Source organism: Salmo salar, chromosome ssa02 (genome assembly GCF_905237065.1).
Source record: "Salmo salar chromosome ssa02, Ssal_v3.1, whole genome shotgun sequence".
NCBI classification, from domain to species: Eukaryota; Metazoa; Chordata; class Actinopteri; order Salmoniformes; family Salmonidae; genus Salmo; species Salmo salar.
In genome coordinates, this window is record NC_059443.1 from 72,637,066 (window position 1) to 72,709,154 (window position 72,089).

A 72,089-nucleotide genomic window follows, 5' to 3' on the forward strand; every position below is an offset into this window, starting at 1 on the left:
TATGATGAATCTCTCATCTCAGACATTACAACTAATATGTTGTGATATGATGAATCTCTCATCTCAGACATTACAACTAATATTTTGTGATATGATGAATCTCTCATCTCAGACATTACTACTAATATGTTGTGATATGATGAATCTCTCATCTCAGACATTACAACTAATATGTTGTGATATGATGAATCTCATCTCAGACATTACAACTAATATGTTGTGATATGATGAATCTCTCATCTCAGACATTACTACTAATATGTTGTGATATGATGAATCTCTCATCTCAGACATTACTACTAATATGTTGTGATATGATGAATCTCTCATCTCAGACATTACTACTAATATGTTGTGATATGATGAATCTCTCATCTCAGACATTACTACTAATATGTTGTGATATGATGAATCTCTCATCTCAGACATTACTACTAATATGTTGTGATATGATAAATCTCTCATCTCAGACATTACTACTAATATGTTGTGATATGATGAATCTCTCATCTCAGACATTACTACTAATATGTTGTGATATGATGAATCTCTCATCTCAGACATTACTACTAATATGTTGTGATATGATGAATCTCTCATCTCAGACATTACTACTAATATGTTGTGATATGATGAATCTCTCATCTCAGACATTACTACTAATATGTTGTGATATGATGAATCTCTCATCTCAGACATTACTACTAATATGTTGTGATATGATGAATCTCTCATCTCAGACATTACTACTAATATGTTGTGATATGATGAATCTCTCATCTCAGACATTACTACTAATATGTTGTGATATGATGAATCTCTCATCTCAGACATTACTACTAATATGTTGTGATATGATGAATCTCTCATCTCAGACATTACAACTAATATGTTGTGATATGATGAATCTCTCATCTCAGACATTACAACTAATATGTTGTGATATGATGAATCTCTCATCTCAGACATTACTATTAATATGTTGTGATATGATGAATCTCTCATCTCAGACATTACTATTAATATGTTGTGATATGATGAATCTCTCATCTCAGACATTACAACTAATATGTTGTGATATGATGAATCTCTCATCTCAGACATTACAACTAATATGTTGTGATATGATGAATCTCTCATCTCAGACATTACTACTAATATGTTGTGATATGATGAATCTCTCATCTCAGACATTACAGCTAATATGTTGTGATATGATGAATCTCTCATCTCAGACATTACTGCTAATATGTTGTGATATGATGAATCTCTCATCTCAGACATTACTACTAATATGTTGTGATATGATGAATCTCTCATCTCAGACATTACTACTAATATGTTGTGATATGATGAATCTCTCATCTCAGACATTACAACTAATATGTTGTGATATGATGAATCTCATCTCAGACATTACAACTAATATGTTGTGATATGATGAATCTCTCATCTCAGACATTACTACTAATATGTTGTGATATGATGAATCTCTCATCTCAGACATTACTATTAATATGTTGTGATATGATGAATCTCTCATCTCAGACATTACTACTAATATGTTGTGATATGATGAATCTCTCATCTCAGACATTACTACTAATATGTTGTTATATGATGAATCTCTCATCTCAGACATTACTACTAATATGTTGTGATATGATGAATCTCTCATCTCAGACATTACTACTAATATGTTGTGATATGATGAATCTCTCATCTCAGACATTACTATTAATATGTTGTGATATGATGAATCTCTCATCTCAGACATTACTACTAATATGTTGTGATATGATGAATCTCTCATCTCAGACATTACAACTAATATGTTGTGATATGATGAATCTCTCATCTCAGACATTACAACTAATATGTTGTGATATGATGAATCTCTCATCTCAGACATTACAACTAATATGTTGTGATATGATGAATCTCTCATCTCAGACATTACTACTAATATGTTGTGATATGATGAATCTCTCATCTCAGACATTACTACTAATATGTTGTGATATGATGAATCTCTCATCTCAGACATTACAACTAATATGTTGTGATATGATGAATCTCTCATCTCAGACATTACAACTAATATGTTGTGATATGATGAATCTCTCATCTCAGACATTACTACTAACATGTTGTGATATGATGCATCTCTCATCTTAGACATTACTACTAATATGTTGTGATATGATGAATCTCTCATCTCAGACATTACTACTAATATGTTGTGATATGATGAATCTCTCATCTCAGACATTACTACTAATATGTTGTGATATGATGAATCTCTCATCTCAGACTTTACTACTAATATGTTGTGAAATGAAATGCTATAATGCTGGATGAAAAACAATTGTACATGTTCAAGCATTGGACAAATGTCACCACTTCTCTCTCTCTCTCTCTCAATCTCTCTCTTTTTCCACTCAATCTCTCTCTATCTCTCTGATACCCCCCCTCTCTCTGTCTGTCTGTTTCTCTGTTTCTCGCTCTCTTTTTTCACTCTCTCTCTCTCTAGATTCTCTCTCTCTAGATTCTCTAGGAATACTCTCTTGCAGGACAGAGTGCTGTTAAGTTGTATGTATACTGATTTCAGTGGTGCCTAAAATATAATGGTGCTCTGTCATGTGAAAGTGATGCAACACTTGAGGTTTTGTGGTGCTGCTGACACCATGGCCTCTGTTGCTATGGTTACTCTGATCACTATCTTACTCAGTCTTGCTTTATATTTGTCATCCCATAGCTAGCAAGATAGTTAAGTCTCTTCCTTTATCACACCTTTTTTATCACTCTGTCTGTCTCTGTCTGTCTGTCTGTCTGTCTGTCTGTCTGTCTGTCTGTCTGTCTGTCTGTCTGTCTGTCTGTCTGTCTGTCTGTCTGTCTGTCTGTCTGTCTGTCTGTCTGTCTGTCTGTCTGTCTGTCTGTCTGTCTGTCTGTCTGTCTGTCTGTCTGTCTGTCTGTCTGTCTGTCTGTCTGTCTGTAGGACCATACAAAAGACTACCATCCAACCTACCTTATCTAATTGACTGATCTATCCACCAGTCTATCCAACAAACCGACCAAATGACAGTTGCAGCTATCATCTTTGATATTTATACTCTGGAAAGCATAGGGTTTGCAAAAATCTGTTAATTTCTGAAAAACCTGGGAATTTTAGCAAACTGACCAGCTTTGTTCAACCCTCATAAAGTCTCTCCTCCTGTCTGTGGTCAGGTCTGATGGTATCTATGATATATACAGTACTCTGTAAAGTCTCTCCTCCTGTCTGTGGTCAGGTCTGATGGTGTGGACCAGTGCTGGTCTGGTAGTCATGGTGACAGTGTTAGGACTGGTCCTGCTCCTGTTCTACAGACAGAGGAGAGGAACCAGGAGAACACCACCACCACCAGTCTCCTCCAACACACAACCTGACCCTACTGGAGAGGTGAGAGATACCAGGGTGTGTGTGTGTGTGTGTGTGTATCCATAATAACTTGTAGTGTAGAGGTGATAGACAGGGAGGTGGTAAACTAAACATCTAAGAGTTGAGTGTGTGAGTCTACAGAGTCCTCTAGTGGGTTTCTATTGTAGTCTGTTCATTCCTCAATCTGTCTACAGGAAGAACGTCCTACAAACACTTGTTCATTAGACAGCTCAGTATCAACAGATAATGGATTCTCAGACTCATAGGCTGCGTTAACACAGGCAGTCCAATTCTTATCTTAATGATTGGTCTTTTGACCAATCAGATTAGATATTTAGCCAATAATTGGGCTGCCTGTGTAAATGCAGCCATATTAACAATGTAGTTCTTTATGACAGTTTTTAGTTTGAACCTTGACTCACATTGGCTGTGGGCCTCCACTCTTTTCCATATTGACCATGTATGTAGTAATTGTCATTGGTTCTTTATGCAGGTTGTCTGTGTGTATGAGGAGATCAGAGAGACAGACAGACAGACAGACACACTCCCTGTGGTCATCTCTTCAGTCTACTCTACTGTCTCTACTAGCTCTACTAGCTCTGCCACAGGTATTCCACAGATTCATGTGTAACTGCATACGTGGAGTGTGTTTGAAAGTGGGCATTGACAAATAAGTGGGAGGAGCAACATAAGTGGGCAGTTCGGTTCTACTCCAGATCGATTTGCGTTGGCTACTTGCTGCTTCCTTGTAGCATTTTAGCTAACCCTTTTCTTAACCTCATTCTCCTAACCCACTAGGTTAGTTCTCTTAACCAACAAAGTTAATTCTCCTAACCTGCTATTTTATATCTAGTACCCTGCCACGTTAGTTATCCTAACCATAAACTTTAATTCTCCTAACCTGCCACGTTAATATCCTAACCTGCCACGTTAATTCTCCTAACCTGCCACGTTAATTCTCCTAACCTGCCACTGTAATTATCCTAACCTGCCACTGTAATTATCCTAACCTGCCACTGTAATTATCCTAACCTGCCTAACCGGCTCAGACACACTCCACGAATGCAGTTACCCATACTTGATTCCACACTGTGACATCTATGCTAACGCCAGCTTCCTCAAATATGAAATAAATTCAAGCTATTTTACTGCAGATCACCCAGCTTCTCTCATCTTCTCCAATGTGCATCTACTCAAAGATTCGAGAGTCCCTTCAAGTCCTCCAACAGCCAGTGGAACCCAGGATGATTCCATCTATTATACAGCCCAGCTACGTAAAGATACTGTAGAATCTACAAGAGACCCTGCTGTACACCTCTTTAAAGACAGCCCAGAAGATGCCCTCTACTCTACAGCCCAGCTACCCAAAATAATGTAGTACTATATAATCTATACAAGGGATGCATCCCAAATGACACCCTATTATCTATCCCCCATATGGACCCTTGTCAAAGGCAGTGCTCTACAGGGAACAAGGTGCCATCTGGGATGAAGGGAAGCTCCCTGTAGAGAGATGAAGGGTTGTCACCACAGAGCCGCCATCTTGAAAGGACTTGAAAAAAACAATCCCTTTCATGTTTCAAATCCTCCTTGACATATTGTATGTAAAATATGAACATCTGGGTTTAAAATCACTTATCTCCAGATTTTGTGAAAGTCAACCAACACTATTGTAAATATTTCTGTTTTGTCACATCATCTTGGCTTCATTTTGTCTGTTATAATAATGAAGACAGTAATACCATAATAGTCAGTTGTATCTTTGAAATGTACATATCTATTGTATATGTAAATAAACTGTGTTTTAAAGCATTTCATTAAAACTCATCAAAATGTTTAAAACATTGTTAATGTGTAGTGTGTTTATGTCAGTGTGTTTGTAGTGAAGGTACTATAACAGGAGTACTTTAGGGTGTAAGAGAAGTCTAGGATATTGTTGAGCCTGTTTTTAATCCTAACCCTGTCTATTAGAGGTCTAGGATATTGTTGACCCTGTGTTTTAATCCTAACCCTGTCTATTAGAGGTCTAGGATATTGTTGACCCTGTGTTTTAATCCTAACCCTGTCTAATAGAGGTCTAGGATATTGTTCAGCCTGTGTGAGTCTGTTTATGAAACAGGTGAGCGATTTTTCTCGTGCTGGTTTTTCTTCTCAGATCTGTTTCTCACCTACTGGGAAACTGTTTGTGTTTAAAGAGCAGTAATTCACCTTTCACTGTTTCCCTTCAGTTACAGTCTTTACAGACCTGGAGAACCCTCCCCCCAACAGGACAAACAACCATACTCAACACTGAGTTATATACACGTGTGTGTGTGTGTGTGTGTGTGTGTGTGTGTGTGTGTGTGTACTTATACACCAGGTGGACACCAGTTTCTCTTCTCTCTCTCTTCACCGTCTCGACTGACTCTCCTGGTTCTAACCACGGTGGCGTGTATCTCATTACTGCTGTTCGTGTGTCTTTTCTCTCTCTCTGCTGCTGGTTGTCCAGCACCAGAAAACCCTCAGTTCTGACTATGTGTAACGCAGGTCGTATAAAGGGGACCAAGGCGCAGCGTGTAGAGTGCTCATCTACTTTTATTGAAGTAACGTAAACACTTAAACAAAAATAACAAAACGACGAAACAGTTCCGTAAGGCAACACAGGCTATACAGGAAACAACCACCCACAAAACACAAGTGAAAGCATCATCAACTAAATATGGCCTCCAATTAAACACAACGACAACCAGCTGCCTCTAATTGGAGGTCATGCCAAAAAACCAACATAGAAATAGAAAAACTAGATTTAACCATAGATCTAGAAAACATAGAACAAAAATCAAAAACACCAAAACACACAAAACAAACACCCCCTGCCACGCCCTGACCATACTATAATGACAAATAACCCCTTTTACTGGTCAGGACGTGACACTATGAGACCATGAACCCTGTCACAAAACAAGCACTGGAATAACCCCCAACATAGATACTGACAGCATAGACACTGCTGTAATGTTTGGTCTCTACGCCCACATACTGTAGATCCACAGCACATAAAAGCTGCAGTCAGCAGCCGAGTTAGCTTGACAATAGATGAGAACTTTGATATGAATATCACTGGCTAAGCCCTCCACTATCACAGTCTGAACCTGGGACAGCTTCTAGAAGACAACATCTACCAGAGCCTGACCCTGGAACAGCTTCTAGAAGACAACATCTACCACAGTCTGACCCTGGGACAGCTTCTAGAAGACAACATCTACAACAGCCTGACCCTGGGACAGCTTCTAGAAGACAACATCTACCAGAGCCTGACCCTTGAACAGCTTCTACAAGACAACATCTACCAGAGCCTGACCCTGGAATAGCTTCTAGAAGACAACATCTACCAAAGTCTGACCCTGGGACAGCTTCTAGAAGACAACATCTACCAGAGCCTGACCCTGGACAGCTTCTAGAAGACAACATCTACCAGAGCCTGACCCTGGAACAGCTTCTAGAAGACATCTACCAGAGCCTGACCCTGGAACAGCTTCTAGAAGACATCTACCAGAGCCTGACCCTGGAACAGCTTCTAGAAGACATCTACCAGAGCCTGACCCTGGAACAGCTTCTAGAAGACAACATCTACCAGAGCCTGACCCTGGAACAGCTTCTACAAGACAACATCTACCAGAGCCTGATCCTGGGACAGCTTCTAGAAGACAACATCTACCAGAGCCTGACCCTGGGACAGCTTCTACAAGACAACATCTACCAGAGCCTGATCCTGGGACAGCTTCTAGAAGACAACATCGTGCAGAGCCTGGGACCAACCACCAATCAGATCACTGTTTATAGCAGAGTCAAAAGTTGTCCACAAATTACACCACTGTTCATAGCAAAGCCTGGGACCAATCACCAATTTAATCATTGTACTGTATATAGCAGAGTCAACCAATCAAATGTTTCATCAAAGTTAAACTCATATCAACCAAACTATCATTGAAATCTACTGTCTACTATTATATTGTATTATTAATCTATCATCTGTCTGTAATGCAGTAACTTAAATGGGCCGATGGGGAGCGGTGTTACTGTGTTGGAGTGATGAAGAGATATGAGGTAGAGAGGGGCAATGAGAGAGATACAGAGAATGAGTGAGAGAGAGCGAGAGAGAGAGAGAGCGAGAGAGGCAGAGAGAGAGACAGAGAATGAGAGGGGGGAGAGAAAGTGTCAGAAAGATAGATAGAGAGTTGGGGTAAATAGTATCATGGAGAAAGTCTTCATCACCACGGTTACCCCTCTTTTAGGTGAATTGACTCAGTTGTATTACACAATGTTAGTGTGTGTACAGTTAGAAAGATGATGTGTTTTGGTGACAGTTTCTAATATGAAGACTCTTTCTCATGTTTTCACGTGACAGCTGGGTCCAGCTGACTCAGAGGGTTTCTCATGTTTTCACGTGACAGCTCTGTGTCCAGCTGACTCAGAGGGTTTCTCATGTTTTCATGTGACAGCTCTGGGTCCAGCTGACTCAGAGGGTTTCTCATGTTTTCATGTGACAGATCTGGGTCCAGCTGACTCAGAGGGTTTCTCATGTTTTCATGTGACAGCTCTGGGTCCAGCTGACTCAGAGGGTTTCTCATGTTTTCATGTGGCAGCTCTGGGTCCAGCTGACTCAGAGGGTTTGGCTGTGACTGGACTTGGAAGGATGGGTGGAAATCAAATGATCACACAGATTCACACAGAGCAACATCAAATACTTCTGCAAGGACACCTGCACTTGTACTGCTCAAAAAAATAAAGGGAACACTTGAACAACACAATGTAACTCCAAGTCAATCACACTTCTGTGAAATCAAACTGTCCACTTAGGAAGCAACACTGATTGACAATAAATTTCACATGCTGTTGTGCAAATGGAATAGACAACAGGTGGAAATTATAGGCAATAAGCAAGACACCCCCAATAAAGGAGTGGTTGTGCAGGTGGAGACCACAGACCAGTTCTCAGTTCCTATACTTCCTGGCTGATGTTTTGGTCACTTTTGAATGCTGGCGGTGCTTTCACTCTAGTGGCAGCATGAGACGGAGTCTACAACCCACACAAGTGGCTCAGGTAGTGCAGCTCATCCAGGATGGCACATCAATGCGAGCTGTGGCAAGAAGGTTTGCTGTGTCTGTCAGTGTAGTGTCCAGAGCATGGAGGCGCTACCAGGAGACAGGCCAGTACATCAGGAGACGTGGAGGAGGCCGTAGGAGGGCAACAACCCAGCAGCAGGACCGCTACCTCCGCCTTTGTGCAAGGAGGAGCAGGAGGAGCACTGCCAGAGCCCTGCAAAATGACCTCCAGCAGGCCACAAATGTGCATGTGTCTGCTCAAACGGTCAGAAACAGACTCCATGAGGGTGGTATGAGGGCCCGACGTCCACAGGTGGGGGTTGTGCTTACAGCCCAACACCGTGCAGGCTGTTTGGCATTTGCCAGAGAACACCAAGATTGGCAAATTTGCCACTGGCGCCCTGTGCTCTTCACAGATGAAAGCAGGTTCACACTGAGCATGTGACAGACGTGACAGAGTCTGGAGACGCCGTGGAGAATGTTCTGCTGCCTGCAACATCCTCCAGCATGACCGGTTTGGCGGTGGGTCAGTCATGGTGTGGGGTGGCATTTCTTTGGGGGGCCGCACAGCCCTCCATGTGCTCGCCAGAGGTAGCCTGACTGCCATTTGGTACCAAGATGAGATCCTCAGACCCCTTGTGAGACCATATGCTGGTGCGGTTGGCCCTGGGTTCCTCCTAATGCAAGACAATGCTAGACCTCATGTGCCTGGAGTGTGTCAGCAGTTCCTGCAAGAGGAAGGCATTGATGCTATGGACTGGCCCGCCCATTCCCCAGACCTGAATCCAATTGAGCACATCTGGGACATCATGTCTCGCTCCATCCACCAACGCCACGTTGCACCACAGACTGTCCAGGAGTTGGCGGATGCTTTAGTCCAGGTCTGGAAGGAGATCCCTCAGGAGACCATCCGCCACCTCATGAGCATGCCCAGGCGTTGTAGGGAGGTCATACAGGCACATGGAGGCCACACACACTACTGAGCCTCATTTTGACTTGTTTTAAGGACATTACATCGAAGTTGGATCAGCCTGTAGTGTGGTTTTCCACTTTAATTTTGAGTGTGACTCCAAATCCAGACCTCCATGGGTTGATAAATTGGATTTCCATTGATTATTTTTGTGTGATTTTGTTGTCAGCACATTCAACTATGTAAAGAAAAAAGTATTTATTAAGATTATTTCTTTAATTCAGATCTAGGATGTGTTGTTTAAGTGTTAAGTGTTGCCTTAATTTTTTTGAGCAGTGTATATTAAGACAGGGAGATACAGTATAGATGACAGAGGAGATGGAGACTTAACTGTTACCATCAACAACTTGAAGACTCTGGGGCCTACTGGTGTGGAGTGGACCGATTCTTCAGAGACATGTCCCAGGAAGTGCTTCTCACAGTTCTGGACGGTACAGTGCCTTGCGAAAGTATTCGGCCCCCTTGAACTTTTCGACCTTTTGCCACATTTCAGGCTTCAAACATAAAGATATAAAACTGTAATTTTTCGTGAAGAATCAACAACAAGTGGGACACAATTATGAAGTGGAACGAAATTTATTGGATATTTCAAACTTTTTTAACAAATAAAAAACAGAAAAATTGGCCGTGCAAAATTATTCAGCCCCTTTACTCTCAGTGCAGCAAACTCTCTCCAGAAGTTCAGTGAGGATCTCTGAATGATCCAATGTTGACCTAAATGACTAATGATGATAAATAGAATCAACCTGTGTGTAAACAAGTCTCCGTATAAATGCACCTGCTCTGTGATAGTCTCAGAGGTCCGTTTAAAGCGCAGAGAGAATCGTGAAGAACAAGGAACACACCAGGCAGGTCCGAGATACTGTTGTGGAGAAGTTTAAAGCCGGATTTGGATACAAAAAGATTTCCCAAGCATTAAACATCCCAAGGAGCACTGTGCAAGCGATAATATTGAAATGGAAGGAGTCTCAGACCACTGCAAATCTACGAAGACCCGGCTGTCCCTCTAAACTTTCAGCTCATACAAGGAGAAGACTGATCAGAGATGCAGCCAAGAAGCCCATGATCACTCTGGATGAACTGCAGAGATCTACAGCTGAGGTGGGAGACTCTGTCCATAGGACAACAAATCTGGCCTTTATGGAAGAGTGGCAAGAAGAAAGCCATTTCTTAAAGATATCCATAAAAAGTGTCGTTTAAAGTTTGCCACTAGCCACCTGGGAGACACACCAAACATGTGGAAGAAGGTGCTCTGGTCAGATGAAACCAAAATCGAACTTTTTGGCAACAATGCAAAACGTTATGTTTGGCGTAAAAGCAACACAGCTCATCACCCTGAACACACCATCCCCACTGTCAAACATGGTGGTGGCAGCATCATGGTTTGGGCCTGCTTTTCTTCAGCAGGGAAGATGGATGGAGCCAAATACAGGACCATTCTGGAAGAAAACCTGATGGAGTCTGCAAAAGACCTGAGACTGGGACGGAGATTTGTCTTCCAACAAGACAATGATCCAAAACATAAAGCAAAATCTACAATGGAATGGTTCACAAATAAACATATCCAGGTGTTAGAATGGCCAAGTCAAAGTCCAGACCCGAATCCAATCGAGAATCTGTGGAAAGAACTGAAAACTGCTGTTCACAAACGCTCTCCATCCAACCTCACTGAGCTCTGTACTGTAACACAAGCATCATTGTGAAACATGGACTACAACTACCAAGCGCCATACTGTAACATGGACTACAATTACCAAGCATCCGACCCTTATAAACCAAAACTTTGAATGTAAAGATACACCACCTTGTGGTGGAAACTAGTCAGTACATCTTCCACCTCTAGACAGTAAATAAGATTAAACCACAACAAAAACACACTGACTTTGCCTGATGCTGGTATTAGATAGAATAATCTGACTGTGACTATTGATACCTCATCATTAACATTTCATCTTTATTTCTGCTCTCCTCAACACCCACCTGTTTCTCTGTCTAATGTTGTCTTCCCTCCTCCCTCCCTCTGAAATGGTAGAAACACAGAAGTACAGTACAGTAGAGACTAGCTAAATGTAGCATCACTGTAACATTATGCCTGTGTTCTGACTCTGGGTGTTCTAGGTGATGTGATGTTCTCTGGTGTTGGTCTTGGTTTTGTAGGTGATGTGATGTTCTCTGGTGTTGTTCTGGGTGTTCTAGGTGATGTGATGTTCTCTGGTGTTGGTCTGGGTGTTCTATGTGATGTGATGTTCTCTGGTGTTGGTCTGGGTGTTCTAGGTGATGTGATGTTCTCTGGTGTTGGTCTGGGTGTTCTAGGTGATGTGATGTTCTCTGGTGTTGTTCTGGGTGTTCTATGTGATGTTATCTGGTGTTGTTCTGGGTGTTCTAGGTGATGTGATGTTCTCTGGTGTTGTTCTGGGTGTTCTAGGTGATGTGATGTTCTCTGGTGTTGTTCTGGGTGTTCTAGGGGATCTGATGTTCTCTTGTGTTCTAGGTGTTCTAGGTGATGTGATGTTCTCTGGTGTTGTTCTGGGTGTTCTAGGTGATGTGATGTTCTCTGGTGTTGGTCTGGGTGTTCTAGGTGATGTGATGTTCTCTGGTGTTGGTCTGGGTGTTCTAGGTGATGTGATGTTCTCTGGTGTTGGTCTGGGTGTTCTAGGTGATGTGATGTTCTCTGGTGTTGTTCTAGGTGTTCTAGGTGATGTGATGTTCTCTGGTGTTGTTCTGGGTGTTCTAGGTAATGTGATGTTCTCTGGTGTTGTTCTGGGTGTTCTATGTGATGTGATGTTCTCTGGTGTTGTTCTGGGTGTTCTAGGTGATGTGATGTTCTCTGGTGTTGTTCTAGGTGTTCTAGGTGATGTGATGTTCTGGGTGTTCTAGGTGAGGTGATGTTCTCTGGTGTTGTTCTAGGTGTTCTAGGTGATGTGATGTTCTCTGGTGTTGTTCTGGGTGTTGTTCTACTACTGCTGGGTCTGCTGCTGTTCATGTTCTTTAGACAGAGGAGAGACAGAGACAGGAGACCAGCAGGTACACCAGTGATCACACACAATCATTCTTTAAAAAAATATCTCAACAATAATTATAGATTTTGTAATTAAATGTTTTTATTTAAAATTAATTCATAGGAAATATATAAAAAATAAATGTATAATCTTTGTTTGTTTTTCTCTTCAGAAGCCCAACACTCTACTAGACCTTTGGTGCTTAACTTGATGACAACCAACCAGGATCCAGACACCAGAACCACCACTAACCCCATCTATGCCACAGCAACCAATCAGAATCCAGATACAGCCTGTGACATCACAACCATTTATGCCACGGCAACCAATGCTTGTCCAGATGACCTCTACTCCAACGTTGGTCCGACAGTGTGAGCTATACTACTATCAACTTCACCAGAGATCCAGCCTGTCTCCACCATGATACTGTCAACTTCCCCAGAGATCCAGCCTGTATCCACTATGCTACTGTCAACTTCCATAGAGATCCAGCCTGTCTCCGCTATGCTACTGTCAACTTCCCCAGAGATCCAGCCTGTCTCCGCCATGCTACTATCAACTTCCCCAGAGATCCAGACTGTCTCCACTATGATACTGTCAACTTCCCCAGAGATCCAGCCTGTCTCCACTATGTTACTGTTTCCTTCAGTAAAGACTCTGATGCTAGTAACCACCCAGACACTGACCCAACAGCTGTAGACACTTCATAATGTACTGCACCATTAATCACTCTGCTACATAGTCTACTACTGTAGACACCTCATAATGTACTGCACCATTAAACACTCTGCTACATAGTATACTACTGTCACTGATCTGTATGGCACAGAATTAATTCATGTTTTAATTTCATCATTCATTTGTGTTTTTAGTTAATTCATTTATTTGATCATTCATTTGTTAATTAGTTAATATTTTCATTTAATAATTTATTAATTTGTTCGTTCGTTCATTCCTTCATTCATATTTCTATTCAACATTTTAATTTGACATTTTTTCATATATTTATTTATTTGTTTGTTCGTTCATTCATCAGTTTGTAGTTTTTAGAAACCTTTGATTATTCATTGTATTTTACTCCACTTGATGGGAAATGAGACTATATGTATTTATCAATAAAGCAGCAATATATTTCTATGTGTTTGATACGTTCCATTCTAGACATTACTATAAGTAGTCCTCCCCTCACCAGCCTCCACTGGTGCTGTCGGTAAACTCAGTACCTGTCTCATCAATATGTACCACTGTCATAAGACTCACAGAGCTGAGATGGAGGGATAGATGGAGGGATAGATGGAAGTAGAGAGAGATGGAGGGAGAGAGAGATGGAGGGAGAGAGATGGAGGTAGAGAGATGGTAGGATAGATGGAGGGAGGTCGCCCTCTATTGACAGAATAACTCTGTTTCTCTCCTCTGTAGACAGCCTCCAGTGGCAGAATAACTCTGTTTCTCTCCTCTGTAGAGAGCCTCCAGTGACAGAATAACTCTGTTTCTCTCCTCTGTAGACAGCCTCCAGTGGCAGAATAACTCTGTTTCTCTCCTCTGTAGACTACCTCCAGTGACAGAATAACTCTGTTTCTCTCCTCTGTAGACAGCCTCCAGTGGTAGAATAACTCTGTTTCTCTCCTCTGTAGACAGCCTCCAGTGACAGAATAACTCTGTTTCTCTCCTATGTAGACAGCCTCCAGTGGTAGAATAACTCTGTTTCTCTCCTCTGTAGACAGCCTCCAGTGGCAGAATAACTGTTTCTCTCCCCTGTTGACAGCCTCCACTCTGCATGAGAGTTTATGAATGTGTTTCTCTGCTATGATCCATAGAGCTCTCTCTCTCTCTCTCTCTGTCATAAATAACATGTGGTAGAAGGGTTTGAACTCGTAGAGAGAGAGAGAGAAATGCAGAAATAGGGAAGTACAAAGAGTGAGTGAGAGAGAGAGAGAGAGAGAGAGAGAGAGAGGGGCAGAGAGAGAGGGAGGGGCAGAGAGAGAGATTACATAAAGTACCTTAAGTTTGTTGTTAAGTTCCTATAAGTAGAGAGAGAACAGAGAGAGTTTTAGACTTGGACACACAGCATTATATCAGGACCTATAGACACCTGGACCAACCTGGAGAGAACACAGCATTATATCAGGACCTATAGACACCTGGACCAACCTGGAGAGAACACAGTATTAAATCAGGACCTATAGACACCTGGACCAACCTGGAGAGAACACAACATTATATCAGGACCTACAGACACCTGGACCAACCTGGAGAGAACACAGCATTATATCAGGACCTATAGACACCTGTACCAACCTGGAGAGAACACAGCATTATATCAGGACCTATAGACACCTGGACCAACCTGGAGAGAACACAGCATTATATCAGGACCTATAGACACCTGGACCAACCTGGAGAGAACACAGCATTATATCAGGACCTATAGACACCTGGACCAACCTGGAGAGAACACAGCATTATATCAGGACCTATAGACACCTGGACCAACCTGGAGAGAACACAGCATTATATCAGGACCTATAGACACCTGGACCAACCTGGAGAGAACACAACATTATATCAGGACCTATAGACACCTGGACCAACCTGGAGAGAACACAGCATTATATCAGGACCTATAGACACCTGGACCAACCTGGAGAGAACACAACATTATATCAGGACCTATAGACACCTGGACCAACCTGGAGAGAACACAGTATTATATCAGGACCTATAGACACCTGGACCAACCTGGAGAGAACACAGTATTATATCAGGACCTATAGACACCTGGACCAACCTGGAGAGAACACAACATTATATCAGGACCTATAGACACCTGGACCAACCTGGAGAGAACACAACATTATATCAGGACCTATAGACACCTGGACCAACCTGGAGAGAACACAGCATTATATCAGGACCTATAGACACCTGGACCAACCTGGAGAGAACACAACATTATATCAGGACCTACAGACACCTGGACCAACCTGGAGAGAACACAGCATTATATCAGGACCTATAGACACCTGGACCAACCTGGAGAGAACACAGCATTATATCAGGACCTATAGACACCTGGACCAACCTGGAGAGAACACAGCATTATATCAGGACCTATAGACACCTGAACCAACCTGGAGAGAACACAGCATTATATCAGGACCTATAGACACCTGGACCAACCTGGAGAGGACACAGCATTATATCAGGACCTATAGACACCTGGACCAACCTGGAGAGAACACAGCATTATATCAGGACCTATAGACACCTGGACCAACCTGGAGAGAACATAACATTATATCAGGACCTATAGTCACCTGGACCAACCTGGAGAGAACACAGCATTATATCAGGACCTATAGACACCTGGACCAACCTGGAGAGAACACAACATTATATCAGGACCTATAGACACCTGGACCAACCTGGAGAGAACACAGCATTATATCAGGACCTATAGACACCTGTACCAACCTGGAGAGAACACAGCATTATATCAGGACCTATAGACACCTGGACCAACCTGGAGAGAACACAACATTATATCAGGACCTATAGACACCTGGACCAACCTGGAGAGAACACAACAAGTTGAGGATCCTGCTGATAGTCATCCTCCTCTCCTTCATGACAGGTAATAAGCTTGTTATAACTCTCTATAACAATGTAATAACATCCAGTTAGTTTTCATATAAATGCTGCTACTACAGTTAAGGAAACATAACTGTGTGTGTGTGTGTGTGTGTGTGTGTGTGTGTGTGTGTGTGTGTGTGTGTGTGTGTGTGTGTGTGTGTGTGTGTGTGTGTGTGTGTGTGTACTGTGTGTATAACGTGAGGATGCCAATGGTGTAGGAGTCCTAACCATAATTACATTAGTATTACAAAACACTAAACCTAGAGGTATTTTCTCTTGTCTGATTGACAGGTTGTTTGAGCTCCTTCAAAGTGACAGGATACTCTGGAGGAACTGTCATCATCTACTGTCATTATTACACAGAAGAAAGAAGTCATGAGAAATATTTCTGCGTGGGACAGTATAGCTGGAGATGTAAGGATATAATCAGAACTGGATTGAAGAACACCTGGGTACACAGAGGTAGATTCTCTCTGTATGACAACACTGGAGGAAACTACTTCAAGGTGATCATCAGACAACTGACCAGACAAGATGAAGGGACCTACTGGTGTGGAGTGGACAAACCTACTATACCTGACAGTTATACCAAGGTAGAGCTGGATGTGAAGAAGGGTGAGAGACTTTTACTTTAACTTTATGAAATGAATTTAGCTACATATGTTATTACATGATCAGTACCACTAGTCAATGGAGTCAGTCTATAGTATTAGACTAAGGTTGTGATGTGTGTTTCTATTGACAGATGACTGATGTGAGAAGTCAGTCTATATTATTAGATTAAGGTTGTGATGTGTGTTTCTATTGACAGATGATTTATGTGAGAAGTCAGTCTACAGTATTAGACTAAAGTTGTGATGTGTGTTCCTATTGACAGATGACTGATGAGAGAAGTCAGTCTATAGTATTAGCCTAAGGTTGGGATGTGTGTTCCTATTGACAGATGACTGCTGTGTCACGTCCTGACCAGCAGAGGGAGTAGTTGTTTAGTATTTTGGGCAGGACGTGGCAGAGGGATGTTTGTTTTGTAAGGTGGGGGTTTTGTGTGTGTTAGAGGGGTGTTTGATTTATGCGTTCCTGGGTTTTGGGTGTATGTTCTAGGTTAGTTGTTCTAGGTTGTATTTCTGCATGTTGTCTAGTTTAGGTTTTCTATGTTTAGGTTTGGGTGCTGGACTCTCAATTGGAGGCAGGTGTTTCTCGTTGCCTCTGATTGACAGTCCTATATATGGGTAATTGTTTGGTTTAGTGTTTGTGGGAGATTGTTTCTTGTTTTGCCTGTGTGAGCATTACAAGACTGTTTTGTTGTTTGTTATTTTGGTGTTCACTTTGATTTCAAATAAATATCAAGATGAGCATCCACATTCCTGCTGCGTTTTGGTCCTCCATTCAAGACGACAACCGTGACAGAATCTCCCAACACAAATGGACCAAGCAGCAGAGTATGGAGCAAGGGGATTTCGAGATGGACTGGTGGAAGAAATGGACCTGGGAGGAAGTTCTCGACGGGGCTGGACCTTGGCACCAGGCTGGGGAATACCGTCGCCCACGGGAGGAAATCGAGGCAGCCAAGGCGGAGAGGCGGAGGGACGAGGCCTTGTATGCGCCGATAAAGCACGAGAGGCATCCCCAATAATGTTTTTTGGGGGGGGCACACGGGTAGTTTGGCTGGGCCAAGGGTGAGCCCTAAGCCAGCTACCCATGCTTATAGGAAGGGTCGTATGGAGTGGAGAGCGCCGTGTTTTGCTGAAGTGCGCACAATCTCGCCCATACGCATGCACAGTCCAGTGCGAGTTATTCCAGCCCCTCGCAGAGCCGTGCTAGAGTGGGCATCCAGCCTGGTAGGGGGATGCCTGCGCAGCGCGTCTGGATGCCGGTACGCCTCCTAGGACCAGGCTACCCTACTCCCGCTCTACGCACGGCAACCATCAGGCCCCTGCACAGCCCAGTTCGCCCTGTACTAGCACCCCGCTCGTACAGGGCTGCTAGTTCCATCCAGCCAGGACGGGTTGTGCAGGAGGTGCGTTCAAGACCTCCTGTGCGCCTTCATGGCCCAGTTTTTCCAGTTCCTGCCTCTCGTGCTGACCCAGAAGTTCGAACCCCTAGTCTGGCATGTCCAGTACCAGCACCACGCATCAAGCTTCCAGTGAGTCAACCCAGTCCGACTCGGCCTGTTCCCGCTCCCCGCACTAGCCCTGAGGTGCGTGTCCCCAGTCTGGCACGTCCAGTACCAGTACCACGCACCAGGCTTCCAGTGCGTCAACCCAGTCCGACTCGGCCTGTTCCCGCTCCCCGCACTAGCCCTGAGGTGCGTGTCCCCAGACTGGCGCATCCAGTACCAGTACCACGCATCAGGCTTCCAGTGCGTCAGCCCAGCCTCGAGAGTTCGGCAATAGTGTGCAGTCCAGAGTATCCGGCACCAGTATGCGGTCCAGAGTATCCGGCACCAGTGTGCGGTCCAGAGTATCCGGCACCAGTGTCTCATCTGGAACCGAGGGAGTCTGCCTGCGACCCGGAACCGAGGGAGTCTGCCTGCGACCCGGAACCGAGGGAGTCTATCGACGATCCAGAACTAAATATAAGTAACTGTGTTTAAAATGAGTCTGCCTACAGTATGGAACGGAAGAGGTCTGCCTACGATCCGGAACGAGGGGAGTCTGCCTACGGCCCGAAACTGATCAAGTCTGTCTGCATTCTGGAGGACAGTAGGCCAGAGCCTGAACCACCACCTGTATAGGTGGGTTGGGGAGGGGGGGTGTAGCACAAGTGCCGTTGGTGACGGCAGCCTCCCTCCCGTCCCTCCCTTTAGTTTAGGGGGATTTTTTTTGTTGTTTTGGGTTTTTTGTTTAGTTATGAGGTGCATCCGGGGTCTGCACCTTTGGGGGGGGGGTACTGTCACGTCCTGACCAGCAGAGGGAGTAGTTGTTTAGTATTTTGGTCAGGACGTGGCAGAGGGATGTTTGTTTTGTATGGTGGGGGTTTTGTGTGTGTGTTAGAGGGGTGTTTGATTTATGTGTTCCTGGGTTTTGGGTGTATGTTCTAGGTTAGTTGTTCTAGGTTGTATTTCTACATGTTGTTTACGTTTTTTATGATTAGGTTTGGGTGCTGGACTCTCAATTGGAGGCAGGTGTTTCTCGTTGCCTCTGATTGAGAGTCCTATATATGGGTAATTGTTTGGTTTAGTGTTTGTGGGAGATTGTTTCTTGTTTTGCCTGTGTGAGCCTTACAAGACTGTTTTGTTATTTTGGTGTTCACTTTGATTTCAAATAAATATCAAGATGAGCATCCACATTCCTGCTGCGTTTTGGTCCTCCATTCCAGACGACAACCGTGACATGCTGTGAGAAGTCAGTCTATAGTATTAGACTAAGGTTGTGTTGTGTGTTCCTATTGACAGATGACTGATGTGAGAAGTCAGTCTATAGTATTAGACTAAGGTTGTGATGTGTTCCTATTGACAGATGACTGCTGTGAGAAGTCAGTCACAGAGACGGCCTATCTGGGAGGAGAAGCTACCATCAGATGTAACTTTCCAGAGGACCATGAGGACAGAACCAAGTATTTCTGCAAGGAAGACGGTGAATCTGACTGTGAATACCAGATATCAGGGACATATTACTCAAAACTGGGACGATACTCGATTTCTAAGAGAAGAAGAGAGATTCTCCACAGTGACCATCCGTGACCTGACTGAAGATGATACTGGGACCTACTGGTGTGGAGTAGAAACCAGCAGGACAGAACAACATTACATTACACTGATCACACAGGTGAAACTGCGTCTTGTAAGTGAGTATAAACCTCTTCTTTCTCTTTAGCATGTGAACATAAACACACAAGTTACAGTTATCCTTTTGATAAAAGTAGTTGTTACGTGAATTAAGTTATCAATGTTCTTAAACCGAACTTCAATTTAACTACTCAGTTTGTATACCAGAAGGTGTAAGGTTCCGGCTGAAAGAAACAGACTGAGACCCAGCTAACAATGGTCAGAACGTTTATTTACGAGAGCTCTAAAATCCGTACAATGCACAAAGCCTTTTATATTAACACACACACACTCAAATGAACTTACATCAGTAGAGAACTCCACCCGCTTTAGGCGGCTGTATTTTTCCACAGTACACATACATTCATTATCAAACCTTGCAACCTGTCTTCTAATCTCCTGCCAGCTAAGCCGTTCTCAGGCCGTTGTTTCTCTCCCTAACTTAGGGAGGCCTCTTCTCCTGTTCCTTTCCCAAGGTCGTCTTCTCAACTCTGCCCTGCTCATTTTGAAGGAGTAACAGTGTCCTAGTCTTAAAAATCTACTCACACACAGCATTAGATTATAGTCTTTAACACCTTATTATAGCCTTAGAATTTCTAATACATTTCAACAGGTTATATGGTTTCTGAGTGAAATCATTTAGTCAAACCTTTAATCATATAATTTCCATTACAATCCACCCTATTCGCTAAATATTTCACATTCACTATAACACATTTGTATTGGATTCAGACATTTCACACAAAATCAAACTAATTCAGGACATCAAAGAAAGCAAATGCATATACTGTCAACCCCTACTTATCGATGACTGTTCTAAGCCTATCTCCAATCATAACACTTCGGATCAGGATTTTTGTTATGACCTTCATTTAAAGAAACAGTCTTCCTAAACACTAAAGATGGTCTCATCTAACATGGGCTCCCTATAATTAAATGAATCCTCCACCAGGCTCGGCGGTAGGTATTTGTCGTCCCACTGGTCTGAACTTGGAATGTGTCCGTATCTCACCATCTTCTCCGTTATCGATCTCTCCAGAGCCCTGGAAATGAGACCTCTCGCACAAGGTACCAAACAACCACACAATACTAACACAGTCATACAGGTGAAAGCAGCCCACAACACTGTGATTACAACACTGATCCGTCTGGAGCTGTGTTTATTAAAAAAATAACCGTACAGCAATGAACCCCACTCATTCTACATACCCCGCCCTTTTCTGCCAATAACATATCGAGAGTCAGTCTATTTTACCAGGTCGTGAGGGAGGTGGCGGATAATTGGTCAGAGAACCCCTTTACTGCATCCCGGATCCACTCATGAATCTCTGTTGATTATAGTAGATGTCATTAATCCAATCCACATTTTTATTTATTGTCAACTACCAAAAGAATGTAGTGGTATAGTCTTCACCCATTTGATTCATAGCTTTGTATTCATCTGGAACTTCCCTGAGGATGACAATAGTATCCATCTAGACAAAGCTACTCCCATCCTGGTCAAAACTCCTCCTGTGCCTACTTTAGCATCCTATAACTGGCCTCTGATGACTAATTCGAACGGGTTGGACCAATAACCCCAGGGCGCAAGTTCCTAACCACCCTTTTTGGTCATTTTTGTCGTATGCGTCCTTTACTGGTACTAGCCCACCCTACCTCAGTTATAGGTGCTGTGAAGTTTAGAATTTTCTCCTGTACTTCTAAACCTAAGTCAGCCACATTAACGATTGCATACCAGCCATTAAAATCATCTAAGTTCTCGGTGCCATTCTTGTATCTATAACACTGGTACTCATCAGGAGTTAACTTGTTATGGATAGGGGGCAGTATTTTCACGGCCGGATAAAAAACGTATCCGATTTAATCTGGTTATTACTCCTGCCCAGAAACTAGAATATGCATATAATTAGTAGCTTTGGATAGAAAACCCTCAAGTTTCTAAAACTGTTTGAATGGTGTCTGTGAGTATAACAGAACTCAAATGGCAGGCCAAAACCTGAAAATATTCTGTACATGAAGTACCCTGTCTGACCATTTCTTGGCCTTCTTTGTCATCTCTATCCAAAACAGATGATCTCTGCTGTAACGTGACACTTTCTAACCTGTTGGGGCTCGGGGGCAGTACTGAGAAATTTTGAAAAAAATATGTGCCCATTTTTAACTGCCTCCTACACCAACTCAGAAGCTAGGATATGCATATTATTAACACATTCGGATAGAAAACACTCTGAATTTTCTAAAACAGTTTGAATGGTGTCTGTAAGTATAACAAAACTCATATTGCAGGCAAAAACCTGTGAAAAATAGATCAAATTTTTTTTGAATTTTGTGACTGTACTATTTAGTGTCATTGTTTTATAGATACCATAGTGAGAAAGGATTCATTTCGCAACTCCTACGGCTTCCACTAGATGTCAACGATCTTTATAAAGTTGTTTGAAGCGTCTATGATGAACAGAGACCGGATGACAAGGAAGAGAAGTTGACCTCCCTGGGATGTCGTCACTTCATTATTGGCTGCACCTGCACAATCATGTGATGCGATACATTTTTCAAAGACGTTTTTCAAGACACAGGAGAGGTCGGGTTGAAACATTACTGATGTTTCACGTTAAAAATGGCTCTAAAGATTGATGCTAAACAACGTTTGACATGTTTGAACAATGTAAATAGATTATTTTTTTTACTTTTCGCCGTGACTCCCCCCGCGCTACTTTTTAGTAGCCTACCGAAGCGCTAACAACTTGGAGTTATTGGGACATCAATTATGAACTTTGTTGAAAGAAACCACATTTGCAGTGGACCTGGGATGCGTGGAATTGCCAATGGATGAAGAGAATCAAAGGTAAGGGAATATTGACAATAGTAATTTTGATATTACATGGTTACAAGATGGTGCTAACCTGTATAGCCTAGCCTATTGTTCTTAGCACAGCACCCGGTTTATTGCAAATTGTGATTTCCCAGTAAAGTTATTTTGAAATCTGGCATTGCAGTAGCATTTACGAAATGTTAAACTATGAATATTTGAATGACAATAATATAATTTACCAATGTTATCGAATAGTAATTTTGTGATTTGTAACATTGTTCACCGGAAGCATTTGAGAGAAAAAAAAAATCTGATTTTCACCGCTTCGGTAAAATGCTGTTTTTGGATATAAATATGAACTTGATGGAACAAAAAATGCATGTATTGTGTAACATAATGTCTTAGGAGTGTCATCTGAGGAAGATTGTCAAAGGTTGGTGCATAATTCTAGCTGGTTATCCGCTTATGGTGACGCCTGTCTTTGAATTGACAAAACATTACACACAGCTATTTTCAATGTACTCTCCTAACATAACCTAACTTTATGCTTTCGCCGTAAAGCCTCTTTGAAATCGGACAATGTGGTTGGATTTAGGAGATGTTTATCTTTCAAATTGTGAGAAATAGTTGATTGTTTGAGAAATAGAAATTATTAGATTCTTGCAGTTTTTGAATTTCCCGCCATGGTCTCTTGACAATGAATCCCGATATCGGGATAAGATCCCCAACAGGCTAAGGCTCCCATAGGCTCTCAGAAGGCGCCAGAACGTTGAATGATGACTCTGCAGTCTCTGGCTGAAAAACAGTAGCGCATTTGGATAGTGGTCGATCTGAGAACAATGAGACGGGTGTGCGCGTGCACATGAAAAAGCCATTTTACATTTTCAGTCTTTGAACGAAAACAACGACTCCCGGTCGGAATATTATTGCTATTTTACGAGAAAAATCGCATAAAAATTGATTTTAAACAGCGTTTGACATGCTTCGAAGTACGGTAATGGAATATTTTGAAGTTGTCACGATACGCGTCTGCGTGTCACCCTTCGGATAGTGTCTTGAATGCACAAACAAAACGCCGCTATTTGGATATAACTATGGATTATTTGGAACCAAACCAACATTTGTTGTTGAAGTAGAAGTCCTGGGAGTGCATTCTGACGAAGAACAGCAAAGGTAATCCAATTTTTCTTATAGTAAATCTGAGTTTGGTGAGTACCAAACTTGGTGGGTGTCAAAATAGCTAGCCTGTGATGGCCGGGCTATCTACTCAGAATATTGCAAAATGTGCTTTCACCGAAAATGCTATTTTAAAATCGAACACCGCGAATGCATAAAGGAGTTCTGTATCTATAATTCTTAAAATAATTGTTATGTTTTTTGTGAACGTTTATCGTGAGTAATTTAAAAGCCTTTGTAAAGCCTTTTTGAAATCGGACAGTGTGGTTAGATAAAGGAGAGTCTTGTCTTTAAAATGGTGTAAAATAGTCATATGTGTCACGTCCTGGCCAGTATAAGGTTAATTGTTTTTGTAGTTTGGTCAGGACGTGGCAGAGGGTATTTGTTTTATGTGGTTCGGGGTGGTGTGTTTGTGTAAAGGGTGTTTGATTTAGTATTTCCGGGTTTTTGGTTGATGGTCTATGTGTTTGTATTCTATGGTTAGTCTGGTGTGTGTGTTTCTATGTTTGGTTAATTGGGGTTGGGACTCTCAGTTGAAGGCAGGTGTTGTCTATCTGCCTTTGATTGAGAGTCCCATATATTAGGGTGTGTTTGTGTGTGTGATTTGTGGGTGATTGTTCTGTGTTGAGCCTATGCTTTGCCAGACTGTTGGTTGTTCGTGCATTCTCGTGAGTTCGTTTTGTTGTTTTGATGTTCATTTAGTCTGTAAATAAATACACACGATGAGCATACACATACCTGCTGCCTTTTGGTCCTCCATTTCCAACGACAAGCGTGACAATATGTTTGAAAAATTGAAGTTTTCGGATTTTCGAGGAGTTTGTATTTCGCGAGACGCCCTATCATTGGATATTGGAGCGGTGTTCCGCTAGCGGAACGTCTAGATGTAAGAGGTTTAAAGTGAACCGAGATGGGTTGGCCGGGTACTTCAATCTGGTCCACCCAATCCCTGTAAAGTTATATGCTTTCCTAGGGAATTGTTTAATGTTTACCTTAAATCCTACATCTTCTGATCTTCTTTGACTCTTTATTCTATAAGTCACTCATCATTGTATTATATAGTTTATCTTTTACTTCTTCTCAATGACAACGGTGTCGGATGATTAGTATCGGAAAGTGGTGGATCTGGATATATCAGAAAGGTTACCAAGACTATGATGCAGCACAGAGTCCCTACTCTTCCCAAAAACCGCCAACCCTCTCCTGCCCTTAGTCGATCTACTAGGTACTGCCCCATACTCACACCTCTAGGAGCACACACAGTGATGAACGGTCAGGATAGGGAATCTTCATTAAGGATGTAACCCCCGGACCCTGTTGGTACTCGGTTCTTCTCCTAACTCTGTGTGTGATCAGCAGTGCTCATATGTGTACATACCTTCTTGCAGTGGATAACGTGGACCCAAGTGACTCTCTCAGCTTTACTAATGGAAAAGGCAGTGGTTTAACCTGTTTGGGATAGGGGGCAGTATTTTCATGGCCGGATGAAAAAACGTACCAGATTTAAACTGGTTACTACTCTTGCCCAGAAACGAGAATATGCATATTATTAGTATATTTGGATAGAAAACACTCTGAAGTTTCTAAAACTGTTTGAATGGTGTCTGTGAGTATAACAGAACTCATATGGCAGGCAAAAACCTGAGAAGATTCCAAGCAGGAAGTGGCCTGTCTGAGAATTTGTAGTTCTTCTTTAGATTCTCTATCGAAACTACAGTATCTGTGGGGTTAGTTAGCACTTTCTAAAGCTTCCATTGGCTCTCTAAATCCTTCAGAAAGCGGATTGAGGCGTCTCCTGTCTCTGGGCAGAGTATAGGAGCTCAGTTTGTCAGTGGTCTGCCTGGTGACTAAGAGATTGGATATGCTCGTTCACGTGAGCACACCGTTTTTTCTTTTCCTCTTTGAATGAATACACTATTGGAATATTATCGCTATTTTACGAGAAAAATACCATAAATTGATTTTAAACAGCGTTTAACATTTAGGCAAGACCACAACCCCTAGACTTAACAAGTATAGTTTAAAGTGTTGGTTTGTCTAATCGGTTACGTAAAAGTGTGTGTATGTGTTCCAGGTACCTCAGTGGTCATCATGGTGTCTGTTAGTCTGGTAGTGTTACTGCTGGTGATCATCCTGATCATAGTCTACAGATGGAAATACAACAAGGTCACAGGTGAGAAAAACACACACACACACACACACACACACACACACACACACACACACACACACACACACACACACACACACACACACACACACACACACAGGTCTATAAAATGAGAGTAAGTTCCCCTTTTTAAAATCTCTCAGTTGTCCTTTCAGATAAATTCATTTGCATAATATCCACATCATCATTTGTCCCTGGTTGAGAAATAGAGAATGAATAGTCACTGAGGATTGTCTGAGCCTGGTCTGATTCTGGGGGAAGTGCATCACTCCTCTCTCGCTCTCTCCCTCTCTATCTCTCTCTTCCTGTCCACCTCTCTCTCTCTCTTTTCTCTTTCTCTTTCTCTTTCTCTCTCTGTCTCTAGCTCTCTGTATCTCTCTCTCTTTCTCTCACTACTCTCTCTGTCTCTCTCTCTCTCTCTCTCTCTCTTCAACAGACATATTGAGTCCAGACACAGGAAACAATGAAGGGGTCAGTGTCTGTATTACAATTATTATTTTTTAACTGAGTGATGTCATTGAGTGTTTTTTCTTTGTCATACAATTGTCTCTTCTTCCTCTACCCTCCCCCTCTCTCTCTCGCTATCTCACTTTGTCACGTCCTGACCAGTAAAAGAGGTTGTTTGTTATTGTAGTTTGGTCAGGGCGTGGCAGGGGGTGTTTGTTTAGAGTGTTTTGGGGTTTGTTGGGCTATGTTCTTGTTAGTCTATTTCTATGTTAGTTCTAGTATGTCTATTTCTATGTGGTGTTTATTGGGTTGACCTTCAATTGGAAGCAGTTGCGGGGAGCAGGGACGGGCCGGACAGGACTGGGGACACGCACCACTGACCTGGTGCGGGGAGCAGGGACGGGCCGGGCCGGGAACACGCACCACTGGCTTGGTGCGGGGAGCAGGAGCAGGAACGGGCCGGGCCGGACTGGGGACACGCACCACTGGCTTGGTGCGGGGAGCAGGGACGGGCCGGGCCGGACTGGGGACACGCACCACTGGCTTGGTGCGGGGAGCAGGGACGGGCCGGGCCGGACTGGGGACACGCACCACTGGCTTGGTGCGGGGAGCAGGGTCGGGCCGGGCCGGACTGGGGACACGCACCACTGGCTTGGTGCGGGGAGCAGGGACGGGCCGGGCCGGACTGGGAACACGCACCACTGGCTTGGTGCGGGGAGCAGGAACGGGCCGGGCCGGACTGGGGACACGCACCACTGACTTGGTGCGGGGAGCAGGAACGGGCCGGGCCGGACTGGGGACACGCACCACTGACTTGGTGCGGGGAGCAGGGACCGGCCGGACAGGACTGTGGACACGCACCGCGGGCTTGGTGCGGGGAACAGGAACGGGCCAGACAGGACTGTGAACACGCACTGGTGAACTGAAGCGTGGAGCCGGTTTAGCCACTCGTCCTGGCTGGATGCCCATCCTAGCACGGCATGTGCTGGGCATGTCCACCGGACGCACCGGGCTGTGCGGGCGCACTGGCGACACAGCGCGCAACTCCGCATCCCATGGCTCCTCCTCCAGATCTTCCCTCAGCAGGTCCTCAATCAACCGCCTCATCCCAGTCTCCTCGTCCGCCGTCATCCCCCACGAGAGCAGTGTTCTGGGCTCTTCCTCTGCCCTTCCGGACCACCCCATTAGCCCCCCCCCAAAAAAAATTATTGGGGGTGTCTTCCGGGCCTCCTCGACCACCGCCTGCGACTCCGTCCACCGGCTGGCTTTACCTCCTCGACCTGGGAATCCTTTCGCCAGGGTCCTTTCCCCGACATGATCTCCTCCCAGGTCCAGAACTCCTTCCCATCGCGAGCCCATCCCTCGCGCTCCTTATCCTCCCGCTGCTTGGTCCTGGTTTGGTGGGGTGTTCTGTAACGTTCGTCGTCGAGTGATGAGGAAGAGGACCAAAGCGCAGCTGGGAGCAAACACATGTTTATTCTTAACACTGAAATAAACACGTACACAAAACCAAGAAAATGCCGATACGTTAACTGCTCAAAACAAAGAGACAACACCCCACAAACAGCGTGGGGGAAAAAGGAACTTAAATGTGATCCCAATCAGAGACAACTAGCGACAGCTGTCTCTGATTGGGAATCGACAGAACCCAACATAGAAATAAGCCACATAGAGCTCACACAAGGCTATAATGCAAACAAAGACAACAAACCAAGGGAAAATACCCAACATGACACACCCTGACCAAAAATACCCGAGTTCACCTGGTCAGGGCGTGACAGCCTGGTGGCGACCGGCAAATGCCCTGCTCAAAACTGATAACGAGGCTCGATATAGGGGTGGAGTAAACAAACTCCGCCTTCGCAGTTTAAATTCAAAACGACCCAGTAGATTATGATAAGTATTATTATTTCTATTAAAATGTGATGTTTGGTGTAATATAAATCTGTTATCTTTTTATTGTGGTGGTTTTATGATGTGATTTTGTCTGAGTCATATATAATATTGTACATTCTTAACTAAATACAAAATATTTTTGATTTCTCAAGACCCCTCTTCCTGACAGCATGTTGTCATGCTGATGATATAGAGGCCAACAGGAAGTCATGTAACTCTTGAGGTTCATATGGTTACTCTGATCACAATCTAATTATATGTCTGTCTGTCTATATGTCTGTCTATATGTCTGTCCATCTGTCTTCCTACCAGTTACCCCAGTGGTCATCATGGTGTGTGTGAGTCTGACTGTGTTGGTTGTGGGACTCATCCTGCTACTGATCTACAAATGGAGGAGAGACAGGACATCATCAAGTGAGTAACTCTCGTATGTATGAATGTACAGTGTTTACACACTTTTTCTGCGTATACTATATATACTACTTAATCCCCACTGATACATATCAAAGTAGTGTAGTTTAGTATGCTGACTTCTAATCCTGACTGATACGTATCAAAGTAGTGTAAAAGAGGTATACTGACTTCTTAATCCCCACTGATATTTATCAAAGTAGTGTAGTGGAGGTATGCTGTCTTCTAATCCACACTGATACGTATCAAAGTAGTGTAGTGGAGGTATACCGACTTCTTAATCCCCACTGATACGTATCAAAGTAGTGTAGTTTAGTATACCGATTTCTTAATCCCCACTGATATTTATCAAAGTAGTGTAGTGGAGGTATACTGACTTCTTAATCCCCACTGATACATATCAAAGTAGTGTAGTGGATTATACTGACTTCTTAATCCCCACTGATACATGTCAAAGTAGTGTAGTGGAGTATACTGACTTCTTAATCCCCACTGATACGTATCAAAGTAGTGTAGTGGAGGTATACTGACTTCTTAATCCCCACTGATACGTATCAAAGTAGTGTAGTGGAGGTATACCGACTTCTTAATCCCCACTGATACATGTCAAAGTAGTGTAGTGGAGGTATACTGACTTCTTAATCCCCACTGATACGTATCAAAGTAGTGTAGTGGAGGTATACTGACTTCTTAATCCCCACTGATACGTATCAAAGTAGTGTAGTGGAGGTATACCGACTTCTTAATCCCCACTGATACATGTCAAAGTAGTGTAGTGGAGGTATACTGACTTCTTAATCCCCACTGATACGTATCAAAGTAGTGTAGTGGAGGTATACTGACTTCTTAATCCCCACTGATACGTATCAAAGTAGTGTAGTGGAGGTATACCGACTTCTTAATCCCCACTGATACGTGTCAAAGTTGTGTAGTGGAGTATACTGACTTCTTAATCCCCACTGATGCGTATCAAAGTAGTGTAGTGGAGGTATGCTGTTTTCTAATCCCCACTGACACGTATCAAAGTAGTGTAGTTTAGTATACTGACTTCTTAATCCCAACTGATATGTATCAAAGTAGTGTAGTGGAGGTATACTCCTTATCAGTGGGCTCAGAAGCATCTTTCAACAACATGTCGTTAGCTATTAAAGAACATAATAACTTTAAATCATTCAGGAACAAGCCAGCTCTGTAGTTTAAGAGGTAATGAAAATGAATGATTTAGACTATATTAAACTAGTATTACTTCAAGGCTATAGCCTTGTCAAGCATTTGTGACACTCTATAGGCAGCAGGAGCACTCAGCATTTCAACAACAGACTTTAAATTGCACATTTAGGCTGTATAATATGAAATAAAAAAAATGACTTAGAATTAAATACAAATAAAACAAAAAATGCCTTATTCCAGTGACGGATGGTGGCGCCCCTCCTCGGCCGGGCGGAGCTCGGCGGTCGTCGTCGCCGGCCTACTAGCTACCATCGATCCCTTTTTGTTTCACTTTTGTTTGGTTAGGTCTAGGTAGGCACGCACCTGTTTTGGGTTAGTCATTAGTAAGGGGGGGTTATTTAGCTTAGCGTAGGATGTATGTGGTTGTACGTGATTGTGTTGCTTGTCCGGGTTTTGTGTGTTCGTAAAAGAACGTGTATTGAGTTTTTTCCTTCTGCCAGTGGTTTCTTTTATTTGTGTACACCACCGCAGAATCTTTCAGTGCTTCAAATAAAGAAGTGTGGTCACGAACTCTCTCTGTCTCCTGCGCCTGACTCTACCTCTCCTGTTGTTCCTCGAGCCAGCCCGTGACAGAAATCACGTACCCAAACTAAATGGAGTCAGCAGGAGCTTCAGCGCCAGCCATGTCCATGGAGGAAACCGTCGACCAACACTCCACCCTGCTCCACCGGCTGGGGAACGCCATGGATCAGGTGTTGGCGCGCCTGGAGAGCTGGGACCGACGCGCTCTCGGCCCCCTGAACGCGGCAGGCCAACAGCCTGCGCGCCCACCAGCACCCACAGCACCCAGTACCAGTGGGGTGAAACTCGCTCCCCCCAGGGAGTACGATGGAACGGCCGCTGGGTGTAAGGGCTTCTTGCTCCAGTTGGAGTTATACCTGGCGACAATTCGTCCCTCTCCCTCGGGGGAGGAGAGCGTCAGCGTCCTCGTCTCCTGCCTCACGGGTAAGGCCCTGGAATGGGCAAACGCCGTGTGGGACAGTCCGGACTCAGCCAGGGACAACTACCCAGAGTTCACCCGCCGCTTTCGGGCAGTATTCGATCATCCCCCGGAGGGGAGAGCGGCGGGTGAGCGGCTGTTTCACCTGAGGCAGGAGACGAGGAGCGCGCAGGACTTCGCTCTCGAGTTCCGGACCCTGGCCGCGGGAGCAGGGTGGAATGAGAGGGCCTTTATAGATCACTACCGTTGTAGTTTGAGGGAGGACGTCCGCCGGGAATTAGCCTGTCGGGACACGACCCACACACTGGACCAACTGGTGGATTTGTCCATCCGACTGGACAATCTGCTGGCCGCCCGCGGACGTCCGACCCGGGCCCTGCTCATTCCACCCTCCAGCCCTCCTGCTCCCACGCCTATGGAGATAGGGGGGCAGCAGCCAGGAAGACTGGAGGGGAGGTCGCTCCTGCACCTCATGTGGTCGCAGAGGGCACACTGTGGACCGGTGCTGGGGAGACTCCCCTAGGAGTCCAGAGGGCAGGCAGAGCGCTCCTTTGACACCTCAGGTGAGTCAGCACCAGCCTCACCCAGAGCCCCCTGTCCGTCACATGTATGTGTCAGTGTCCTTTCCTTGTTTCTCCCCTCACTCCCGGTTTAAGGCGCTAGTCGATTCAGGCGCAGCAGGGAGTTTTATGGACCGTGGGGTCGCGGCTAAGTTAGGCATTCCCCTGGTCCAGTTGGACCAACCCTTCCCCGTGCACGCCCTAGACAGTCGACCACTAGGGTCAGGGCTGGTCAGGGAGGTCACTGTGCCTCTGGTCATGGTAATGCGGGGGGGTCATGAGGAGCGGATTAGTCTTTTCCTCATCGATTACCCAGCATTTCCAGTGGTTCTAGGGATTTCCTGGCTAGCCACTCACAACCCTAAGATTTCGTGGGGACAGAGGGCTCTTAAGGGGTGGTCAAATGAGTGCTCGGGCAGGTGCATAGGAGTTTCCATCGGTGCGACTACGGTGGAGAGTCCAGACCAAGTATCCACCGTGCACATTCCCTCAGAGTATGCCGATTTGGCTATCGCCTTCAGTAAAACGAAGGCGACCCAATTACCACCTCATCGACGAGGAGACTGTGCGATAAACCTCCAGGTGGGCGCTGCCCTTCCTCGTAATCACGTTTATCCCCTGTCTCAGGAGGAAACAGCGGCTATGGAGACATACGTCACTGAGTCCTTGAGGCAGGGATACATTCGGCCATCTCACTCACCCGTCTCCTCGAGCTTCTTTTTCGTGAAGAAGAAGGAGGGAGGTCTGCGCCCGTGCATTGACTATAGAGGTCTAAATGCCATCACAGTGGGTTTTAGTTACCCACTACCTCTCATCGCCTCGGCGATGGAGTCATTTCACGGGGCGCGCTTCTTCACGAAATTGGATCTCAGGAGCGCATATAATCTGGTGCGTATCCGAGGAGGGGACGAGTGGAAAACATCATTTAGTACCACATCTGGCCATTATGAGTACCTCGTCATGCCGTATGGGTTAAAGAATGCTCCCGCAGTCTTTCAATCCTTTGTGGACGAGATTCTCCGGGACCTGCTCGGTCAGGGTGTAGTGGTGTACATCGATGACATTCTGGTCTACTCCACTACACGCGCCGAGCATGTGTCTCTGGTGCGTAAAGTGCTTGGGCGACTGGTGGAGCATGACCTATACGTCAAGGCTGAGAAATGTGAGTTTTCCAAACCAGCCGTCTCTTTCTTGGGGTATCGCATTTCCTCATCAGGGGTAGTGATGGAATGTGACCGCGTTTCAGCCGTGCGTAATTGGCCGACTCCCACCACGGTGAAGGAGGTGCAGCGGTTTTTGGGATTTGCCAATTACTACCGGAGGTTTATCCGGGGCTTTGGGCAGGTGGCGGCTCCCATTACCTCACTGTTGAAGGGGGGCCCGGTGCGGTTGCAGTGGTCCGCGGAGGCGGACAGGGCCTTTAGTCGTCTGAAGGTTTTGTTCACCAACGCTCCGGTGCTGGCGCACCCGGACCCCTCTTTGCCCTTCATAGTGGAGGTGGACGCGTCCGAGGCTGGGGTAGGAGCCGTGCTGTCCCAGCGCTCGGGCGCCCCCCCCAAAGCTCCGCCCCTGCGCCTTCTTCTCTAGGAAGTTCAGTCCGGCGGAGTTTAACTATGATGTGGGGGACAGGGAGCTGTTGGCTGTGGTCAGAGCCCTGAAGGTGTGGAGACATTGGCTTGAGGATGCACGTCACCCTTTTCTCATCTGGACTGACCACCGCAATCTGGAGTACATCCGGGCGGCGAGGAGACTGAACCCGCGTCAAGCCAGGTGGGCGATGTTCTTTACGAGATTTCGGTTTAACATCTCGTATATCCCAGGTTCCCGGAACACTAAGGCCGACGCACTGTCTCGTCTCCATGACGCCGAGGAACGGTCCACCGATCCCACGCCCATACTTCCAGCCTCCTGCCTGGTGGCACCGGTGGTCTGGGAGGTGGACGCGGACATCGAGCGGGCGTTACGGACGGAGCCTACTCCTCCGCAGTGTCCAGTGGGTCGTAAGTGCGTTCCGCTCGATGTTCGCGATCGGCTAATTCGGTGGGCTCACACGCTTCCCTCCTCGGGTCACCCAGGGGTTGAGCGGACAGTGCGTGGTCTTAGTGGGAGATACTGGTGGCCCACCTTGGTGAGGGACGTGAGGCACTATGTCTCCTCCTGTTCGGTGTGCGCTCAGAGTAAGGCTCCCAGGCACCTGCCTAGAGGGAAATTACAACCCCTCCCGGTTCCACAACGACCATGGTCCCACCTGGCGGTGGATTTCTTGACCGATCTCCCGCCGTCTCAGGGCAACACTACCATCCTGGTCGTTGTGGAACGGTTTTCTAAGTCCTGCCGTCTGCTTCCGTTACCCGGTCTTCCTACGGCCCTGCAGACCGCGGAAGCCTTATTCACCCACGTCTTCCGGCACTACGGGGTGCCCGAGGATATCGTCTCAGATCGAGGCCCCCAGTTCACGTCCCGAGTTGGCGGGCGTTTATGGAGCGACTGGGGGTTTCGGTCAGTCTGACCTCGGGGTTTCACCCCGAAAGTAATGGGCAGGTGGAAAGGGTAAACCAGGAGGTGGGCAGGTTCCTGCGGTCCTACTGCCAGGACCGGCCAGGGGAGTGGGCAAGGTTCGTGCCATGGGCCGAAATGGCTCAGAACTCTTTGCGCCACTCCTCCACCAACATATCACCATTCCAATGTGTGTTGGGTTATCAGCCGGTCCTGGGGCCATGGCATCAGAGCCAGACGGAGGCCCCTGCGGTGGAGGAATGGGTTCAGCGCTCAAGGGAGACCTGGAACGCTGTGCAGGAATCCCTGGAACGAACCAGGGTACGACAAAAAGCGAGCGCTGACCGGCACCGCAGCGAGGCCCCCGTGTTCACCCCAGGGGAGAGAGTCTGGCTCTCGACCCGGAACCTGCCCCTCCGCCTGCCCTGCCGGAAGCTGGGTCCGCGGTTTGTGGGGCCATTTAAAGTCCTGAGGAGAATAAACGAGGTTTGTTACAGATTACAACTTCCTTCTTATTATCGCATTAACCCCTCGTTTCATGTGTCTCTCCTCAGGCCGGTGGTAGCTGGTCCGCTGCAGGAAAATGAGGTACGGGAGGTCCCTCCACCCCCCCTGGACATCGGGGGGCCCCCGGCGTACACAGTCCGGTCCATCTTGGACTCCAGACGCCGGGCGAGGGGCCTGCAGTACCTCGTGGACTGGGAGGGGTACGGCCCGGAGGAGAGGTGCTGGGTACCAGTGGAGGACATACTGGACCCAGCGCTCATCCGGGAGTTCCACAGCCTCCATCCGGATCGCCCTGCGCCTCGCCCTCCGGGGCGTCCTCGAGGCCGGCGTCGGCGCGCTGCGGGAGCCGCACGTCAGGGGGGGGAGTACTGTCACGACAGTGACGGATGGTGGCGACCCTCCTCGGCCGGGCGGAGCTCGGCGGTCGTCGTCGCCGGCCTACTAGCTACCATCGATCCCTTTTTGTTTCACTTTCGTTTGGTTAGGTCTAGGTAGGCATGCACCTGTTTTGGGTTAGTCATTACATTTACATTACATTTAAGTCATTTAGCAGACGCTCTTATCCAGAGCGACTTACAAATTGGTGCATTCACCTTATGATATCCAGTGGAACAACCACTTTACAATAGTGCATCTAAATCTTTTAAGGGGGGGGGGTTAGAAGGATTACTTTATCCTATCCTAGGTATTCCTTAAAGAGGTGGGGTTTCAGGTGTCTCCGGAAGGTGGTGATTGACTCCGCTGTCCTGGCGTCGTGAGGGAGCTTGTTCCACTATTGGGGTGCCTGAGCAGCGAACAGTTTTGACTGGGCTGAGCGGGAACTGTGCTTCCTCAGAGGTACGGGGGCCAGCAGGCCAGAGGTGGATGAACGCAGTGCCCTTGTTTGGGTGTAGGGCCTGATCAGAGCCTGAAGGTATGGAGGTGTCGTTCCCTTCACAGCTCCGTAGGCAATCACCATGGTCTTGTAGCGGATGCGAGCTTCAACTGGAAGCCAGTGGAGAGAGCGGAGGAGCGGGGTGACGTGAGAGAACTTGGGAAGGTTGAACACCAGACGGGCTGCGGCGTTCTGGATGAGTTGTAGGGGTTTAATGGCACAGGCAGGGAGCCCAGCCAACAGCGAGTTGCAGTAATCCAGACGGGAGATGACAAGTGCCTGGATTAGGACCTGCGCCGCTTCCTGTGTGAGGCAGGGTCGTACTCTGCGAATGTTGTAGAGCATGAACCTACAGGATCGGGTCACCGCCTTGATGTTAGTGGAGAACGACAGGGTGTTGTCCAGGATCACGCCAAGGTTCTTAGCACTCTGGGAGGAGGACACAAGGGAGTTCTCAACCGTGATGGCGAGATCATGGAACGGGCAGTCCTTTCCCGGGAGGAAGAGCAGCTCCGTCTTGCCGAGGTTCAGCTTGAGCTGGTGATCCGTCATCCACACTGATATGTCTGACAGACATGCAGAGATGCGATTCGCCGCCTGGTTATCAGAAGGGGGAAAGGAGAAGATTAATTGTGTGTCGTCTGCATAGCAATGATAGGAGAGACCATGTGAGGATATGACAGAGCCAAGTGACTTGGTGTATAGCCAGAATAGGAGAGGGCCTAGAACAGAGCCCTGGGGGACACCAGTGGTGAGAGCGCATGGTGCGGAGACAGATTCTCGCCACGCCACCTGGTAGGAGCGACCTGTCAGGTAGGACGCAATCCAAGCGTGGGCCGCGCCGGAGATGCCCAACTCGGAGAGGGTGGAGAGGAGGATCTGATGGTTCACAGTATCAAAGGCAGCAGATAGGTCTAGAAGGATGAGAGCAGAGGAGAGAGAGTTAGCTTTAGCAGTGCGGAGAGCCTCCGTGACACAGAGAAGAGCAGTCTCAGTTGAATGCCCAGTCTTGAAACCTGACTGATTAGGATCAAGAAGGTCATTCTGAGAGAGATAGCAGGAGAGCTGGCCAAGGACGGCACGTTCAAGAGTTTTGGAGAGAAAAGAAAGAAGGGATACTGGTCTGTAGTTGTTGACATCGGGGGGATCGAGTATTCATTAGTAAGGGGGGGTTATTTAGGTTAGCGTAGGATGTATGTGGTTGTACGTGATTGTGTTGCTTGTCCGGGTTTTGTGTGTTCGTAAAAGAACGTGTATTGAGTTTTTTCCTTCTGCCAGTGGTTTCTTTTATTTGTGTACACCACCGCAGAATCTTTCAGGGCTGCGCCCCTATACCTTGTCGACCACGTACAGTGCTTCAAATAAAGAAGTGTGGTCACGAACTCTCTCTGTCTCCTGCGCCTGACTCTACCTCTCCTGTTGTTCCTCGAGCCAGCCCGTGACATGAATTCATTTTTAGAAACACCATAATTGCGCAATGCCAGCCTGTATAGCCTTGTTTGTAAGTTAGTTTAGCCTAGCAGACACTATTATATTCCCATAGCCTAATCACAGTCGACACAAATATATTTTGTAGACCTAACATCAATATAATGGATAAAAAAATACTATATTAGAAAATTCTGTTTTCCCAAATGAAAATAAATTGCAAGTGCACCTGATGATATGGGGCTGCTGTGTTAAAAAGTGCCCCTGATGATATGGGGCTGCTGTGTTAAAAAGTGCACCTGATGATATGGGGCTGCTGTGTTAAAAAGTGCACCTGATGATATGGGGCTGCTGTGTTAAAAAGTGCACCTGATGATATGGGGCTGCTGTGTTAAAAAGTGCACCTGATGATATGGGGCTGCTGTGTTAAAAAAAAACATGTTTTAATCTATTGATGGTCAGATAGTTCAGTTCTAACTGGTTCTGTTGAGCACCATTTGAACAGGTGATAGACAACTTTAGCACTATTACAAACTTATACTATCCTCTTTTTATAAATGTTTTATTTTTATTTAACCTTTATTTAACCTTTATTTAACTCGGCCAGTCAGTTAAGAACAAATGATTTTTTACAATGACGGCCTACCAACAGGCAAACGGCCTCCTGCGGGGATGGGGGCTGGGATTAAAAATAAAATCAAAATATAGGACAAAACACACATGACAAGAGAGACACAACAACACTACATAAAGAAACACCAAAGACAACAACATAGCATGGCAGCAACACATGACAACACAGCAAATCAAATCACAACAGTTGTAGACCTTACAGTGAAATGCTTACTTACAGGCTCTAACCAATAGTGCGAAAAAGGTGTGTGTGTGTGGAAATAAAACAACAGTAAAAAGACATTTGAAAATAACAGTAGCAAGGCTATATACAGACACCGGTTAGTCAGGCTTATTGAGGTAGTATGTACATGTAGGTATGGTTAAAGTGACTGCATATATGATGAACAGAGAGTATCAGTAGCATAAAAGAGGGGTTGGCGGGTGGCGGGAAACAATGCACATAGCCCGGTTAGCCAATGTGCGGGAGCACTGGTTGGTCGGGCCAATTGAGGTAGTAAGTACATGAATGTATAGTTAAAGTGACTATGCATATATGCTAAACAGAGAGTAGCAGCAGCGTAAAAGAGGGGTTGGGGGGGGGGGGCACACAATGCAAATAGTCCGGGTAACCATTTGGTTATCTGTTCAGGAGTCTTACGGCTTGGGGGTAAAAACTGTTGAAGCCTTTTTGTCCTAGACTTGGCACTCTGGTACCACTTGCCATGCGGTAGTAGAGAGAACAGTCTACGACTGGGGTGGCTGGGGTCTTTGACAATTTTTAGGGCCTTCCTCTGACACCGCCTTGTGTAGCAACACAACATGGTAGGAGAACAAAACATGCTACAAACATTATTTTGCACAGACAACAGCACAAAGGCAAGAAAGTAGAGACAACAATTCATTAAGCGAAGCAGCCACAACTGTCAGTAAGAGTGTCCATGATTGAGTCTTTGAATGAAGAGATGGAGATAAACACTCAAACTGGACCGTTTTATTGCAGCTTGTTCCAGTCTCTAACTGCAAAAAAACGGAAAAGTGGAGCAACCCAGTGATGTGTGTGCTTTGGGGACCTTTAACAGAATGCGACTGGCAGATCGGAGTTGTATGTGGAGGATAAAGGCTGCAGTAGATATCTCAGATAAGGGGGAGTGAGGCCTAATAGGGTTTTATAAATAAGCATCAACCAATGGGTCTTGCGAAAGGTATACAGATATGACCAGTTTACAGAGGAGTATAGAGTGCAGTGGTGTGTCCTATAAGGAGCATTGGTGGCAAATCTGATGGCCGAATGGTAAAAAACATCTAGCCACTCTAGAGCACCCTTACCTGCCGATCTATAAATTACGTCTCCGTAGTCAAGCATGAGTAGGATGGTCATCTGAATCAGGGATCGTTTGGCAGCTGAGGTGACAGAGGAGTGATTACGACAGAGGAAACCAAGTCTAGATTTAACTTTAGCCTGCAGCTTTGATATGTGCTGAGAGAAAGACAGTGTACCATCTTGTCACGCCTGTTCCCGCTCCCCCTCTCTGGCGCTCGAGGGCGCCAGGCTGCCCTTCATTACGCACACCTGTCACCATCATTACGCGCTGCTGCGCAATATTAGACTCACCTGGACTCCATTACTTTGTTGATTACCCCGTCTATATCTGTCTTCTCCTCAGTTTGTTCCCTGTGTCAGTATTGATGTTGTTAAAAATAGTAACTCTAAATCACTCAGGAATAAGCTGAAAAGTATCAAATGTATTATTTAGGCTATATTAAGCTATTAAGCTTTACACCACTCCAGCCGACGCTTGGAATTGCGCATGGTGATCTTAGGCTCGTCCATGGAAACCACAGGAGGTTGGTGGCACCTTAATTGGAGAGAACGGAGCCATTTATATGTGGTTGCTTTACCTGCCATTTGGTGTCACTGGCCATTTGGCTTTGTCGTAAAATAAAAATATTATGTTTATCACATTACTTAAATTAGAATTATTCCTATATTAGTACATTGACGCTGTCTATTTTTCTGAGAGGCAACAGAATAGGGTTCTTAGAACTCTCATGCGTCTGAGATTTAACGCTGACAGTCACATTTATGATGGCTTGGTGATAAGACAACATTAAATGATTTGTCTCTGTGTGCCTGTCTGTCAGTGCCAGGGAGACCCAATCTCCAGTTTATTTATCCCATATGGCAGATAAATACTGGACTCCATCATTCTGAGGGAAGGGCTTAGTATCCGATGTTGCATTAGTATTTCTGTATAAACAAGCAGTAAATGAACTGGAGACAGATATTTTGCACCATGTAAATCTTGATGTCTGTTGCATGAGAGCACAATGTACCTTTGTATAATTTCTATATATGTTCTTCATCACAAGGACTCAGGAAGACTTGTCATGACGTTGGCCTGTGGGTAAGGTTTATGACCCCCCCATAAATACCTTTCTCCCTTCCCCTCTCTCTCTGACTCTACTGAAGGACTGTTGAATAGCCTGTGTTAAATATAGAGAGTCTGGGAACATCAAACAAATGGGGAAAAGGAACCATATTTTGGTAATAAAACCAGTTGGAAATATGCTTTGGAACTTAATGAGTATGGATGTCAGTTCGGTTGTCATCTGAGACATTATGACTGATGACAGGACGACATAAACTGTACCTGGGAAAGTATACACCCTCTAGTTATCAGAGTCACATGGAATTGTTATGCAATTGAAATGTTTGATATTGAAATTGTTTGTTTTGGAGATTAAATGTAATTTTAGCTTCCAATTGAGAGAATTGGGTTTTCATAAGGAAAGTGCCCTGCTTGATCAGTGGCCCACCCTTGTGAAGAGACAGGGGTCATAAACGATGAAACACATCCTCCTCCACTCGCCACTATATCAGACAATACGATAATGTATTCAGAGTTCCAGTACGTGAGGTCTGCAGCCTCTGCGTTAAAAGGACACACATGTCAAGTACAGAACTAAGCCAACTTCAGCGTGAGCTTTGGTTTTGAATGGTATGAACTTTGAACGCTTATTCACTACAGAAGTGATACTTGCTAGCCGTTGAGTTAGCAGCGGCCGCTGTAAACGTGGGCTAGGAAAGGACGGACGACGGACCCAGTCTACCACAGACGAAGATACTACAACGTATCCACTTTACCACCATTGACATTCTTCCGAGGACAGGAAGATCTGTTGGCCAACATCTACGACCAATCTACCGAAGCGCAGCTCAGAGTAAATATTTATTGCATTTTCCTTTTCCAAATGGGCGGTAATTTAGAAAGCATAAGATTCTGTATTTACGATAGCATAGCTGTTTCTGTGTTCCTCAGTCTTCCCGCTCTTTCATTCAAGCCCAACCCCCTTTCTTTGTTTAACAAGTCGCCATGTCGGCTCCGTCCACCAGGGACGTTTTCTGCATAACATCATTTGTATTCCGTGTATATGTAATTCTGTGTGATTAGTTAGGAATTTAGTAAATAAATAATTAAACCCAATTTTGTATTGCTGATTCAACTTGTTAGCCAGGGTTCGTGAAGTTTACCAAGAATTTACAACTTTCATTATGAGACTGAAAATAAGATGAGGATTAATATTGACGGCTATCGATGTAAAATATAAATAGGTCTTTAAGAGTTTATTCGGAAGATAACGGCTCTATAAACACTCTTCCGTGGTGTCCCGACTTTCTAGTTAATTACATTTACATGATTAGCTTAATCAGGTAATATTAATTACAGAGGATTTTACAGAATAGCATGTCATATCACTTAATCCGGCATAGCCAAAGACACGACAGACTATAAAGAGTTGTAACCTAACCCTGTTTATTTGGGTGTCACGGCTGTTAGAAGGAGCGGACCAAGATGCAGCGTTTGTGTTCCACATATTTATTTAACCCGTGAAACTGAATGCAATACATAAATAAACTTACTAGACCAAAACAACAAACCGTGACGCAGAGAAGGAAACACACTACTCAAAATAATCACCCACAATACAACAAGAGGACAAACATCAACTTAAATATGGCCTCCAATTAGAGACAACGACAACCAGCTGCCTCTAATTGGAGGTCATGCCAAACAATAACCAACCTAGATATACAAAACTAGAACTAAACATAGAAATACAAAAAGGGACAAAACACCCCCTGTCATGCCCTGACCTACTCTACCATAGAAAAGAACAACTTACTATGGTCAGGACGTGACAGTACCCCCCCCCCCCCCAAAGGTGCGGACTCCGACCGTACCTAAAAAAACAAAAAAACAAACCCCCCCTAAACAACAACCCCACCCCCCACCCCCAAAAACAAAAAACACAAAGGGAGGGTAGGGTGGGTGACTAATGTCTATGGCGGCGGCTCTGGTTCCGGGCATAGTACCCCCACCGCCCGCTGATCTCCCCCCCGGTTCTCTATGTCCGGAGGAACCAGACCATGGATCATCGCCGGAGGCTTCTGACCACCAACCGCCGCTGAAGACTCTGGGCTACAGGCCGCCGCTGAAGACTCTGAGACTCTCTCAGTAGGTTGCGGGCTGCAGGCCCTCTCAGTAGGTTGCGGGCTGCAGGCCCTCTCAGTAGGTTGCGGGCTGCAGGCCCTCTCAGTAGGTTGCGGGCTGCAGGCCCTCTCAGTAGGTTGCGGGCTGCAGGCCCTCTCAGTAGGTTGCGGGCTGCAGGCCCTCTCAGTAGGTTGCGGGCTGGGAACTGTCGCCGGAAGCTCTGGACTGGGAATGCGAACAGGAGGCCTGATGCGTGGGGCTGGCACAGGAGGCACCAGACTAGTAACACACACCTCAGGGCGAGTGCGAGGAGCAGGCACAGGACATACTGGGCTATAGAGGCGCACTGGATGGAGAGTGCGAGAGGCAGGCACATGCTCACCACAATAAGCACGGGGAGTTGGCTCAGGTCTCACCTCTGGCGCCGCTAAACTACCCGGGGGGGGGGCTGCCTTGTGCTTCCCTAAATCCTCCATAGCCCTGGATATACTCATCCTCATCTCCTCCCATGTCCACAGGTCCCACTCACGCTGCTTGGTCCCTTCGTGGTGGGTGATTCTGTCACGGCTGTTAGAAGGAGCGGACCAAGATGCAGCGTTTGTGTTCCACATATTTATTTAACCCGTGAAACTGAATGCAATACATAAATAAACTTACTAGACCAAAACAACAAACCGTGACCCAGAGAAGGAAACACACTACTCAAAATATTCACCCACAAAACACAAGAGGACAAACATTAACTACTTCTCTGGGCAAGGTGGGACGTGACCGTGCCACACTATTCAACAGCCAGTGAAATAGCATGGCGCGAAATACAAAACAGCAAAAATATCATCATTTCAATTTCTCAAACATACGACTATTTTACACCATTTTAAAGATACACTTCTCCTTAATGTAACCACATTGTCCGATTTCAAAAAGGCTTTACAGCGAAAGCAAAACATTAGATTATGTTAGGAGAGTACATAGACAAAAATAACCACACAGCCATTTTACTAGCATGGAGAGGCGTCACAAAAACCAAAAACACAGCTAAATGAAGCACTAACCTTTGACGATCTTCATCAGATGACACTCCTATGACAATACATGTATGTTTTGTTCGATAAAGTTCATATTTATATCCAAAAACAGCATTTTACATTGGCGCGTGATGTTCAGAAAATGTATTCCCACCAAAACTGCCAGTGAATGAGCACATCAATTTACAAAAATACTCACAATAAACGTTGACAAAATACATAGCAAATATTTTAAGAATTATAGATACAGTACTCCTTGATGCAACCGCTATGTCAGATTTTAAAATAGCTTTTCGGCGAAAGCACATTTTTCAATATTCTGAGTACATAGCTCGCCATCAAAGCAAGCTATACAGACACCCGCCAAGTTCTGGGGTCACCTAAACTCAGAATTAGTATTATAAATATTATCTTACCTTTGCTGATCTTCGTCAGAATGCACTCCCAGGACTGCTACTTCCACAAATGTTTTTTTTGTTCGAAATAATCCATATTTATGTCCAAATACCTCCGTTTTGTTCGTGCGTTCAGGTCACTATCGAAAGGCATAATGCGCGAGCGTAATTCGAGACATGAAAAGTCAAAATGTTCCATTACCGTTATTAGAAGCATGTCAAACGTTGTTTACTATCAATCTTTATGGTATTTTTAACGTACAAATGCGATAATATTCAAACCGGACAATAGCGTATTCAATAGCCAAACGTACCTGCGCAGAAAACAACTCATTGGTCCCAGGCAGTCCACTCATTGACTGAGCTCCTATTTTCTGCCCGGTTACAGGAGAATGATGAAAAAACTTTCTGAAGGCTTTTGACAGCCAATGGAAGCCTTAGGAAGTGCAACGTGACCCCACAGACACCGTAGTTTCGATAGGCATTCAAAAGAACTACAAATCTCAGATCTCCCACTTCCTGGTTGGATTTTTCTCAGGTTTTTGCCTGCCATATGAGTTCTGTTATACTCACAGACATCATTCAAACAGTTTTAGAAACTTGAGTGTTTTCTATCCAAATCCACTAATAATATGCATATTCTAGTTTCTGGGCCAGAGTAGTAACCAGTTTAATTTGGGAATGTTTTTCATCCGTCCGTGAAAATACTGCCCCCTACACTTTAAGAAGTTAAATATGGCCTCCAATTAGAGACAACGACAACCAGCTGCCTCTAATTGGAGGTCATGCCAAACAATAACCAACCTAGAAATACAAAACTAGAACTAAACATAGAAATACAAATAGGGACAAAACACCCCCTGTCACGCCCTGACCTACTCTACCATAGAAAATAACAACTTACTATGGTCAGGACGTGACATTGGGCTTTAACTCTACTTCATTGGGTGACCGTTAACGCTCCATTACTGCAGTAATTAATAGTGTTCAATTGTTTTGAAGAAATCTAAAAGTCTCTCCTAGAATAATTACCACAACAGCTTCACTGGCTATTTGGTTTTAATGGCTATTTGACTCTGAACTTGAGGGCCTGATAAAACCATGGTGTGCCATTAAGGCTATCCAATTAGATAAGTTAGTTAATGTTTATGTGTTTTGCTGTGTTGGCATTTATTACCATTTGAGAGCAGGGCTGTAGCGTGGGTCAACATTTTAGTGGTTTGCTGATAAGAAAAATGTGGTTGGCATTTATTACCCCCAGAGCACTTAAGAAGAAGACAAGGGCCGTGTTTGAATACCCATACTAGCGAACGCCATACTTAAACTGCATACTATGTACTCATCTTCGCATACTATTTAGCATGTACCAGAGCCCCACAGTGGAGGTGTCATAATACCCATAAAACCTTGCGGTCAAACAGGGAAATGGTTCCAATTGTTTTTCAGTACTTCAAATAAGGGCTTTGTTTCGTGTAGGCTTACCCTGGCATGACATTTTGATAACCATGTAAATCTCTCTCTGACAAGGTGAGACAACATTTTCCACAAAAATTGGGTACTATGTCATATGTGGAATACGTCATTGCTCTCTCTCTATCTCTGCTGCGTCACGGAGCCGTTGGGTCCGCCATGCGACCTCATTGGATAACACTGGGCAGCCCTGAGCCAGCCTTCTTCTTTCACTGTGCATCTCGTCACTCAAATCCAAGATGGCGTAGTAGTCAGACGTCTTTTTGTCTTCATCTTGTCGTGTCCCATGTATATATCTTTTTATATATTTTTTCTTCGCATATTTTTGTATATTTTTCTTAACCTCAACTACAACATACTCCCCTGCAATCCGCCTCACCCAATGTGGTATGGATCTGCTATTTCTTCACCTCTGAACCGGAACCCTCAACAGAAGCTAGCCAGAAAACTAGCTATTAGCTAGAAGCCAGCTAGCAAATGCTAGCGGTCATCAGCTACCATTAGACCGGACAACTCTCGCCAGTCTGCACAGCGCGACTCAAACCAGAGCAAATCGGACTTATTTTTTTTCTCCATATCTCCGGATTTCTACCGCAAGCTCTGAACCTTTCACCTGGATCAACGCAGCTAGCTAGCTGTTAACCGAGTGGCCACTCCTGGCTAACGTCTCTGTCCCGAAGAAAGAACCAGTTATCCTGAAGCTAGCCTTGCTAGGCTCATCTCCCGGTTATCTGAGGAGGTCCACCAGCCACTCCTTGGGCTACAATACCTATTTTGCCAATTGGCCTGGACCCCCGCCGACCCTTCACGACTGGACTACCGACCTAATTCACCCGAGGGGGATTGTCAGCTGGCTCCTCAGTCGCGACGTCCCCTGAATGCCCATCTGCTGGCCCGCTAGCTGTCTAGAGCATATCGGACAGGTAGCTTAAGAGGCCCATCGGACAAATTCTTTGGCCACTATACCTATTCTGCCAGTTGGCCTGGACCCCTTTAACCACACGAAGCCCTGCTGATCCACGACGACTGGTCTGCAGATGTAACAGCACGAGGGGGCTACAACAGACTTTCTTCCGTCACAACGTCCCTCTAAGGCCCTTCTGCTAGCTTGGTATCCCTGGCCCGCTAGCTGCCTGAATCGGCGTGTCTCAAGCCCGAGCCACTCACTGGACCCCTATGATTACTCGGCTACGCATGCCTCTCCCTAATGTCAATATGCCTTGTCCATTGCTGTTTTGGTTAGTAATTATTGCCTTATTTCACTGTAGAGCCTTTAGCCCTGCTCAATACGTCTTAGTTAACCCTTTAATTCCACCTCTCACACATGCGATGAACTCACCTGGTTTAAATGATCTCTCTCATTGTCACTCAGTGCATAGGTTTACCTCCACTGTATTGACATCCTACCATACCTTGTCTGTACATTATACCTTCAATCTATTCTACCGCGGCCAGAAACCTGCTCCTTTTACTCTCTGTTCTGAACGTACTAGACGACCAGTTCTTATAGCCTTTAGCTGTACCCTTATCCTATTCATCCTCTGTTCCTCCGGTGATGTAGAGGTTAATCCTGGCCCTGCAGTGCCTAGCTCCACTCCCATTCCCCAGGCACTCTCATTTGTTGACTTCTGTAACTGTAAAAGCCTTGGTTTCATGCATGTTAACATTAGAAGCCTCCTCCCTAAGTTTGTTTTATTCACTGCCTTAGCACCCTCTGCCAACCGGGATGTCCTAGCTGTGTCTGACTCCTGGCTTAGGAAGACCACCAAAAACCCTGAAATTTCCATCCCTAACTACAACGTTTTCAGACAAGATACAGCTCCTACTTTTAAAAATCCACCTTACCAGAAACAAGTCTCTCACCGTTGCCGCTTGCTAGAGACCACCTTCTGCCCCCAGCTGTGCCCTGGACACCATATGTGAATTGATTGCCCCCCATCTTTCTTCAGAGCTTGTGCTGTTAGGTGACCTAAACTGCGACATGCTTAACACCCCGGCCATCCTACAATCTAAGCATGATGCCCTCAATCTCACACAAATTGTCAATGAACCTACCAGATACAACCCCAAATCCGTAAACACGGGCAACCTCATAGATATCATCCTAACCAATCTGCCCTCCAAATACACCTCTGCTGTCTTCAACTAGGATCTCAGCGATCACTGCCTCATTGCCTGCGTCCGTAATGGGTCTGCGGTCAAACGACCACCACTCATCACTGTCAAACGCTCCCTAAAACTCTTCAGCGAGCAGGCCTTTCTAATCGACCTGGCCCAGGTATCCTGGAAGGACATTGACCTCATTCCGTCAGTAGAGGACGCCTGGTTATTCTTTAAAAGTGCTTTCCTCACCATCTTAAATATGCATGCCCCTTTCAAAAAATGTAGAACCTGGAACAGATATAGACCTTGGTTCACTCCAGACCTGACTGCCCTTGACCAGCACAAAAACATCCTGTAGCGTACTGCATTAGCATCGAATAGCCCCCGCGATATGCAACTTTTCAGGGAAGTTAGGAATTAATATACACAGGCAGTTAGGAAAGCAAAGGCTAGCTTTTTCAAACTAAAATTTGCATCCTGTAGCACAAACTCCAAAAAATTATGGGACACTGTAAAGTCCATGGAGAGAATGAGCACCTCCTCCCAGCTGCCCACTGCACTGAGGCTAGGAAACACTGTCACCACCAATAAATCAGCGATAATTGAGAATTTCAATAAGCATTTTTCTACGGCTGGCCATGCATTCCACCTAGCTACCCTTACCGTGGTCAACAACCCTGCACCCCCCACACCAACTTGCCCAAGCCTCCCCCATTTCTCCTTCACCCAAATTTAGATAGCTGTTGTTCTGAAAGCGCTGCAAAATCTGGACCCTACAAATCAGCCGGGCTAGACAATCTGGACCCTCTCTTTCTAAGATTATCTGCCGACATTGTTGCAACCCCTTTTATTAGCCTGTTCAACCTCTTTCGTATCGTCTGAGATCCCCAAAGATTGGAAAGCTGTTGTCCGGACCTCCGCGGTCATCCCCTCTTCAAAGGGAGAGACACTCTAGACCCAAACTGTTACAGACCTATATCTATCCTAACCTGCCTTTCTAAGGTCTTCGAAAGCCAAGTTTACAAACACATCACCGACCATTTCGAATCCCACCGTACCTTCTTCGCTATGCAATCTGGTTTCCGAGCTGGTCATGGGTGCACCTCAGCCATGCTCAAGGTCCTAAAAGATATCATAACTGCCATCGACAAGAGACAATACTGTGCAGCTGTATTCATCGACCTGGCCAAGGCTTCGACTCTGTCAATCACCACATTCTTATCGGCATACTCAACAGCCTTGGTTTCTCAAATGACTGCCTCGCCTGGTTCACCAACTACTTCTCAGAGTTCAGTGTGTCAAATCGGAGGGCCTGTTGTCCGCACCTCTGGCAGTTTCTATGGGGGTGCCACAGGGTTCAATCCTCAGGCCGACTCTTTTCTCTGTATACATCAATGATGTTGCTCTTGCTGCTGGTGACTCTCTGATCCACCTCTACGCAGACGACACCATTCTGTATACTTCTGGCCATTCTTTGGACACTGTGATAACTAACCTCCAGACGAGCTTCAATGCCATACAACTCTCCTTCCATGGCCCCCAACTGCTCTTAAATGCAAGTAAAACTAAATGCATGCTCTTCAAATGATCACTGCCCGCACCTGCCCGCCCGTCCAGCATCACTACTCTGGACGGTCTGACTTAGAATAAGTGGACAACTACAAATACCTAGGTGTCTGGTTAGACTGTAAACTCTCCTTCCAGACTCACATTAAACATCTCCAATCCAAAATTAAATCTAGAATCAGCTTCCTATTTCACAACAAAGCACCCTTCACTCATGCTGCCAAACATACCCTCGTAAAACTGACTATCTACCGAACCTTGACTTCGGTGATGTCATTTACAAAATAACCTCCAACACTCTACTCAGCAAATTGGATGCAGTCTATCACAGTGCCATCAGTTTTGTCACCAAAGCCCCAAATACTACCTACCATGGTGACCTGTATGGTCTCGTTGGCTGGCCCTCGCTTCATATTCGGTGAAAAACCCACTGGGTCCAGGTCATCTATAAGTCCTTGCTAGGTAAAGCCCAGCGTTATCTCAGCTCACTGGTCACCATAGTAGCACCCACCCGTAGCACGTGCTCCAGCAGGTATATTTCACTGGTCAGCCCCAAAGCCAATTCCTCCTTTGGCCGCCTTTCCTTCCAGTTCTCTGCTGCCAATGACTGGAATGAACTGCAAAAATCATTGAAGCTGGAAACTCATATCTCCCTCACTAGCTTTAAGCACCAGCTGTCGGGGCAGCTCATAGATACTGAACCTGTACATAGCCCATCTGTAATTAGCCCATCCAACTACCTCATCCCCATACTGTTATCTATTTTATTTAGTTTTCTCCTTTTGAACCCCAGTATCTCTACTTGTACACTCATCTTTTGCACATCTATCACTCCAGTGTTTAATTGCTATATTGTAATTATTTTGCCATTATGGCCTATTTATTGCCTTACCTCTGTTATCCTACCTCATTTACACACACTGTATATATTTTTTTCTATTGTATTATTTACTGGATGTTTGTTTATTTCCATGTGTAACTCTGCATTGTTGTTTTTGTCACACTGCTTTGCTTTATCTTGGCCTGGTCGCAGTTGTAAATGAGAACTTGTTCTCAACTGGCCTACCTGGTTAAAGGTAAAAAAAAGATGTATGAACTACACATTGACACGTCCAGCCCAAGTTGGGAGGTTTAAAAAAAAAAATGTACGTAGTCGCCTAAGTTCCATAGTGTTCCTTTAACTAAAACACAGCAAATAAAAATGTGCATGCGCAGAAACACATGTACTTATCTAAATAAAAACCTGTTTTCGCTTTATCATTATGGGGTATTGTGTGTAGATTGATTAGGGAAAATTTGATTTTTATGCATTTTAGAATAAGGCTGTAACGTAACAGGACAGGACAGGAAAGCCTGTGCAGATACATTGGAGGGCGGGTCACAGGAAGAGTGGTCACAGTTGGGAGGACACAGGTAGAATGGGATCAGAGACCATAGAAGAAGTCAAGCATGTGGCCTTGGATGGTCTAAGCCAGCGGTCCCCAACCTTTTTTGGGCCACGGACCGGTTTAATGTCAGACAATATTTTCACGGACCGGCCTTTAAGGTGTGGTGGATAAATACACAAAATAAAATGATACGACCGGCATAAAAACTGTGGTATTTTTTAAATATAATAATAAACGTGAATCCACTGTGTACTCGTATGCAACTTTATTAGCAGCGTCCTCGTAACATCGCACCAACAACATAACATGATTAACATCCTCTCTGCCCCCTAACACTCTCTGGTCGCTATGGTAATGTTTAAACATGCCTTAAAAATAAGATACAACACAAAAACAAATATAAAGTGCATGAAAAATACAACTCACCATAACGCTAAATCAATGGGAGCCCTGAGCTTGTTTCTTTGCAACGAGACGGTCCCATCTAGGGGTAATGGGAGACAATGACACCCGAAGTGTGTTGCTTATGTCCAGTCTACTCCGTAATTTTGTTTTGGTTGCTGTCACTGCAGAAAATCCCGCTTCACACAAATAGGATGTCGGAAATGGCAACATGTTTTTCAGTGCTGTTGTGGCGATCTCAGGGTATTCTGCCGTGACTTTAATCCAGAACACCGGCAGAGTTGTTGTCTCGAACATACTTTTAAGGCCGCCGTCATTTGCGATCTCCAGCAGTTGATCTTCTTCTTGCATAGACATGCTGGATTCACCTGGTTTGTTGACAAATGGGTCGCGAATCCATTCCTTGGCAGTTCGTGGGTCTTTTGTGGTTGGGAAGTAGCGCTCAAACTCTTTTAAAAGCAAAGACAGGTGATCGTGCACCAGCTGGGACAATGAAGGCTCGGGCTCAGTCTCTTCCAAAATCCCCGCGAATGGTTGTTTTTATCTCATTTTGCTAGCTTGTGGGTTTAATTTTAGCGGCAACGTATCACGTGACCGAGACAAGCGTCAAGAGTGAGTCATAGACGGATGTAACAGAGGGAATCCGGTCATTTTTCAAAATAAATCATCGTTCAGACTCAGATAATAAATAAAACGGAAATAATGTAAGTTATTTATTCTTTCTCTGCAGCCCGGTACCAAATGACCCATGGACCGGTACCGGTCCGCGGCCCGGGGGTTGGGGACCACTGGTCTAAGCTGCTGCCTCTGGAATATATGCATACCGCTGCAACACCAATACCACCAGTCCCTGGCACACTGTCTTTTATTAAAGAGAGATAACACAGAGATAACTAAATGAAAGGCATGTCTAACTTTGTAGTTTGAGGTCAGGTTAAATATTGCTTTACTATAATCTGATGACCCCAATTTATTGTTTCCCAGAAACAATATACAATAGTGATGATGTCATACTCCACATCACTGTCTGGAACACCCCCGTAGTACTGGAAGGGTTTATAATGTCAGAAAAACAGAGAGATTGACAGTTCACATCATCAAACCACACAGGTAAGTTTACAAGTTTCTTAGGCAATTGATAGAATTCATGATAAGTTTAGTGGTCTCGTGCACTTTAAAACTAGCCATTCAACCAAATCTGGAGCTTCAATAAATGTATCAGTTAGAAGTCAGGTGTGCATTCAAGTTGTACACTATTGATTAACCTTTTACTGCAGTGGGTAAATCAGGGTCACACAGAGTGTTTCTTGGTAGTCTTAAACAAATCTACTTTGAAACAAAGGTATCCACCTCACACACATGGATATGGGCTTACAAAAATATATGACACCTGAACCATGTCAGATAGAGTTTTAATGTATTCAATTTTGAGTTTGCTTCCCAATATTACACTTTATATACATCACATAAGACTGAAATATAACAAAACTGTTAGACATTTTGACATTTACAAAAAAATAATGTTTATTAATTATGAAAAATATTAATAACATTTCACCCATGAGGGCACTAGGTCATTTGACGGCAGGAAAGGGCTACTGCTACATAATAGGGAATGTTGTGCTTCAAGAAATCTGTGGAATATATAGATTATAAGAGGAGTCATAAAATTCTTTCCAAATGTTTCTGTTTTGTTAGGAAAAGCTTTACATCTGGTTCTTTACAACCTCAAGGCATGACGAGCAGTAACATGGGTCGTCCTCTGATAACGCCAGGCTTACTACTTCTAATGCTGATACCTGCCATCACAGCTGATAGCTCCGGTAAGGTTGAACAACTGAGGAAGTGCATCTAGACAAGATTATCTCTGTTTACATCTGCAAAAATATATGTATTTGATTTTGTTATATTTGATTTGACAATTCATTCAAAATACATTCCATGTTACTCCCAAAATAGTTTAGGATACATACACAAAAAAGTCAAGAGACTTGTTTCCGTTGTGGTCTCCATATTATTGTTAATGTTATTTTTTTAATGTTCTGTTGCTGTATTGTCCTGTAGCGGTCTCTAACTCCTTGATATTAGCCATAGCCTTAACTCAAGGAAAATCAATAGTAGTTGTTTCCTTCACAGGTTCTGTTGTCACCAGCTGTGAGGCATGTCACCCGCATGCTGCCTGTCGTGCTTCTCTACTCAACAATGAGGTAGAGGTTGAGTCTTCCTCATCCAAGTTAGTCACTTGCAACTGTAAATCAGGCTTTGTCGGCAACGGCATCACCTGCTACGACCTCAAGCTCTGCGCTGGCGGCTCCTGCTGTCGTCAAGGTTACCGCTGGTCCTCGGAGCTGGGCTGTGTGGACGTTGACGAGTGTTCCCTCCCAGACCAACCCTGCAGCCCTCCTCAGGTCTGTGAGAACACCCCCGGATCCTTCAACTGCCTGGTGCCTCCTGAAGACGACCTCCGCTCCAGTCCTGGTTCTGACTCCCGCTCAGTGCAGTTTCAGTGTGGGGGGAGACGGTGTCCAGTGGGAGAGGACTGTATCAGTGTTGGTGGATCATCCCTCTGTGCAGACCCCTGCCAGCACTACTCTGTACTGAATGATGCATGGCGTTCCACCACCAACAACGGTGCAGCTAGCGGCTTCCACTGTGACACGTCTGTCAACTGGCAGGGCTGGTATCGCCTGTTCCTGGGGAACACCAGTGTTCAGATGCCAGAGAGGTGTGTGGAGATGTACATGTGTGGAACCGCTGCCCCCCTGTGGCTCACAGATCCCCATCCCCAGCTGTTAGACGGGGTGGTTCAGAGGGGCGTCTGTGGACACTGGTCCTCAAAATGCTGCACATTCAGAGAAAATCCCATCCACGTCAAAGCCTGCTATGGAAACTACTATGTCTACAAGTTTGTCCCTACAACAGGTTGCTACTTGGCCTACTGTGCAGGTACAGTACAATGCTCGTCTTTGATTCTTAAGGACGTCAAGAATATTCAAGATGTCTGGAATGCACTCCAATTAGTCACATCAAATCTATTCCCCCTATCCCACCTGTCCTTCTAGATGTCAACACCAAGGTGTGTTCTACATGTGGAGTATTTGATGCCTGTGTAAGTGATGATAAGATCAACTGGAGGTGTGAGAGGAAAGGTGAGTGTTAAAGAAAAACAAAAATAAAGAGGTGTAAATATTGTCCCAACAGAGACACCACAGCAAAGATCAGGAGTTAATCCATATCTTTGTTTTGTGTGTTTTTGATTGGTAACATTCTGAGTTTTTTGCTTAGCTCTGGAGCTGGTCTGTGGGCGTAACTTCATACAAGTGGTCCTTCAAATGGATAACCTGGAGACCGGACATCTGGATCCTTCCTCTGCTCACCTGGCCGACCCCAGTTGCTCAGTCCACCAGGAGGCTAACGGCACGGTGTGGTACCAGGTGGAGCGCAGGGAGGGACGCTGTGGAAACACTCTGGAGGTGAGAACACATTACCTCAGTTTGTCCCAAAAATGTATGCAATGGAGGAGTAACTGACAATGCATTTAATAAATCTATCTTATGACCTTTTTTGTCTTTTCCCCAGACCAACGGCACCCATGCTGTCTACTCCAACAGCCTATTTGTTTACCCATTAAATGCAAGAAACAACTCTCTCTCTCGACCTCTGAGCCTTCCATTCTCCTGTGCCTATCCCCTGGAATCAGAGAGCAGCCTGGATGTCGCCATCAAACCCTACCTGCTGTGAGAAATAGGATTTAGTATTTTTGTAGGCCTACTTCTCCCAAACGGTTTGTTTTTCATTTCATCATCATCATCAAACTTCATCATCAACTCAAGCTGTCATGATGAGCTACATTTAGTCTTATCATTCCATAATAGATCTGACTTCCAAACGTCAGTAATAAAGATGAGGTTGTCTCATATCTGGTTGCTTCATGTTCACCTCTCGACAGGACGGAGGGTGGAGTTTCAGGTTTAGGTGCCAAGGCCGAATCATTCATGTCTCTGTATCGAAACGCCAACTTCACAGAGGCGTATCCACCTGGAGAAGTCCTCCTGCCAGTGGGCTCTGCCTTGCACGTGGGCGTGTCCATAGACGAGACAAACGACCAGTTGGTGGTGGTTCTGGAGAATTGCTACGCGACTCACACCCCCAACTTTGATGATCTTATGCGATACGTCCTTATTCAGAACAGGTCTGTCCGTGCCTTCTTGAGTTGTGTCTGACCATTTACTAAAACTGTTTTTCTATATGAATATTTAAATATTTATTTGCCAGCAGCATACCACCCTGCATCCCGCTGCTTGCTTGCTTCTGAAGCTAAGCAGGGTTGGTCCTGGTCAGTCCCTGGAAGGGAGACCAGATGTTGCTGGAAGTGGTGTTGGAGAGCCAGTAGGAGGCACCCTTTACTCTGGTCTTAAAAAAAATATCCCAATATGCAAAGGCAGTGATTGGGGACATTGCCCTGTGTAGGGTGCTGTCTTTTGGATGGGATGTTAAACAGGTGTCCTGACTCTCTGTAGTCACTAAATATCCCATGGGACTTATCATAAGAGTAGGGGTGGTAACCCTAGTGTCCTGGCTAAATTCTCAATCTGACCTTCATACCATCATAGCCACCTAATCATCCCCAGTTTACAACTGGCTCATTCATCCCTGTAACTATTCCCCAGGTCATTGCTGTAAATGAGAATGTGTTCTCAGTCAACTTACCTAAATACATAAAATACAAATTGTATCATACCCTTTGACTTATTCCACATTTTGTGTTACAGCCTGAATCCAAAATGGATTCAATATTTTGTTTTCTTCACCCATGTGAATAACGAAGTGAAAACGTGTTGTTTTTCTGTGCACATTTATTGAAACTGAAATACAGAAATATCTAATTTACCCCCTTGAGTAAATACATATTAGACTCACCTTTGGCAATGATTACAACTGTGAGTTTTTCTGGGTGAGTCTTTAAGAGCTTTGCACACATGGATTGTACAATATTGGCACATTATTATTTAAAAAATCCTTCTTCAAGCTTTGTCAAGTTGTGTGTTGATCATTGCTAGACAAGTCTTGCCATAGATTTTCAAGCTGATTTAAGTCAAAACTGTAACTAGCCCACTCAGGAACATTCAATGTCATCTTGGTAAGCAACTCCAGTGTACAGTCGTGGCCAAAAGATTTGAGAAACACACATATAATCATTTTCACAAAGTCTGCTGCCTCAGTTTGTATGATGGCAATTTGCATATACTCCAGAATGTTACGAAGAGTGATCAGATGAATTGCAATTAATTGCAAAGTCCCTCTTTGCCATGCAAATGAACTGAATCCCCCCAAAACATTTCCACTGCCTTTCAGCCCTGCCACAAAAGGACCAGCTGACATCATGTCAGTGATTCTCTCGTTAACACAGGTGTAAGTGTTGACGAGGACAAGGCTGGGGATCACTCTGTCATGTTAATTGAGTTTGAATAACAGACTGGAAGCTTCAAAAGGAGGGTGGTGCTTGGAAACATTGTTCTTCCTCTGTCAACCATGGTTGCCTGCAAGGAAACACGTGCCGTCATCATTGCTTTGCACAAAAAGGGCTTCACAGGCAAGGATATTGCTGCCAGTAAGATTGCACCTAAATCAACCATTTATCGGATCATCAAGAACTTCAAGGAGAGCGGTTCAATTGTTGTGAAGAAGGCTTCAGGGCGCCCAAGAAAGTCCAGCAAGCGCCAGGACCGTCTCCTAAAGTTGATTCAGCTGCGGGATCAGGGCACCACCAGTATAGAGCTTGCTCAGGAATGGCAGCAGGCAGGTGTGAGTGCATCTGCACACACAGTGAGGTGAAGACTTTTGGAGGATGGCCTGGTGTCAAGAAGGGTAGCAAAGAAGCCACTTCTCTCCAGGAAAAGCATCAGGGACAGACTGATATTCTGCAAAAGGTACAGGGATTGGACTGCTGAGGACTGGGGTAAAGTCATTTTCTCTGATGAATCCCCTTTCCGATTGTTTGGGGCATCCGGGAAAAAAAGCTTGTCCGGAGAAGACAAGGTGAGCGCTACCATCAGTCCTGTGTCATGCCAACAGTAAAGCATCCTGAGACCATTCATGTGTGGGGTTGCTTCTTGCCTAAGAGCACAGCCATGAATAAAGAATGGTACCAACACATCCTCCGAGAGCAACTTCTCCCAACCATCCAGGAACAGTTTGGTGACGAACAATGCCTTTTCCAGCATGATGGAGCACCTTGCCATAAGGCAAAAGTGATCACTAAGTGGCTCGGGGAACAAAACATCGATATTTTGGGTCCATGGCCAGGAAACTCCCCAGACCTTAATCCCATTGAGAACTTGTGGTCAATCCTCAAGACGTGGGTGGGCAAACAAAACCCCACAAATTCTGACAATCTCCAAGCATTGATTATGCAAGAATGGCCTGGCATCAGTCAGGATGTGGCCCAGAATTTAATTGACAGCATGCCAGGGCAGATTGTAGAGGTGTTGAAAAAGAAGGGTCAACACTGCAAATATTGACTCTTTCATGTAATTGTCAATAAAAGCCTTTGACACTTATGAAATTATTGTAATTATACTTCAGTATTCCATAGTAACATCAGACAAAAATATCTAAAGACACTGAGGCAGCTGACTTTGTGAAAATTAATATTTGTCATTCTCAAAACTTTTGGCCATGACTGTATATTTGGCTTTGTGTTTTATGTTATTGTCCTGCTGAAAGTTGAATTTGTATCCCTGTGTCTGTTGAAAAACACACTGAACCAGGTTTTCCTCTATGATTTTGCCTGTGCTAAGCTCTATTCCGTTTATTTTTATCCTAAAAAACGCCCTAGTCCTTGCCGATAACAAGCATACCCATAACATGATGCAGCTACCACCATGCTTGAAAATATGAAGAATGGGTCTCAGTGATGTGTTGTGTTGGATTTGCCCCAAACATAACACGTTGTATTCAGGACATAAAGTTAATTTCTTTACCAAATGTTTTGCAGTTTTACTTTAGTGCCTTATTGCAAACAGAATGCATGTTTTAGAATATTTGTATTCTGTACAGGATTCCCTATTTTCACTCTGTGATTTAGGTTAGTATTGTGGAGTATCTACAATGTTCTTGATCCATGCGTAGTTTTCTCCCATCACAGCCATTAAACTAACTCTGTAACTGTTTTAAAGTCACCATTGGCCTCATGGTGAAATCCCTGAGCAGTTTCCATCCTCTCCGGCAACTGAGTTAGGAAGGATGCCTGTATCGTTGTAGTGACTGGGTGTATTAATACTCCATCCAAAGTGTAAATAATAACTTCATAATGCTCAAAGGGGTATAACTTCTTAAGTAGATTTTTACTCTTGAATTTATTAAGGCTTGCCATAACAAAGTGGTTGAACACTTATTGACTCAAGACATTTTAGCTTAACATTTTTATGAATTTGTAAATGTATTTCCACTTTGACATGATGAGGTACTGTGTGTAGGCCAGTGACACACAATCACAGTTTAATCAATATTAAATTCAGGCTGTAACACAACAACATGTGGAAAAAGTCAAGGCGTGTGAATACTTTCTGAAGGTACTGTATTTAATAGGTTTTTTATGCTCTGGGTGAAAATGATTCTGTCACAGGTGCCCTAGTGACCATCATCAGGTGAGGGTAGACGAGAGCGGATCATCCCTCAGGGCTCGCTTCTCTGCTCTGCTGTTCCTGTACCAGGGAGACTACCGGGACGTCTTCCTACACTGCAGCCTCAGCCTTTGTGACCAGAGGAGGTCCTCCTGCACTCCGGTTAGTCCTCAACTCCTCCACAGTCTCCCTCTCTCTAGTCCTACTGAGTGTCTCCCTGGTGTCTCCCTGGTGTCTCCCTGGGGTCTCCACGGTGTCTCCCTGGAGTTTCTGCCTCAATGGACTGGTGTCTCCCTGGTGTTTCTGCTTCAGTGTCTGGTCTCTCCCTGGTGTTTCTGCCTCAGTGTGTGGTGTCTCCCTGGTGTTTCTGCCTCAGGGTCTGGTGTCTCCCTGGTGTCTCTGCTTCAGGGTCTGGTGTCTCCCTGGTGTTTCTGCCTCAGGGTCTGGTGTCTCCCTGGTGTTTCTGCTTCAGTGTCTGGTGTCTCCCTGGTGTTTCTGCTTCACTGTCTGGTGTCTCCCTGGTGTTTCTGCTTCACTGTCTGGTGTCTCCCTGGTGTTTCTGCTTCAGTGTCTGGTCTCTCCCTGGTGTTTCTGCCTCAGGGTCTGGTGTCTCCCTGGTGTTTCTGCCTCAGTGTCTGGTGTCTCCCTGGTGTTTCTGCCTCAGGGTCTGGTGTCTCCCTGGTGTTTCTGCCTCAGGGTCTGGTGTCTCCCTGGTGTTTCTGCCTCAGTGTCTGGTGTCTCCCTGGTGTTTCTGCTTCAGTGTCTGGTGCCTCCCTGGTGTTTCTGTTTCAGTGGCTGGTGTCTCCCTGGTGTTTCTGTTTCAGGGTCTGGTGTCTCCCTGGTGTTTCTGTCTCAGTGTCTGGTGTCTCCCTGGTGTTTCTGCTTCAGTGTCTGGTGTCTCCCTGGTGTTTCTGCTTCAGTGGCTGGTGTCTCCCTGGTGTTTCTGTCTCAGTGTCTGGTGTCTCCCTGGTGTTTCTGCCTCAGTGTCTGGTGTCTCCCTGGTGTTTCTGCCTCAGTGTCTGGTGTCTCCCTGGTGTTTCTCCTTGAGGTCCGTTCCCTCTGACTGTCTTTGGTCTCTCTCCTCAGAACTGTGGTAGAAGAATGTCCCGCTCTGTCTCCACCTCGGCCTCCCAAAAGTCCCTCACTGTCGGACCAATCACCTGTGAGTATTTTTGATATCATCACACTCACCTCAAAGTAACTTGTGCACAGTCAGACACACACATACACACACACCCCTCACTAGTAACCTTCTCTTTGCACTGTTTGTCTTCTAGGGACCAAAGGGCCAGAGTGAACCAGACAGCACTGCAATGAGACAACAGAGAGCTTCTGTATCTTAACGATTATTAAATAATAAAGTGAAGCTTTATACTATTATATCAGTCTGTTGTGTCATTATATCAATGTATGTTCTCTGTTATCTCTTGCTCTGGTCTGTTGGCAAAGCAGGGTTAGGGTTACAGATGTTAAATCTTAATTTGATCACCTTGTTGTTGCAGGAAATTCAAATGTTGATGTGTGTACAAAGTTTACATTTACATTTAAGTAATTTAGCAGACGTTTAAAAAGGCATCTAAAGTTTGTAATTTACACTTGAACATTTCAGACTTAATTTGCCCTAACTAAAAAAAGATCAACCCCTACAATAATGTCCATTAATTATAATCCACACAATAATTCATATTTCCTGTTGCTGCAGGATTATTTTCCTGCTGTGAGAAACTGGTCAAATTAAGATACAACACCTGACTAAACAGCAGGACCTATTGAGGGGTTGCTTCCTTCTTCATCAATTAGGCTACATGATGTGACAATATTTGGTTTTAGGCTTGTTGCTAAGGTGTTGAGTATGTTATTTACTAAGGTTTTCTAATTGATTGATCAGGCTTAATGTTATTTGTACTCCCTTATAAGGGTGCAGCCTCTAAACATGAAATACCTAGCTCTCAAATGGTTCAAGCATGTACAACTGACTGAACACTAAAACAAAATAACAAAACTTGCTGTATCGTCTATAAGCCATTGAGAGAGGGATAATGCCTGTGGAACACTATGGCTCCGTTTCAAATGGTACCCTATTCCCTATTTAGTGCACTACTTTTGACCATCTTAGTAAACAAAAGTAGTGCACTATACAGGGAATAGGGTGCCATTTGAGTCTGTGTTTAGAGGGAACAGTTCACCTTTCCCTCAGCGTGAATAGTTTATATAATGTCATCATGGTGACAACTGGCTATTGTTGGTCATCTAGAGCAAAGAGAAAAGGGTTTGGAATAAGACAAAGGGATTGGGTCAGATCTTTTCTTGTTATTAATCCACTGACTAATTGGAGATGTATTACGTGAGCGCAACACAGTTGAAACAGTTGAAACTATAGTACAAACAGAAGACAAAAAACTGAACGATAAAGGGAACAATGTCAAGAACACTTAGAGGTAGCCTATCTGTCAGCACGGTACAGTTGAAACAGGCATATCTATATCACAAACAGAAGAAAAAAAAACAGATCGAAAAAAATGGGACAATCAAGCTAGGGTGTATCCGAAAGCATGGCACGGGTCGAAACAAGCATATATATAACACATCCGACAAAAAACAGATAAAAAAAACTGCATAGTTGAAACATGCATATCTTTAGCGCAAACAGAAGACAAAAAAACTGATTGAACAACTGATTGATGAAGGGTGGAAATGACATTAAAACAAGGGTGTTGGCCTATCCAAGAGCACCAGCAACCCATTACACATTGTCTTTATAACAGAGCCTGAGAGGTAAGAAGTCAGCCAAATGTTAAGTGGTTCTCTGGGTTATTGTGAGGCATTATTTACCTCATAAATCATACGGTGTTGACCTAATGCCACTCACCCACCAGCCACCATACACATGCCCTGTCACTTAATTAGTTTGAAAACATCCAATGTATCTGACGCCACCCAACAGAGCATATAGACTTTACCTTAACCACACCCCAGGTTGTCATGGTTATCAGGCCATTGTTACATTCCTTGCATATGAACGTTGATACAGATGTAGGATCTTAATTTGAGCCAGTTTGCTACAGAAGGAAAATAATCCTGCAGCAACAGAAAATGTTAACAATTATGTGGATTATAATTAATGGACATTTTTGTAGGGGTTGATACATTTTTCGTAAAAGAAAATCATGTCTGAAATTTCTAAATGGAAATTACTAACTTTAGAAGTCTTCATAAAACTGAAATACACAGGGAAATGTTCAGCAACAAAAGAGTGATCAAATTAAGATTCTACTGTAGTTGGGATCTATAGTTACATTACATTACATTTAAGTCATTTAGCAGACGCTCTTATCCAGAGCGACTTACAAAATGGTGCATTCACCTTATGATATCCAGTGGAACAACCACTTTACAATAGTGCATCTAAATCTTTTAAGGGGGGGGTTAGAAGGATTACTTTATCCTATCCTAGGTATTCCTTAAAGAGGTGGGGTTTCAGGTGTCTCCGGAAGGTGGTGATTGACTCCGCTGTCCTGGCGTCGTGAGGGAGCTTGTTCCACCATTGGGGTGCCAGAGCAGCGAACAGTTTTGACTGGGCTGAGCGGGAACTGTGCTTCCTCAGAGGTAGGGGGGCCAGCAGGCCAGAGGTGGATGAACGCAGTGCCCTTGTTTGGGTGTAGGGCCTGATCAGAGCCTGAAGGTATGGAGGGGTCGTTCCCTTCACAGCTCCGTAGGCAATCACCATGGTCTTGTAGCGGATGCGAGCTTCAACTGGAAGCCAGTGGAGAGAGCGGAGGAGCGGGGTGACGTGAGAGAACTTGGGAAGGTTGAACACCAGACGGGCTGCGGCGTTCTGGATGAGTTGTAGGGGTTTAATGGCACAGGCAGGGAGCCCAGCCAACAGCGAGTTGCAGTAATCCAGACGGGAGATGACAAGTGCCTGGATTAGGACCTGCGCCGCTTCCTGTGTGAGGCAGGGTCGTACTCTGCGAATGTTGTAGAGCATGAACCTACGGGATCGGGTCACCGCCTTGATGTTAGTGGAGAACGACAGGGTGTTGTCCAGGATCACGCCAAGGTTCTTAGCACTCTGGGAGGAGGACACAAGGGAGTTGTCAACCGTGATGGCGAGATCATGGAAGGGGCAGTCCTCCCCCGGGAGGAAGAGCAGCTCCGTCTTGCCGAGGTTCAGCTTGAGCTGGTGATCCGTCATCCACACTGATATGTCTGACAGACATGCAGAGATGCGATTCGCCGCCTGGTTATCAGAAGGGGGAAAGGAGAAGATTAATTGTGTGTCGTCTGCATAGCAATGATAGGAGAGACCATGTGAGGATATGACAGAGCCAAGTGACTTGGTGTATAGCGAGAATAGGAGAGGGCCTAGAACAGAGCCCTGGGGGACACCAGTGGTGAGAGCGCATGGTGCGGAGACAGATTCTCGCCACGCCACCTGGTAGGAGCGACCTGTCAGGTAGGACGCAATCCAAGCGTGGGCCGCGCCGGAGATGCCCAACTCGGAGAGGGTGGAGAGGAGGATCTGATGGTTCACAGTATCAAAGGCAGCAGATAGGTCTAGAAGGATGAGAGCAGAGGAGAGAGAGTTAGCTTTAGCAGTGCGGAGAGCCTCCGTGACACAGAGAAGAGCAGTCTCAGTTGAATGCCCAGTCTTGAAACCTGACTGATTAGGATCAAGAAGGTCATTCTGAGAGAGATAGCAGGAGAGCTGGCCAAGGACGGCACGTTCAAGAGTTTTGGAGAGAAAAGAAAGAAGGGATACTGGTCTGTAGTTGTTGACATCGGAGGGATCGAGTGTAGGTTTTTTCAGAAGGGGTGCAACTCTCGCTCTCTTGAAGACGGAAGGGACGTAGCCAGCGGTCAAGGATGAGTTGATGAGCGAGGTGAGGAAGGGGAGAAGGTCTCCGGAAATGGTCTGGAGAAGAGAGGAGGGGATAGGGTCAAGTGGGCAGGTTGTTGGGCGGCCGGCCGTCACAAGACGCGAGATTTCATCTGGAGAGAGAGGGGAGAAAGAGGTCAAAGCACAGGGTAGGGCAGTGTGAGCAGGACCAGCGGTGTCGTTTGACTTAGCAAACGAGGATCGGATATCGTCAACCTTCTTTTCAAAATGGTTGACGAAGTCATCCGCAGAGAGGGAGGAGGGGGGGAGGGGGAGGAGGATTCAGGAGGGAGGAGAAGGTAGCAAAGAGCTTCCTAGGGTTAGAGGCAGATGCTTGGAATTTAGAGTGGTAGAAAGTGGCTTTAGCAGCAGAGACAGAAGAGGAGAATGTAGAGAGGAGTGAGTGAAAGGATGCCAGGTCCGCAGGGGAGGCGAGTTTTCCTCCATTTCCGCTCGGCTGCCCGGAGCCTTGTTCTGTGAGCTCGTAGTGAGTCGTCGAGCCACGGAGCAGGAGGGGAGGACCGAGCCGGCCTGGAGGATAGGGGACAGAGAAAATCAAAGGATGCAGAAAGGGAGGAGAGGAGGGTTGAGGAGGCAGAATCAGGAGATAGGTTGGAGAAGGTTTGAGCAGAGGGAAGAGATGATAGGATGGAAGAGGAGAGAGTAGCGGGAGAGAGAGAGCGAAGGTTGGGACGGCGCAATACCATCCGAGTAGGGGCAGAGTGAGAAGTGTTGGATGAGAGCAAGAGGGAAAAGGATACAAGGTAGTGGTCGGAGATTTGGAGGGGAGTTGCAATGAGATTAGTGGAAGAACAGCATCTAGTAAAGATGAGGTCAAGCGTATTGCCTGCCTTGTGAGTAGGGGGGGAAGGTGAGAGGGTGAGGTCAAAAGAGGAGAGGAGTGGAAAGAAGGAGGCAGAGAGGAATGAGTCAAAGGTAGACGTGGGGAGGTTAAAGTCACCCAGAACTGTGAGAGGTGAGCCATCCTCAGGAAAGGAACTTATCAAGGCGTCAAGCTCATTGATGAACTCTCCAAGGGAACCTGGAGGGCGATAAATGATAAGGATGTTAAGCTTGAAAGGGCTGGTAACTGTGACAGCATGGAATTCAAATGAGGAGATAGACAGATGGGTCAGGGGAGAAAGAGAGAATGTCCACTTGGGAGAGATGAGGATTCCAGTGCCACCACCCCGCTGGCTCGATGCTCTAGGGGTATGCGAGAACACGTGGGCAGACGAAGAGAGAGCAGTAGGAGTAGCAGTGTTATCTGTGGTAATCCATGTTTCCGTCAGCGCCAGGAAGTCTAGGGACTGGAGGGTAGCATAGGCTGAGATGAACTCAGCCTTGTTGGCTGCAGACCGGCAGTTCCAGAGGCTGCCGGAGACCTGGAACTCCACGTGGGTCGTGCGCGCTGGGACCACCAGGTTAGAGTGGCAACGGCCACGCGGTGTGAAGCGTTTGTATGGCCTGTGCAGAGAGGAGAGAACAGGGATAGACAGACACATAGTTGACAAGCTACAGAAGTGTTGTTTCTTGTATTATTGTCTCCTGTGTCTTTAGAGAACTGTTTCACTTTGATATCCTTTTTCTTCTGTCCTGATTTTCTCTTTCTTTTCTTCTGTTAACTAGATATTCTTTGTTGTTCTTCGTTAGCTAGCTAGCTTCTTCCAAAAGAGTCCCTAGCAACTGCTTAGCAACTGGTAAACAATTCAGCTTGCTAAGATAACTACAATTTTATGAAAAATAGTTATTTTCAAAAGCCTATCTTCTTTGTTTGTTGCTTGTTTTTTCTCCTATTCAGTCTTGCAGTTTTCTTTTGCTTTTTTCCGATGTACTTCACTCTAAAAACCATGTAAATTTCAATATTTGTAGGAGCTCATTTTTCAGCTGCTGCTGCTCAAATTGGAGTTCCGGAACGTTGTCACTGAACCTCTTCCAGACCCATTGTTAGCCTGAAATCCAGTCAGTTTCTAACGACATTTCACTCCTTGTACTATGTGTCATTGCCAAACTGTTTATCATGACAAGGAGTGGCAAGGAGTGGAATGAGAGCTGAACATACTGGGACCCAGGCTAAGGTATTGTCCCTGGGAATATTACACAATGTGTCCCATTTCCCCCACTCCCTGATAACCAGTGTATAAATGCCTAGCTTACAGGTGGGTTCCAGCAGTCAGCATCAACATTTGGTAAGTCAGTACTCCTCTCAGATCACTATTCATACTGTATGGTTAAACAAAGTTATTTTTGGTTTGGTGAAATTAATATATCTGAACAGATTAAGTTTGAAATGTTATAATACCTTCCAGAGAATGTCTGTGTCCATGCTTAATATCTATTATTGTATTTTATGTTTTGTACCATGGTTCTTTGCAGTCTTGTGACAGAAAATAAAATATATTTTTAATCACAATAGGATGACCTTGAATTTAAAAGTGACTGACTTTCCAGTAGATGTAAATTGTGGATAAAGTGTGGATGAATATAATAAGTGTATTTTCCTTCAGGTTGTGTTCCCTGTTTCTGCCCCTGTATAAGTAACTAGTGTTGATGAGGATGATCCTGATAGCTCTGCTGGTTCCTCTACTGGTTCTGTCCAGCGCTGGACATACCTCAGGTACACGCAAATATACTATATATTGCATTCGTAAAGTATTCAGACCCCTTGACTTTTACCACATTTTGTTACGTTACAGCCTCATTCTAAAATAGATTAAATTCATTTTTTCCTCATCAATCTACACACAATACCCCATAATGACAAAGTGAAAACAGGTTTTTAGAATTTGAATAAAAAACATGAATAACTTATTTACATAAGTATTCAGACCCTTTGCTTTGAGACTCAAAATTGAGCTCAGGTGCATCCTGTTTCCGTTGATCATCTTTGAGATGTTTCTACAGCTTTATTGGAGTCCACCTGTGGTAAATTCAATTGATTGGACATGATTTGGAAAGGCACACACCTGTCTATATAAGGTCCCACAGTTGACAGTGCATGTCAGAGCAAAAACCATGCCATGAGATCGAAGGAAATGTCAGTAGAAAACAGAGACAGGATTCTGTCGAGGCACAGATCTGGGGAAGGGTACAAAAAATTGAAAGTCGCCAAGAACACAGTGACCTCCATCATACTTATATGGAAAGAGTTTGGAATCACCAAGACTCTTCCTAGAGCTGAACGCCCGGCCAAACTGAGCAATCGGGGGAGAAGGGCCTTGGTCAGGGAGGTGACCAAGAACCCGATGGTCACTCTGACATAGCTCCAGAAGGACAACCATCTCTGTAGCACTCCACCAATCAGGTCTTTATGGTAGAGTGGCCAGATGGAAGCCACTCCTCAGTAAAAGGCACATGACAGCCCTCTTGCAGTTTGCCAAAAGGCACCTAAAGGAATATCTGTCACGACTTCTGCCGAAGTCTGCTCCTCTCCTTGTTCGGGCGGCGATCGACGTCACCGGCTTTCTAGCCATCGCCGCTACATTTTTCATATGTCCATTTCTTTTGTCTTGTTCCATACACACCTGGTTTTCATTCCCTAATCACACTGCATGTATTTAGTCCTCTGTTCCCCTCCATGTCTTTGTGTGATATTGTTTCATGTTATGTGGGTATTGCCACGCGCCAGACCTTTTGTTCATGTTCCGTGTTTTGGGCATGTTATTGTTGTTATGTGCTTTGGTTTTTGGAACAGAATTAAAGTGCGCCTGTTACTACACTCTACTCTCCAGCATGTGACTTTGCCTCCCACACAATTCTCTGGTCTGTTGAAACCAAGATTGAACTCTTTGGCCTGAATGCCAAGCGTCACGTCTGGAGAAAACCTGGCACCAAACCCTACGGTGAAGCATGGTGGTTGCAGCATCATGTTGTGGGGATGTTTTCGGTGGCAGGGACTGAGAGACTAGTCAGGATCGAGGGAAAGATGAACGGAGAAAAGTACAGAGATGTCCTTGATGAAAACCTGCTCCAGAGTGCTCAGGACCTCAGACTGGGGCAAAGGTTCACCTTCCAACAGGACAACGATCCTAAGCACACAGCCAAGACAACGCAGGAGTAGCATCGGGACAAGTCTCTGAATGTCCTTAAGGGTAAAAAGTGGTTTAATCCATTTTAGAAGAAGGCTGTAACTTACCAGCATGTAGAACAGGTCAAGGGGTCTGAATACTTTCCGAATGCACTGTATATTTAATACATTAAAATATTTATGTATATTACATAATGAATACTATATATGATATAAACTATATAGCATTTGTTTATTTGATTTTGTATTGAGTGTCTTATTTTAGTTTAGCCATATCGAACTCTGACCAAAATATATTTGGTTAGAGTTGACAGTGTAGGGATACATGTATTATGTATTAAGTATTAACCCACCACACAATTGACTTTCTCTGCTCTTTAGTTGCAGAACCTAAAAATGGAGGCATCAAAACAATGCAGGTGTATCATGATACCTCAACCTAAAAAGACGATGAACCCATGTATTCCCAAATTCCCACAGGAACGATTGTCACCAGCTGCGAGGCGTGTCACGAACAAGCCGTCTGCCGCACCTCGCCCATGGCAGGTGACATCACATGCACCTGTAAGAAGGGCTTCTCCGGAGACGGCCTCATCTGCTTACCCAGCCACACCGCCACTGACGACCACCATGCCCCTCGCCGTGTCCGCCGCTCCTACACCACCTCCAACACCAACCTTGCCCATGTCCGGTTCAGCTGTGGCTTTTATGAGTGCGCTGATGGGGAGGACTGCATCACGGTCGACGGCATCCAGCAGTGCGCCAACCCCTGCAAGATCTACACGGTCCTGAACGACGCCTGGCGTTCCACCAACAACGACGTGGGCAACAAACACTGCGACCGCAATGTGAACTGGGACGGCTATTACCGCATGTTCATCGGCAACCAGAGCGTGTCCATGCCGGACAAGTGTGTGGATTCGTTCAAGTGCGGCACCCAGGCTCCCTTGTGGCTGGCGTTTCCTCCTCCCCAGCAGGTGGATGAGATTGTCCAGAGTGCAGTCTGCGCCAGCTTCAATGAGGACTGCTGCTGGGTGCAGTCTCAGCCCATCCACGTCAAGGCATGCCCTGGGAACTACTTTGTGTACAAGTTCGTCATGCCTCCTGGGTGCTACTTTGCCTATTGTGCATGTAAGGTTTCGCCCCCTGCTCTGCCAAGTTCTGAGTGGGGCTTGTTGTTGTTCCATCTTTTGAATTGAAGTTATGGTATTTCTTTTTTTAACTGTTTACTGCTTAGTCATTCACCAGCTGGTTATATAAACCATGATGTTCTTCTTATGGCCCTAGATATCAACAGTACTCAGCATATTCATCCATTCATATAGGCGTATTGTATGATTCTGGTGATACCAGCATGCTAGTTCTTTCAAAACATGAGCGATGAATGTTCCCTCATAACTGTGTCTCCTGTTTAACTCCTTGTTCCAGATGTGTCAGCTCTCACCACAACACCAAAACCAGTCACAACTACAGAAATACCACTAGAGAACAATCGCACCACAACAACAACGCAGTCACAGGTTGCCACGACTACGCCAAAAGCAATGTGTGGTACCTGCAGAGCAGGGGAGACCTGTGTGAACACCGATGGGGTCACATGGCGGTGTGAGAGGCCAGGTGAGTTCTCAGAAGACCCTGATTGAGGGACCTATGTACTGTAAACTCCTATAAATAAAGGTGCTATCTAGAACCTAAAAGGGTTCTTCGGCTGTCCCCATAAGAGAACCCTGTGAAGAACCCTTTTTTGGTGCCAGCTATAACCCTTTTGGTTCCAGGTAGAACCCTATTGGGTTCCAAGTAGTACGCCTTCCTGGAACCAAAAAGGGTTCTACCTGGAACCAAAAAGGGTTATCCTATGGGGACAGCCGAAGAACCCTTTTGGAACCCTTTTTTTCTAAGAGTGTATATGAGAATTTGTAATTCCTTCTTTTCATTTGAGGTTCTTGAATAACTTTTTTTCTGTTGTCTTTCTTTTCTCATGCCTCTCGCTCTCGTTCTCTCTTACAGATCAGCCTGTTTTGCTGCACCCAGAGGTGGTGTGTGGGCGGAGCCTGGTACAGGTGGGTCTCAACAGGAGTAACCTAGAGGCCGCTGGTCTGGACGCCACCACCGCTAACCTGGCCGACCCCCGGTGCAATGCTCACGAAGAGCGTGACGGCATGGTTTGGTACCAGGTGGAGCGCAAGGAGGGCGCCTGCGGAAACACTCTGGAGGTGAGAACAGACGCCGACCCGTTCACCCCGTTCCTCACCGAAACTTTCAAAAGAGAACTCTTGCTGTGAGACATTAGCCTGGATACCAGTCTCTTTAGCTAATATTTCACTCATTGCCAATCCTTGTCATTGCCAAAGACACTGGCCTTTTGGTAATCTTCAAATATGAACATTCCATTTATTGCATGTTTATCACCAGCCAATGTGATCACGTCACACCAGAGAAGCTCTCGCCATTCAAACTTCCCCCTCAGTTCATTGTGAACACAGTAGCCTGAAGACTATTTTATATCCAGTAAGAAAGAACAAGGTACTTCTTTTCTTATCTATATTTTTAGTTGCTAAAAGTAAGTGACCAAACTACTGTAGTTTGCTTCTTCTGGGTCATGCTTGGGCAACTGGTTCAAACGCTATGAGAGGAAAACAGAGAGGTTGGAAGAGATAGAGGCAAGGGGAGATGCATGAACTGCACAAGGATGGAACAGTGAATACAGATGTTTTATTTTTATGTTGAACTTTAACACGGAAGACATATTGAGGTCTACGTCTCTTTTTCAAATGCTGTGTAATACAACATAAATATACATACATATTGTCAGTATGTAGTTCAAGGAAGCAGGAGAGGTAGAGTCAAGCGCAGAAGACAGTAAATTCTTGAACACACTTTTAATCCGTATGCACAAAACAAGGAAAGTCCCAACACGGCAGGGCAGGACGCCAAACAGATACCAGGCTCCAAATCCTTATTAGACGTCCAAAAATAGGGACGCAGCCCATAAATACCTCTGCGATGATAAAACACAAACAACCACAGGCAGAGAAAAAAAACCACACGTTTCCTCAAGTTTCCCCAAACCTGACAAGGAACAATCACACACAAACACAGACATACCTCGCTAGACTAAATAACCCCCCCTACTAATAACTAAACCAAAACAGGTGCGTATCTACCTAGACCTAACCAACAGAAAGTGAAACAAAGGATCGATGGCAGCTAGTAGGCCGGCGACGACGACCGCCGAGCGCCGCCCGGTCGAGGAGGGGCGCCACCATCCGTCGGTGTCGTGACACATATACACTACCGTTCCAAAGTTTGGGGTCACTTAGAAATGTCTTTGTTTTTGAAAGAAAAGCACATTTCTGTCCATTAAAATAACATCAAACTGATCAGAAATACAGTGCAGACATTGTTAATGTTGTAAATTACTATTAAAGCTGGAAACGGCAGATATTGAATGGAATATCTACATAGGCGTACAGAGGCCCATTATCAGCAACCATCACTCCTGTGTTCCAATGGCACGTTGTGTTAGCTAATCCAAGTTTATCATTTTAAAAGGCCAATTGATCATTAGAAAACCCTTTTGCAATTATGTTAACACAGCTGAAAACTGTTGTTCTGTTTAAAGAAGCAATAAAACTGGCCAGTTGAGTATCTGGAGCATCAGCATTTGTGGGTTGAATTACAGGCTCAAAATGGGCAGAAACACAGAACTTTCTTCTGAAACTCGTCAGTCTATTCTTGTTCTGAGAAATGAACGCTATTCCATGCGAGAATTTGCCAAGAAACTGAAGATCTCGTACAACGCTGTGTACTACTCCCTTCACAGAACAGCGCAAACTGGCTCTAACCAGAATAGAAAGAGTAGTGGGAGTGCCCGGTGCACAACTGAGCAAGAGGACAAGTACATTAGAGTGTCTAGTTTGAGGCCTCACAAGTCCTAAACTGGCAGCTTCATTAAATAGTACCCGCAAAACACCAGTCTCAACATCAACAGTGAAGAGGCGACTCAGGCATGCTGGCCTTCTAGGCAGAGTTGCAAAGAAAAAGCCATATCTCAGACTGGCCAATAATAAGAAAAGATTAAGATGGGCAAAAGAACACAGACACTGGACAGAGGAACTCTGCCTAGAAGGCCAGCGTCCCAGAGTCGCCTCTTCACTGCTGACGTTGAGACTGATGATTTGCGGATACCATTTAATGAAGCTGCCAGTTTAGGACTTGAGTGGCGTCTGTTTCTCAAACTAGACGCCCTAATGTACTTGTACTCTTGCTACCATTCAAAAGTTTGGTGTCACTTAGAAATGTCCTTGTTTTCCGTGAAAGCATACATGAAGTTAAGTTGCAAAATGAATAGGAAATGCAGTTGAAATCGGAAGTTTACATACACTTAGGATAGAGTCATTAAAACTCATTTTTCAACCACACCACAAAATTATGGTTTTGGCAAGTCGGTTAGGACATCTACTTTGTGTATGACACAAGTAATTTTTCCAACAACTGTTTACACACAGATTATTTCACTTTTAATTAATTGTATCACTATTCCAGTGGGTCATACGTTTACATACACTAAGTTGACTGTGCCTTTAAACAGCTTGGAAAATTCCAGAAAATTATGTCATGGCTTTAGAAGCTTCTGACATCATTTGAGTCAATTGGAGGTGTACCTGTGGATGTATTTCAAGGCCTACCTTCAAAGTCAGGGCCTCTTTGCTTGACGTCATGGGAAAATCAAAAGAAATCAGCCAAGACCTCAGAAAAAAAATTGTAGACCTCCACAAGTCCGGTTCATCCTTGGGAGCAATTTCCAAATGCCTGAAGGTACCACGTTCATCTGTACAAACAATAGTATGCAAGTATAAACACCATGGGACCACACAGATGTCATACCGCTCAGGAAGGAGACGCGTTCTGTCTCCTAGAGATGAACGTACTTTGGTGCAAAAGGTGCAAATCAATCACAGAACAACAGCAAAGGACCTTGTGAAGATGCTGGAGGAAACAGAAACAAAAGTATCTATATCCACAGTAAAAACGAGTCCTATATTGACATATCCTAAAAGGCCGCTCAGCAAGGAAGAAGCCACTGCTCCAAAACGGCCATAAAATTGCCAGACTACGGTTTGCAACTGCACATGGGTACAAAAACCTACTTTTTGGAGAAATGTCCTTTGGTCTGATGAAACAAAAATAGAACTGTTTGGCCATAATGACCATCGTTATGTTTGCAGGATAAAGGGGGAGGCTTGCAAGCTGAAGAACACCATCCCAGCCGTGAAGCAC

The 72,089-nt window shown here is 45.0% G+C and overlaps 3 protein-coding genes across 5 annotated transcripts in view; all 3 read left to right on the forward strand.

The window, feature by feature from the left end:
* Positions 1–15,967: 15,967 nt before the first annotated feature.
* On the forward strand, positions 15,968–19,936 carry LOC123730956 (CMRF35-like molecule 2). Its single transcript, XM_045709690.1, has 3 exons — positions 15,968–16,106; positions 16,397–16,720; positions 19,564–19,936. The coding sequence occupies exons 1-3, from the start codon at positions 16,100–16,102 to the stop codon at positions 19,785–19,787; spliced, it is 555 nt and encodes a 184-aa protein (XP_045565646.1). The 5' UTR covers positions 15,968–16,099; the 3' UTR covers positions 19,788–19,936.
* Positions 19,937–26,393: 6,457 nt separating this feature from the next.
* On the forward strand, positions 26,394–59,283 carry LOC106592971 (uromodulin). Of its 3 annotated transcripts, XM_045709634.1 has the most exons (11): positions 26,394–26,500; positions 28,685–28,786; positions 51,977–52,101; positions 52,415–53,224; positions 53,341–53,427; positions 53,564–53,751; positions 53,858–54,015; positions 54,228–54,470; positions 57,906–58,065; positions 58,990–59,065; positions 59,181–59,283. In XM_045709634.1, the coding sequence occupies exons 1-11, from the start codon at positions 26,493–26,495 to the stop codon at positions 59,198–59,200; spliced, it is 1,977 nt and encodes a 658-aa protein (XP_045565590.1). In that variant the 5' UTR covers positions 26,394–26,492; the 3' UTR covers positions 59,201–59,283. The 3 variants fall into 3 exon arrangements, with proteins under 3 accessions (XP_045565590.1, XP_014039801.1, XP_045565594.1); XM_014184326.2 differs by lacking the exons at positions 26,394–26,500; positions 28,685–28,786 and adding an exon at positions 51,258–51,388; XM_045709638.1 differs by lacking the exons at positions 26,394–26,500; positions 28,685–28,786 and adding an exon at positions 51,282–51,388 and having other exon boundaries at positions 52,012–52,101.
* A 5,531-nt stretch (positions 59,284–64,814) lies between these two features.
* LOC106592962 (pancreatic secretory granule membrane major glycoprotein GP2) overlaps positions 64,815–72,089 on the forward strand; it is a 12,960-nt gene continuing 5,685 nt past the window's right edge. Inside the window, exons 1-5 of the mRNA XM_014184316.2 lie at positions 64,815–64,971; positions 65,290–65,399; positions 67,290–67,940; positions 68,238–68,426; positions 68,817–69,022. Coding sequence (XP_014039791.1) covers positions 65,333–65,399; positions 67,290–67,940; positions 68,238–68,426; positions 68,817–69,022 — 1,113 coding nt within the window. The 5' untranslated portion in view covers positions 64,815–64,971; positions 65,290–65,332. The remainder of the gene's footprint in view (positions 64,972–65,289; positions 65,400–67,289; positions 67,941–68,237; positions 68,427–68,816; positions 69,023–72,089) is intronic.

Bases quoted from the DNA above. Each gene is read 5' to 3' on its own strand.
- LOC106592971 (XM_045709634.1), top strand. The intron at 52,102-52,414 runs GTAAGGTTGAAC...TTTCCTTCACAG, and splicing joins CATCACAGCTGATAGCTCCG to GTTCTGTTGTCACCAGCTGT. The intron at 54,471-57,905 runs GTCTGTCCGTGC...ATTCTGTCACAG, and splicing joins TACGTCCTTATTCAGAACAG to GTGCCCTAGTGACCATCATC.
- LOC123730956 (XM_045709690.1), top strand. The intron at 16,721-19,563 runs GTGAGAGACTTT...TCCTATTGACAG, and splicing joins AGAGCTGGATGTGAAGAAGG to ATGACTGCTGTGAGAAGTCA.